At 45.3% G+C, this 72,089-nt stretch overlaps 2 protein-coding genes across 3 annotated transcripts; one reads left to right on the top strand and one right to left on the bottom strand.

Moving 5' to 3' along the window:
• Window positions 1-32,196: 32,196 nt before the first annotated feature.
• Window positions 32,197-36,322, top strand: LOC123137445 (pentatricopeptide repeat-containing protein At1g01970). Its single transcript, XM_044557204.1, has 2 exons — window positions 32,197-33,311; window positions 34,887-36,322. The coding sequence occupies exons 1-2, from the start codon at window positions 32,334-32,336 to the stop codon at window positions 35,919-35,921; spliced, it is 2,013 nt and encodes a 670-aa protein (XP_044413139.1). The 5' UTR covers window positions 32,197-32,333; the 3' UTR covers window positions 35,922-36,322.
• A 1,433-nt stretch (window positions 36,323-37,755) lies between these two features.
• On the bottom strand, window positions 37,756-41,738 carry LOC123137446 (enhancer of rudimentary homolog). Of its 2 annotated transcripts, none has more exons than XM_044557205.1 (4): window positions 41,508-41,738; window positions 38,845-38,938; window positions 38,175-38,295; window positions 37,756-38,059 (listed from the first exon to the last, which is right to left on the bottom strand). In XM_044557205.1, the coding sequence occupies exons 1-4, from the start codon at window positions 41,508-41,510 to the stop codon at window positions 37,966-37,968; spliced, it is 312 nt and encodes a 103-aa protein (XP_044413140.1). In that variant the 5' UTR covers window positions 41,511-41,738; the 3' UTR covers window positions 37,756-37,965. The 2 variants fall into 2 exon arrangements, with proteins under 2 accessions (XP_044413140.1, XP_044413141.1); XM_044557206.1 differs by having other exon boundaries at window positions 41,423-41,719.
• Window positions 41,739-72,089: the final 30,351 nt, after the last annotated feature.

The raw sequence follows: 72,089 nt of genomic DNA on the forward strand, positions 1-72,089 counted from the left end.
TTGAAGTGGAAAGGGTGATGCAGCAAAGTAGCGTAAGTATTTCCCTTAGTTTTTGAGAACCAAGGTATTAATCCAGTAGGAGGCTCCTCACAAGTCCCTCGTACCTACACAAACAAACAAGAACCTCGCAACCAATGTGATAAAGGGGTTGTAAATCCCTTCACGACCACTTTGTGAAAGTGAGATCTGATAGAGATAATAAGATAAGATAAATATTTTTGGTATTTTTATGATATAGATTGGAAAGTAAAGATTTCAAAATAAAGTAGATCGGAAACTTATATGATAAAAGATAGACCCGGGGGCCATAGGTTTCACTAGTGGCTTCGCTTAAGATAGCATAAGTATTCTGGTGGGTGAACAAATTACTATCAAGCAACTGATAGAAAAGTGCATAGTTATGAGATTATCTAGGCATGATCATGTATATAGGCATCACGTCCGCGACAAGTAGACCAAAACGATTCTGCATCTACTACTATTACTCCACACATCGACCGCTATCTAGCATGCATCTAGAGTATTAAGTTCATAAGAACAAAGTAACGCATTAGGCAAGATGACATGATGTAGAGGGATAAACTCAAACAATATGATATAAACCCCATCTTTTTATCCTCGATTGCAACAATACAATACGTGCCTTGCTGCCCCTGCTGTCACTGGGAAAGGACACCACAAGATTGAACCCAAAGCTAAGCACTTCTCCCATTGCAAGAAAGATCAATCTAGTAGGCCAAACCAAACTGATAATTCGAAGAGACTTGCAAAGATAACGAATCATACATAAAAGAATTCAGAGGAGATTCAAATATTTCTCATAGATAAACTTGATCATAAACCCGCAATTCATCGGATCTCGACAATCACACTGCAAAAAGAGTTACATCAAATAGATCTCCAAGAAGATCGAGGAGAACTTTGTATTAAGATTCAAAGAGAGAGAAGAAGCCATCTAGATAATAACTATGGACCCGAAGGTCTGTGGTAAACTACTCACAACTCATCGGAGAGGCCTTGGCGATGATATAGAAGCCCTCTATGATCGATTCCCCCTCCGGCGGAGCGCCGGAAAAGGCTCCAAGATGGGATCTCACAGGTACAGAAGGTTGCGGTGGTGGAAATAGGGTTTCGTGGTGCTCCTGGATGTTTTCAGGGTATGGAGGTATATGTAGGCAAAGGAGGTCGGTCAGGGGAGCCACGAGGGGCCCACGAGGGTGGGGGCGCGCCCACCCCCTAGGGCGCGCCTGGCACCCTCGTGGCCGCCTCGGTTGCTTCTTGACGTCCACTCCAGTCTCCTGGATTGAGTTTGTTCCAAAAAGATCGCTCCCGAAGGTTTCATTCCGTTTGGACTCCTTTTGATATTCCTTTTCTTCGAAACGCTGAAATAGGCCAAAAAACAGCAATTTGGGCTGGGCCTCCGGTTAGTAGGTTAGTCCCAAAAATGATATAAAAGTGTAAAGTAAAGCCCATAAACATCCAAAACAGGTAATATAACAGCATGGAACAATCAAAAATTATAGATACGTTGGAGACATATCAGCCTCCTTCATGGAGGTCGTCCACTTTCCCCTAGCAGCGGTTTTCTTCCCCGTGTCTCCTAATATGTGGAGAGAGCATGGGAAGGAAATTGGAAGGGATCGGCAGCGAATGTGGGCAAGGAAAGGTGGCAGTTGCTTGGCTTGTGGAGGAAGGTGATGGGGAGGTGGGGCAGACGATGAATGAGCAGTACCCTTCCGCGTTTTCCCCTCTTAAGAGAAACGACGTGGGAGAGGACGTGGCTCTTCAGAAAAGTTATCATTTTTACATTAACTACTACAGTCCCACACCCCCACAACCCGTGATAATTACGCGAAGTGGACATTGGATTGACTGGTCAGCATGACGAACCGCTTTGTGCGCAACTTTCTTCTGCCATGTGTCCGTGAACTGTTTGGGGCCTAACCCAACGTGCCTAGCGACACGTATGGCTCAAGCCAGGGGGCTTCTATCGGGGAACACATACAAGGGTGTATATTTTTCCCCTGACTTGTGCACAGACAGCAAGCCAACAGGCCCAAGGACAAGATTACAGCACCCAAGAACAGACCAAGCACAAGAGATCAGTCCTTTGAAGGACCAAAGTGTAGATCAAGAGGACCAAGACTAGTCGGAGAAGCAAGACATCACTAAGGGAAGAACCTCCCTTGCCGGGCAGGCGAGCCTGGCAAGGTTGGGGTTACCCCGGAAGCAAGCCTCCAGGTCATCCCGGCAGGCCTGCCGGGGCTTGCGGAGGCAAACCACTCCACCGCACCACCTCACAGCGACGCAAGTCATCGATCGGTGTGGTGTCAAGCCCCATAGTGACTAAGTGGCTGCTTCCTGCCACATGGCAGCCACTTCCTACAAGGAAATACCTCCAAATGACACCCATCCCGAGACGTGTCAAGCAAGCAGGCGCGAGGCTGGCAAAACAACCCGGCAAGGCTTGCTGGGCACACTATGATATGACATTGAGCAGCGCATTTAATGCGCTTAGTCTGCCTGTAGAGTTAGGTATGATAGCTCTGTTTGCTATATAATCAGCATGTAATGACTGATTTGCCACTGTGGTGACCCTTTATCTATAAAAGGAGGCCCATGGCAATCGTAGAAAGGATTCAGACTCTCACACATTCGTACGCGCGTAGTCACTTTCACCCTGAGGCAACCCTCAAAAGAGCGTCGTGTTCTCCACCATTACCCACCATCAATCCACCAAGGCAGGAATAGGGTTTTACGCCTCACGGCGGCCCGAACCTGGGTAAAATTGCCCGTGTGATCTTTGCCGCATTGTGTTGCGCTTCTCCGCTCTTTGTGCAACGTGCACATCCCCCACCAAACAAAAAGGGGCTCATGGTCCCATAGGTGGCCGTGGTTTCCCACGATAGAAAGAATACCTTTGAGGTGGTTTCGTACCTGATGCAGCTTGAACTACGTCGGTATTTCCCCAAGGAGGAAGGGATGATGCAACACAATTACGGTAGGTATTTCTCTCAGTGATGAGATCAAGGTTATCGAACCAGTAGGAGAACCACGCAACACCACCTAAACAACTCCTACACACAACGAACAAATACTTGCAACCCGACGTAAGAGATGAAGGAAATATGCCCTAGAGGCAATAATAAAGTTATTATTTATTTCCTCATATCATGATAAATGTTTATTATTCATGCTAGAATTGTATTAACCGGAAACATGATACATGTGTGAATACATAGACAAACATATAGTCACTAGTATGCCTCTACTTGACTAGCTCATTAATCAAAGATGGTTATGTTTCCTAACCATAGACATGTGTTGTCATTTGATTAATGGGATCACATCATTAGAAGAATGATGTGATGGACATGACCCATTCCGTTAGCCTAGCACTTGATCGTTTAGTATATTGCTATTGCTTTCTTCATGACTTATACATGTTCCTGTAACTATGAGAAATATGCAACTCCCGTTTACCGGAGGAACACTTTGGGTACTACCAAACGTCACAACGTAACTGGGTGATTATAAAGGAGTACTACAGGTGTCTCCGAAGGTACATGTTGAGTTGGCGTATTTCGAGATTAGGTTTTGTCACTCCGATTGTCGGAGAGGTATCTCTGGGCCCTCTCGGTAATGCACATCTTTATAAGCCTTGCAAGCAATGTGACCAAATGAGTTGGTTACGGAATGATGCATTACGGAACGAGTAAAGAGACTTGCCGGTAACGAGATTGAACTAGGTATTGGATACCGACGATCAAATCTCGGGCAAGTAACATACCGATGACAAAGGGAACAACGTATGTTGTTATGCGGTTTGACCGATAAAGATCTTCGTAGAATATGTAGGAACCAATATGGGCATCCAGGTTCCGCTATTGGTTATTGACCGAGAATAGTTCTAGGTCATGTCTACATAGTTCTCGAACCCGTAGGGTCCGCACGCTTAACGTTACGATGACAGTTTTATTATGAGTTTATAAGTTTTGATGTACCGAAGTTTGTTCGGAGTCCCAGATGTGATCATGGACGTAACGAGGAGTCTCGAAATGGTCGAGACATAAAGATCGATATATTGGAAGCCTATATTTGGACATCGGAATCGTTCCGGGTGAAATCGGCATTTTACCGGAGTACCGGGAGGTTACCGGAACCCCCCCCCGGGGGGGTTATTGGGCCTACATGGGCCTCGAGGGAGAAGAGGGAAGGAGGCAGGAGGGGGCCGCGCGCCCCTCCCCTTCCTAGTCCGAATAGGACAAGGGAAGGGGGGCGGCGCCCCCCCCCTTTCCTTCCCCTCTTCCTCCTCTTTCCCCCCTTCTCCTATTCCAACTAGGAAAGAAGGGAGTCCTACTCCCGGTGGGAGTAGGACTCCCCCCTTGGCGTGCCCTCCTTGGCCGGCCGCCTCCTCCCCCCTGGCTCCTTTATATACGGGGGCGGGGGGCACCCCATAGACACACAAGTTGATCTACGGATCGTTCCTTAGCCGTGTGCGGTGCCCCCCTCCACCATATTCCACCTCGGTCATATCGTCGCGGAGTTTAGGCGAAGCCCTGCGCCGGTAGAGCATCATCATCGTCACCACGCCGTCGTGCTGACGGAACTCATCCCCGAAGCTTTGCTGGATCGGAGCCCGGGGATCGTCATCGAGCTGAACGTGTGCTGAACTCGGAGGTGCCGTACGTTCGGTACTTGGATCGGTCGGATCGTGAAGACGTACGACTACATCAACCGCGTTGTCATAACGCTTCCGCTTACGGTCTACGAGGGTACGTGGACAACACTCTCTCCTCTCGTTGCTATGCCATCACCATGATCTTGCGTGTACGTAGGAATTTTTTTGAAATTACTACGTTCCCCAACAGTGGCATCCGAGCCTAGGTTTTATGCGTTGATGTTATATGCACGAGTAGAACACAAGTGAGTTGTGGGCGATACAAGTCATACTGCTTACCAGCATGTCATACTTTGGTTCGGCGGTATTGTGAGATGAAGCGGCCCGGACCGACATTACGCGTACGCTTACGCGAGACTGGTTTCACCGTTGCGAGCACTCGTGCTTAAAGGTGGCTGGCGGGTGTCTGTCTCTCTCACTTTAGCTGAATCGAGTGTGGCTACGCCCGGTCCTTGCGAAGGTTAAAACAGCACCAACTTGACGAACTATCGTTGTGGTTTTTATGCGTAGGTAAGAACGGTTCTTGCTAAAGCCCGTAGCAGCCACGTAAAATTTGCAACAACAAAGTAGAGGACGTCTAACTTGTTTTTGCAGGGCATGTTGTGATGTGATATGGTCAAGACGTGATGCTATATTTTATTGTATGAGATGATCATGTTTTGTAACCGAAGTTATCGGCAACTGGCAGGAGCCATATGGTTGTCGCTTTATTGTATGAAATGCAAACGCCCTGTAATTGCTTTACTTTATCTCTAAGCGGTAGCGATAGTCGTAGAAGCAATAGATGGCGTAACGACAACGATGCTACGATGGAGATCAAGGTGTCGCGCCGGTGACGATGGTGATCACGACGGTGCTTCGAAGATGGAGATCACAAGCACAAGATGATGATGGCCATATCATATCACTTATATTGATTGCATGTGATGTTTATCCTTTATGCATCTTATCTTGCTTTGATTGACGGTAGCATTTTAAGATGATCTCTCACTAATAATCAAGAAGTGTTCTCCCTGAGTATGCACCATTGCGAAAGTTCTTCGTGCTGAGACACCACGTGATGATCGGGTGTGATAGGCTCTACGTTCAAATACAACGGGTGCAAAACAGTTGCACACGCGGAATACTCAGGTCATACTTGACGAGCCTAGCATATACAGATATGGCCTCGGAACACGGAGACCGAAAGGTCGAACGTGAATCATATAGTAGATATGATCAACATAGTGATGTTCACCATTGAAACTACTCCATCTCACGTGATGATCGGACATGGTTTAGTTGATTTGGATCACGTGATCACTTAGATGACTAGAGAGATGTCTGTCTAAGTGGGAGTTCTTAAGTAATATGATTAATTGAACTTAAATTTATCATGAACTTAGTACCTGATAGTATTTTGCTTGTCTATGTTTGTTTGTAGATAGATGGCTCGTGCTGTTGTTCCGTTGAATTTTAATGCGTTCCTTGAGAAAGCAAAGTTGAAAGATGATGGTAGCAATTACACGGACTGGGTCCGTAACCTGAGGATTATCCTCATTGCTGCACAGAAAAGTTACGTCCTGGAAGCACCGCTGGGTGCCAGGCCTGCTGCTGATGCAACTGACGACGTTAAGAACGTCTGGCAGAGCAAAGCTGATGACTACTCGATAGTTCAGTGTGCCATGCTTTACGGCTTAGAACCGGGTCTTCAACGACGTTTTGAACGTCATGGAGCATATGAGATGTTCCAGGAGTTGAAGTTAATATTTCAAGCAAATGCCCGGATTGAGAGATATGAAGTCTCCAATAAGTTCTATAGCTGCAAGATGGAGGAGAATAGTTCTGTCAGTGAACATATACTCAAAATGTCTGGGTATAATAATCACTTGATTCAACTGGGAGTTAATCTTCCTGATGATAGTGTCATTGACAGAATTCTTCAATCACTGCCACCAAGCTACAAGAGCTTCGTGATGAACTATAATATGCAAGGGATGAACAAGACTATTCCCGAGCTCTTCGCGATGCTAAAAGCCGCGGAGGTAGAAATCAAGAAGGAGCATCAAGTGTTGATGGTTAACAAGACCACCAGTTTCAAGAAAAAGGGCAAAGGGAAGAAGAAGGGGAACTTCAAAAAGAACAGCAAGCAAGTTGCTGCTCAAGAGAAGAAACCCAAGTCTGGACCTAAGCCTGAAACTGAGTGCTTCTACTGCAAGCAGACTGGACACTGGAAGCGGAACTGCCCCAAGTATTTGGCGGATAAGAAGGATGGCAAAGTGAACAAAGGTATATGTGATATACATGTTATTGATGTGTACCTTACTAATGCTCGCAGTAGCACCTGGGTATTTGATACTGGTTCTGTTGCTAATATTTGCAACTCGAAACAGGGACTACGAATTAAGCGAAGATTGGCTAAGGACGAGGTGACGATGCGCGTGGGAAATGGTTCCAAAGTCGATGTGATCGCGGTCGGCACGCTACCTCTACATCTACCATCGGGATTAGTTTTAGACCTAAATAATTGTTATTTGGTGCCAGCGTTGAGCATGAACATTATATCTGGATCTTGTTTGATGCGAGACGGTTATTCATTTAAATCAGAGAATAATGGTTGTTCTATTTATATGAGTAATATCTTTTATGGTCATGCACCCTTGAAAAGTGGTCTATTTTTATTGAATCTCGATAGTAGTGATACACATATTCATAGTGTTGAAACCAAAAGATGCAGAGTTGATAACGATAGTGCAACTTATTTGTGGCACTGCCGTTTAGGTCATATCGGTGTAAAGCGCATGAAGAAACTCCATACTGATGGGCTTTTGGAATCACTTGATTATGAATCACTTGGTACTTGCGAACCGTGCCTCATGGGCAAGATGACTAAAACGCCGTTCTCCGGAACTATGGAGCGAGCAACTGATTTGTTGGAAATCATACATACTGATGTTTGTGGTCCAATGAATGTTGAGGCTCGCGGCGGGTATCGTTATTTTCTCACCTTCACAGATGATTTGAGCAGATATGGGTATATCTACTTGATGAAACACAAGTCTGAAACATTTGAAAAGTTCAAAGAATTTCAGAGTGAAGTGGAAAATCATCGTAACAAGAAAATAAAATTTCTACGATCTGATCGTGGAGGAGAATATTTGAGTTACGAGTTTGGTCTACACTTGAAACAATGCGGAATAGTTTCGCAACTCACGCCACCCGGAACACCACAACGAAATGGTGTGTCCGAACGTCGTAATCGTACTTTACTAGATATGGTGCGATCTATGATGTCTCTTACTGATTTACCGCTATCGTTTTGGGGTTATGCTTTAGAGACGGCCGCATTCACGTTAAATAGGGCACCATCAAAATCCGTTGAGACGACGCCTTATGAACTGTGGTTTGGCAAGAAACCAAAGTTGTCGTTTCTTAAAGTTTGGGGCTGCGATGCTTATGTGAAGAAACTTCAACCAGATAAGCTCGAACCCAAATCGGAGAAATGTGTCTTCATAGGATACCCAAAAGAGACTATTGGGTACACCTTCTATCACAGATCTGAGGGCAAGATTTTCGTTGCTAAAATCGGATCCTTTCTAGAGAAGGAGTTTCTCTCGAAAGAAGTGAGTGGGAGGAAAGTAGAACTTGATGAGATAACTGTATCTACTCCCTTATTGGAAAGTAGTTCATCACAAGAACCGGTTCCTGTGACAACTACACCAATTAGTGAGGAAGCTAATGATATTGATCATGAAACTTCAGATCAAGTTTCTACTGAACCTCGTAGGTCTACCAGAGTAAGATCCGCACCAGAGTGGTACGGTAATCCAATTCTGGAAGTCATGTTGCTTGACCATGATGAACCTACGAACTATGAGGAAGCGATGATGAGCCCAGATTCCGCAAAATGGCTAGAGGCCATGAAATCTGAGATGGGATCCATGTATGAAAACAAAGTATGGACTTTGGTTGACTTGCCCGATGATCGGCAAGCAATTGAGAATAAATGGATCTTTAAGAAGAAGACTGACGCTGATGGTAATGTAACTGTCTATAAAGCTCGACTTGTTGCGAAAGGTTTTCGACAAGTTCAAGGAGTTGACTACGATGAGACTTTCTCACCCGTAGCGATGCTTAAGTCTGTCCGAATCATGTTAGCTATTGCTGCATTTCATAATTATGAAATTTGGCAAATGGATGTCAAAACTGCATTCTTGAATGGATTTCTGGAAGAAGAGTTGTATATGATGCAGCCAGAAGGTTTTGTAGATCCAAAAGGTGCTAACAAAGTGTGCAAGCTCCAGCGTTCCATTTATGGACTGGTGCAAGCATCTCGGAGTTGGAATAAACGCTTTGATAGTGTGATCAAAGCATATGGTTTTATACAGACTTTTGGAGAAGCCTGTATTTACAAGAAAGTGAGTGGGAGCTCTGTAGCATTTCTGATATTATATGTAGATGACATATTATTAATTGGAAATGATATAGAATTTCTGGATAGCATAAAGGGATACTTGAATAAAAGTTTTTCAATGAAAGACCTCGGTGAAGCTGCTTACATATTGGGCATCAAGATCTATAGAGATAGATCAAGACGCTTAATAGGACTTTCACAAAGCACATACCTTGATAAAATTTTGAAAAAGTTCAAAATGGATCAGGCAAAGAAAGGGTTCTTGCCCGTACTACAAGGTGTGAAGTTGAGTCAAACTCAATGCCCGACCACAGCAGAAGATAGAGAGAAAATGAAAGATGTTCCCTATGCTTCAGCCATAGGCTCTATCATGTATGCAATGCTGTGTACCAGACCTGACGTATGCTTAGCAATAAGCTTGGCAGGAAGGTACCAAAGTAATCCAGGAGTGGATCACTGGACAGCGGTCAAGAACATCCTGAAATACCTGAAAAGGACTAAGGATATGTTTCTCGTATATGGAGGTGACAAAGAGCTAGTCGTAAATGGTTACGTCGATGCAAGCTTTGACACTGATCCGGACGATTCTAAATCGCAAACCGGATACGTGTTTTTATTAAACGGTGGAGCTGTAAGTTGGTGCAGTTCTAAACAAAGCGTCGTGGCGGGATCTACATGTGAAGCGGAGTACATAGCTGCTTCGGAAGCAGCAAATGAAGGAGTCTGGATGAAGGAGTTCATTTCCGATCTAGGTGTCATACCTAGTGCATCGGGACCAATGAAAATCTTCTGTGACAATACTGGTGCAATTGCCTTGGCAAAGGAATCCAGATTTCACAAGAGGACCAAGCACATCAAGAGACGCTTCAATTCCATTCGGGACCAAGTCCAAGTGGGAGACATAGAGATTTGCAAGATACATACGGATCTGAATGTTGCAGACCCGTTGACTAAGCCACTCTCACGAGCAAAACATGATCAGCACCAAGACTCCATGGGTGTTAGAATCATTACTATGTAATCTAGATTATTGACTCTAGTGCAAGTGGGAGACTGAAGGAAATATGCCCTAGAGGCAATAATAAAGTTATTATTTATTTCCTCATATCATGATAAATGTTTATTATTCATGCTAGAATTGTATTAACCGGAAACATGATACATGTGTGAATACATAGACAAACATATAGTCACTAGTATGCCTCTACTTGACTAGCTCATTAATCAAAGATGGTTATGTTTCCTAACCATAGACATGTGTTGTCATTTGATTAATGGGATCACATCATTAGAAGAATGATGTGATTGACATGACCCATTCCGTTAGCCTAGCACTTGATCGTTTAGTATATTGCTATTGCTTTCTTCATGACTTATACATGTTCCTGTAACTATGAGAAATATGCAACTCCCGTTTACCGGAGGAACACTTTGGGTACTACCAAACGTCACAACGTAACTGGGTGATTATAAAGGAGTACTACAGGTGTCTCCGAAGGTACATGTTGAGTTGGCGTATTTCGAGATTAGGTTTTGTCACTCCGATTGTCGGAGAGGTATCTCTGGGCCCTCTCGGTAATGCACATCTTTATAAGCCTTGCAAGCAATGTGACCAAATGAGTTGGTTACGGAATGATGCATTACGGAACGAGTAAAGAGACTTGCCGGTAACGAGATTGAACTAGGTATTGGATACCGACGATCAAATCTCGGGCAAGTAACATACCGATGACAAAGGGAACAACGTATGTTGTTATGCGGTTTGACCGATAAAGATCTTCGTAGAATATGTAGGAACCAATATGGGCATCCAGGTTCCGCTATTGGTTATTGACCGAGAATAGTTCTAGGTCATGTCTACATAGTTCTCGAACCCGTAGGGTCCGCACGCTTAACGTTACGATGACAGTTTTATTATGAGTTTATAAGTTTTGATGTACCGAAGTTTGTTCGGAGTCCCGGATGTGATCACGGACGTAACGAGGAGTCTCGAAATGGTCGAGACATAAAGATCGATATATTGGAAGCCTATATTTGGACATCGGAATCGTTCCGGGTGAAATCGGCATTTTACCGGAGTACCGGGAGGTTACCGGAACCCCCCGGGGGGTTATTGGGCCTACATGGGCCTCGAGGGAGAAGAGGGAAGGAGGCAGGAGGGGCCGCGCGCCCCTCCCCTTCCTAGTCCGAATAGGACAAGGGAAGGGGGGCGGCGCCCCCCCTTTCCTTCCCCTCTTCCTCCTCTTTCCCCCCTTCTCCTATTCCAACTAGGAAAGAAGGGAGTCCTACTCCCGGTGGGAGTAGGACTCCCCCCTTGGCGCGCCCTCCTTGGCCGGCCGCCTCCTCCCCCCTGGCTCCTTTATATACGGGGGCGGGGGGCACCCCATAGACACACAAGTTGATCTACGGATCGTTCCTTAGCCGTGTGCGGTGCCCCCCTCCACCATATTCCACCTCGGTCATATCGTCGCGGAGTTTAGGCGAAGCCCTGCACCGGTAGAGCATCATCATCATCACCACGCTCTCGTGCTGACGGAACTCATCCCCGAAGCTTTGCTGGATCGGAGCCTGGGGATCGACATCGAGCTGAACGTGTGCTGAACTCGGAGGTGCCGTACGTTCGGTACTTGGATCGGTCGGATCGTGAAGACGTATGACTACATCAACCGCGTTGTCATAACGCTTCTGCTTACGGTCTATGAGGGTTCGTGGACAACACTCTCTCCTCTCGTTTCTATGCCATCACCATGATCTTGCGTGTACGTAGGAATTTTTTTGAAATTACTACGTTCCCCAACAAGAGAGGGGTTGTCAATCCCTCACGGGTAAAAATATAGGTAAAATTGTAGTAGATTTGGATAAATAGATCACACGGGAATGCGAGATAAAATAAATAAATAAAAATTTCAGCAAGGTATTTTTGTATTTTTGGATTAATAGATCTGAAAATAGAAGCAAATAAAAATAGATCGCAAAGGCAAATATTAAAGAAGAGACCCGGGGACCGTAGGTTTCACTAGTGGCTTCTTTTGAGAAAAATAGCATACGGTGGGTAAACACATTACTGTTGGGCAATTGATAGAACTTCAAATAATCATGATGATATCCAGGCAATGATCATTATAAAGGCATCACGCCCAAGATTAGTAGACCGACTCTTGCCTTCATCTACTACTATTACTCCACAAATCGACCGCTATACAGCATGCCTCTAGTGTATTAAGTTCATGGAGAAACGGAGTGATGCAATAAGAACGATGACATGATGTAGGCAGGATCTATTTATGTAGATATAGACCCCATCTTGTTATCCTTAATAGCAAAGATACATACGTGTCGGTTCCCCTTTTTTCACTGGGATCAAGCACCGTAAGATCGAACCCATCACAAAGCACCTCCTCCCATGGCAAGAAAAATCGATCTAGTTGGCCTAACTAAACCAAAGATTTGAAGAAGGAATACGAGGCTCTAAGTAATCATGCATATAAGAGATCAAAAGACTCAAATAACTTTCATGGATAAAAATATAGATCTGATCATAGACTCAAAGTTCATCGGATCCCAACAAACACACCGCAAAAAGAGTTACATCAAATAGATCCAAGAGACCATTGTATTGAGAACCAAGAGAGAGAGAGAGAGAGGGAGAGAGAGCCATCTAGCTACTAACTACGAACCCGTAGGTCTACAGTGAACTACTCAAGCATCATCGGAGAGGCACCAATGAGGATGATGAACCCCTCTATGATGGTGTATAGACAGGATCTGGTGGTTCTGGAACTTGCGGCGGCTGGCATTGATTTTTGTCGACTCCCCTAGGGTTTCTGGAATATTGGGGTATTTATAGAGCAAAGAGGCGGTGCAGGAGGCCACCGAGGTGGGCACAACCCACCTGGGCGCGCCTGGGCCCCCGGGCGTGCCGTGGTGGGTTGTGCTCCCCACAGAGCCCCCCTCAAGTACTTTCTTGGCCCATCATGTGTCTTCTGGTCTGGAAGAAATCACCAAAAAGTTTTGCTGCATTTGGACTCCGTTTGGTGTTGATTGCTGCGAAGTAAAAAACAAGCAAAAATAGCAATTGGCACTGGGCACTATGTCAATAGGTTAGTCCCAAAAAATGATATAAAGTTGCTATAAAATGATTGTAAAACATCCAAGAATGATAATATAACAGCATGGAACAATCAAAAATTATAGATACATTGGAGACGTATCAGCATCCCCAAGCTTAATTCCTACTCGTCCTCGAGTAGGTAAATGATAAAACAGAATTTTTGATGTGGAATGCTGCCTAACATGTTCATCACATATTCTTTTCTTTGTAGCATGGACATTTGGACTTTTATATGATTCAAAGCAATAGTCTAGTTTTGACATGAAGATTACAATACTCAAGCATACCAACAAGCAACCATGCCTTTCAAAATATCGACACTAAAGCAAGTTATCCCTAGCCCATTATGCTCAATCATTGATCCATCGCATATTAGCTACACCCAATGCTCAAGTACAATCATGGTGCCCCTTAGTTGGTGCTTTATAAGAGAAGATGGAGACTCAAATAAAAATTGCATAAAGTAAATAGAAAGGCCCTTCGCAAAGGGAAGTAGGGATTTGTAGAGGTGCCAGAGCTCAAAACGAAAAAGATAGAGATAAAACATTTTGGGTGGCATGCTTTTCCTTCAATGAAAATGATCTAGTAGTTCCCAATACTTTCCATGCTAGATATATCATAGGTGTTTCCCAAATAGAAAAATAAAGTTTATTCCTTTTTCCACCATACTTTCACTTTCCATGGCTAACCGTATCCACGGGTGCCTTCCATACCAACACTTTCCAAGGAGTTTATTATTTGACAACATAAAGTAAATTCATTTTTCATTTTAGGACTGGGCATCCCTAATACCTTTGTCGTACTCTCATGCAATGACAAGTGAATAAACACTCATCTTGAGATAACACATCTAGCATGGAAATATATCAGCCATCCCCTGTCGTTTCATGAGCGGTACAAGCACACAAAGGAGAAGTTTATTTTGAAAATTAGAGATGGCACATACATATTTGCTTAGAACGGAAAAATAATACCACATATAGGTAGGTATAGTGGACTCATATGGCAAAACTGGTTTAAAGGATTTTGGATGCACAAGTAGTGATCATACTTAGTGCAAATGAAGGTTAGAAAAAAACTAAGAAGCATCCAACCAAGAAACAAAAAATCTCATAAGTGAGCATTAAGCATAACTAACACCGAATAATGCACCACAAGTAGGATGTAATTTCATTGCATGACTGTTGACTTTTGTGCTTGCATGGGGAATCACAAACCTTAACACCAATATTCTTACTAAAGTATAATTACTCATCAACATGACTCACATATTATATCATCATATCTCAAAAATATTACAAGGAATCAAGTTTATTTTGTCCAATGATCTTCATAAAAGTTTTTACTATATTCCTCTTGAATATCTATCACTTTGGGACTAGTTTCATATGTTGCTTTTGATAGCTCAAACAAATCTAAGTGAAGAACATGAGCATACGATTTTCTTCTCTCAAAATAATTTAAGTGAAGAATGAGAGAATTTCTTAAAAAAATTACTAACTCTCACATAAATCTAAGTGAAGCATGAGAGAATTTCTTCAAAAATAATAAAGCACACCGTTCTCAAAAAGATATAAGTGAAGCACTAGAGCAATTCCATAGCTCATAAAGATTTAAGTGAAGCACAGAGAGCAATTCTAACAAGTCATAGTATAATTTTGGCTCTCTTAAATATGTGTGTCCAGCAAGGATTCATGACTAAAAATAAAAAGCAAAACAAGCAAACACTCATATCATACAAGACGCTCCAAGCAAAACTCATGATATGTGATGAATAAAAATATAGCTCCAAGTAAAATACTGATGGTCGTTAGAAGAAAGAGGGGATGCCACTCGGGCATCCCCAAGCTTAGTTGCTTGCTTCTCTTTAGATAGTACCTTGGGATGCCATGGGCATCCCCAAGCTTAGGCTCTTCTTACTCCTTATTCCTTCATCCATCATGATATCACCCCAAAACTTGAAAACTTCAATCACACAAAACTCAACAAAACCTTCGTGAGATCCGTTAGTATAAGAAAGCAAATCACTACTATAAGTACTATTTCAAACCCATTCATATTTTATTTTTGCATTATATCTACTGTATTCCAACTTTTCTATAGCTCAAACCCCCCAAAAGAGTCCATAGATCAATCAAAACAAGCACACAACGCAAAGAAAATAGAATTTGTCAAAAACAGAACAGTCTGTAGCAATCTGAATATTTTGAATACTTCTGTGACTCCAAAAATTCTGAAAAATTAGGACAACATGAGAAATTTGTATATTAATCTTCTACAAAAAGAAGTATTTTATCGCGCTTCTATTAAAAACGAGAATTATTTTCGTGAGCGCAAAAGTTTCTGTTTTTCAGCAAGATCAAATTAACTATCACCCAACATGATCCCAAAGGCTTTGCTTGGCACAAACACTAATTAAAACACAAAAAACATAATCATAACAGTAGCATAATTTTTCAAACACTCAAGAACACAAAGAAAAGGGCAAAAATAAATTTTATTCATTGGGTTGCCTCCCAACAAGCTCTTTCTTTATAGTTTATAGCCATTAAGATAGGATTTGAGATTTCAATGATGCTCAAACGAAAGATAAGAATTGAAACACAAAGAGAGCATCATGAAACATATGACAAACACATTTAAGTCTAACATGCTTCCTATGCATAGGAATTTTATAAGAAAACAAATTATCAAGACAAGAAACATCTAACATATACAAAGAAGAGGAATAAAACATTGACGATCTCAACATAACGAGAGGTAATTCAGTAGCATGAAAATTTCTACAACCATATTTTCCTCTCTCATAATAATTACATGTAGGATCATAATAAAATTCAACAATATAACTATCACATAAAATATTCTCTTCATGATCCACATGCACGCAAAGTTGACACCCTTCCAATATAGTGGGATTATCATCAAATAATGTCATGACCGCTCCAAACCCACTTTTATGAAAAATATTATAAGATTGAACACTCTCCAAATATGTGTGATTATTTTTAGCTAAAGTTGACACTCTTCCAGACCCACTTTTAATATTATCGCAAGCATATTCATCATGAGGTTTAAATAAATTTTCAAGTTCATAAGAATCTTTAGCACCCCAATCATGATCATTGCAATAAGTAGTGGACATAACAAAATAAGCATCCCCAAGCTTGGGGTTTTGCATATCACTAGCACAATTGACATTAATAGAATTTATAGTAGAATCATTGCAATCACGCTTTTCATTCAAGGAGCTATCATGAATCACTTCATAAATTTCTTCATCACAATTTTCAGATTCATGAATCTTAAGCAAAACTTCATAAAGATAATATAGTGCACTCAACTCACTAGCAGTTGGTTCATCATGATAAGATCTTTTAAAAAGATTAGTAAGTATATGGGGATCCATATCAATCATTTTTTAGCAAGCGAAGATGCAAGCATATAGAAGGCACATGACAACACAAGCAAAGATAGCAAATAAGCAAAAGGTAAACAAAAAAGAAGGCAAAATTTTGTGAAGTGGGGGAGATGAAAATGAGAGGCAAATGGAAAATAATGTAAATTGAAAGGATATGAGATTTGTGATTAGGAACCGGGTAGATGTTGATGATGTCTCCCCGTCAACGGCGCCAGAATTTCCTTTTGATGTGGCTTGAACTACATCGGTATTTCCTCAAAGAGGAAGGGATGATGCAGCACAGCTACGGTAGGTATTTCCCTCAATGATGAGACCAAGGTTATCGAACTAGTAGGAGAACCACGCAACACCATGTAAACAGCTCCTGCACACAAAGAACAAATACTTGCAACCCGACATAAGAGAGGGGTTGTCAATCCCTCATGGGTAAAAAGATAGGTAAAATTGTAGTAGATTGGATAAATAGATCTCATGGGAATGCGAGATAAAATAAATAAATAAAAATTGCAGCAAGGTATTTTTGTATTTTTGGATTAATAGATCTGGAAAAAATCAAATAAAAATAGATCGCAAAGGCAAATATAATAAAGAAGAGATCTAGGGCACGTAGGTTTCACTAGTGGCTTCTCTCGAGAAAAATAGCATACGGTGGGTAAGCAAATTACTGTTGGGCAATTGATAGAACTTCAAATAGTCATGACGATATCTAGGCAATGATCATTATATAGGCATCATGTCCAAGATTAGTAGACCGACTCCTGCCTGCATCTACTACTATTACTCCACACATCGACCGCTATCTGATACGTCTCCAACGTATCTACTTTTCCAAACACTTTTGCCCTTGTTTTGGACTCTAATTTGCATGATTTGAATGAAACTAACCCGGACTGACGTTGTTTTCAGCAGAACTGCCATGGTGTTGTTTATTGTGCAGAAAACAAAAGTTCTCGGAATGACCCGAATATCCACGGAGATAACTTTTGAAAAATATAAAAAATACTGGCGAAAGTTTCATCGCGTTTTATGATACGGAGCCACCGCCAAGCCCTAATCTCTCTCGGGAGGGTTGTTCTGGAGTTCGTTCGGGGCTCCGGAGAGGGGGATTCATCGCCGTCGTCATCATCAACCATCCTCCATCACCAATTTCATGATGCTCACCGTAGTGCGTGAGTAATTCCATCATAGGCTTGTTGGACGGTGATGGGTTGGATGAGATTTACCATGTAATCAAGTTAGTTTTGTTAGGGTTTGATCCTTAGTATCCACTATGTTCTAAGATTGATGTTGCTATGACTTTGCTATGCTTAATGCTTGTCACTAGGGCCCGAGTGCCATGATTTCAGATCTGAACCTATTATGTTTTCATGAATATATGTGAGTTCTTGATCCTATCTTGCAAGTCTATAGTCACCTATTATGTGTTATAATCCGACAACCCTGAAGTGACAATAATCGGGATACTTCTCGGTGATGACCGTAGTTTGAGGAGTTCATGTATTCACTATGTGTTAATGCTTTGGTCCGGTACTCTATTAAAAGGAGGCATTAATATCTCTTAGTTTCCACTCAGACCCTGCTGCCACGGGAGGGTAGGACAAAAGATGTCATGCAAGTTCTTTTCCATAAGCACGTATGACTATATTTGGAATATATGCCTACATTACTGGAGCTAGTTTTGTGTCACCCTATGTTATACCTATTACACGAGGAATCGCATCCGACATAATTATATATCACTGATCGAATGCCTATGAGCTTTTCACATATTGTGCTTCGCTTATTTACTTTTCCGTTGCTACTGTTACAATTACTACAAAACTGTTATCTTTACTTTTGCCACCATTATCATTACTATCATACTACTTTGCTACTAAATACTTTGCTGCAGATACTAAGTTATCCAGGTGTGGTTGAATTGACAACTCAACTACTAATACTTGAGAATATTCTTTGGCTCCCCTTGTGTCGAATCAATAAATTTGGGTTGAATACTCTACCCTTGAAAGCTGTTGCGATCCACTACACTTGTGGGTTATCAAGACTAATTTCTGGCGCTGTTGCCGGGGAGCATAGCTCTATTCTTTGAGTCACTTGGGATTTACATCTGCTGATCACTATGAGGAACTTGAAAGACGAAAGAACTAAGATTTTTCCTTCAACTACGAGGGTAGGTAAGGAACTGACATCTAGCTCTGCACTAGATTCTCCTTCTGTTTTGAGTAAGCTTGCGACACCTAAACCTGCTACTGCTTTGAATTCTGATACGTCGCATGTTATTGATGATGCCACTTCTACTATGATGAAACTACTTCTGTGCGTGATACTACTTTGCCATTAGGTGATTTCTTGATGAACAACTTGCTAGGGTTAGAGAGAATGAAATTATTAATGATGATATTATTGATGATAGCGATGATGAAAGTTCTCCCCCTGATTATGAATTGCCTGTTGTTCCTGAGGGTTATGTTATGGATGATGAAGCTGCTAGAGCTATTTTTTCTTGCAAAGATAGATATGATCTTAAGAAGCTATTAGCTAAATGGAAGCAGCAATCCCTTAATGCTCGAATGAAACCTGACCCCACTTTTCCTACTTCACCTATCTGTGTTACTGATAAGGATTATGAATTATCTGTTGATCCTGAAATAATTACTTTGGTTGAATCTGATCCTTTTTATGGCTATGAATCTAAAACTATTGTGGCACATCTTACCAAGTTAAATGATATAGCTACCCTGTTTACTAATGATGAGAAGTCTCGCTATTATTATATCCTTAAGATATTTCCGTTCTCATTAAAGGGTGATGCTAAAACTTGGTTTAATTCTCTTGATCCTGGTTGTGTGCGTAGTCCACGGGATATGATTTATTACTTCTCTGCTAAATATTTCCCTGCTCATAAGAAACAAGCTGCCTTGCGGGAAATATATAATTTTGTGCAAATTGAAGAAGAGAGTCTCCCACAAGCTTGGAGGAGGCTTCTCCGATTACTTAATGCTTTGCCTGATCATCCTCTTAAGAAAAATGAAATACTTGATATCTTTTATAATGGACTAACCGATGCTTCCAAGGACTACTTGGATAGTTGTGCTGGTTGTGTTTTCAGGGAAAGAACAGTCGACCAAGCTGAATTACTATTGAATAATATGTTGACTAATGAAAATAATTGGACTCTTCCTGAGCCAATTCTGAGCCTAACTCCTGAGCGTATTCTTAAACCAACTCCGAAGAAGAGGGGAGTTCTATTTCTCAGTCCTGAAGATATGCAAGAGGCAAAGAAATCAATGAAAGAAAAAGGTATTAAAGCTGAAGATGTTAAGAATTTACCACCTATTGAAGAAATACATGGTCTTAATATACCGCCTGTTGAAGAAACACATTGTCTTGATAACCCGACACAGGTAGTAAAGGTAAATTCTCTCTATAGATATGATAAAGTTGAAATCCCGTCTACTAAATTTCATAGCCCATGCTTAGATGAATTTGATGACTTTATGGCTAGACAAGAAAGTTTTAATGCTTATGTTGGTAGAGAATTAAAGAATAATGCTTTCGAGATAGGACGCTTGAGTGATTATATGGCTAGAGTTAAAGGTGAACTTAAACTCATTAGCAAATATGCTTCTATGGTTACCACTCAAGCTGTGCAAGTACTTAAAGCTCAAAGTGATTTTCTTGATGAATTAAATAATAAACATGATTTTGCTGTTAGAGTGGCTACTAGAACTGGTAGAATGACTCAGGAACCTTTGTATCCTGAAGGCCACCCTAAGAGAATCGAGAAGGATTCCCAGAGAAATAATTTAGAGGCACCTAGTTCTTCTAAAAGAAGAAAAAGAAAAATGATAGGACTTTGCATGCTTCTAGTGAACCTGTTGTAGACACACCTGAGAATCCCAATGATATTTCTATTTCTGATGCTGAAACACAATCAGGTGATGAACATGAACCTAGTGATAATGTTAATGATAATGTTCATGTTGATGCTCAACCTAGCAAAAATAATGATGTAGAGATTGAACCTGCTGTTGATCTTGATAATCCACAATCAAAGAATCAATGTTATGATAAAAGAGATGATGTTGCTAGGAAGCACGGTAAAGAAAGAGAACCATGGGTTCAAAAACCCATGCCCTTTCCTCCTAAACCATCCAAGACAAAGGATGATGAGGATTTTGAGCGCTTTGCTGAAATGATTAGACCTATCTTCTTACGTATGCGCTTAACTGATATGCTTAAATTAAATCCTTATGCTAAGTATATGAAGGATATCATTACAAATGAAAGAAAGATACCGAAAGCTGAAATTCCACCATGCTTCCCAATTATACGTTTAAGGGTGGAATACCAAAGAAACTTGGAGACCCCGGGGTACCAACTATACCATGCTCCATTAAAAAAACTATGTTAAAACTGCTTTATGTGATCTTGGAGCCGGTGTTAGTGTTATGCCTCTCTCTTTATATCGTAGACTTGAATTGAATAAGTTGACACCTACTGAAATATCTTTGCAAATGGCTGATAAATCAACTGACATACCTGTTGGTATTTGTGAGGATGTGCCTGTTGTGGTTGCAAATGTCACTATCTTAACGGACTTTGTTATTCTTGATATTCCCGAGGACGATAGTATGTCGATTATCCTTGGTAGACCCTTTTTGAATACTGCAGGGGCTGTTATTGATTGCAACAAAGGCAATGTCACTTTTCATGTTAATGGTAATGAGCATACGGTACACTTTCCGAGGAAACAACCTCAAGTTCATAGCATCAATTCTATTGGAAAAGTTCCAACTATCATTATTGGAGGTTTTGAATTTCCTCTTCCTACTGTCAAGAAAAAGTATGATATTCTTATTGTTGGGGATGTTCATATCCCCGTTGAGGTAACCTAGTGTTATTCGAAATTTCTCCGGTTCCGTGTTATTCGGAATGAGTTTGTTAACAAGACTTGATCAACCTTGTTAGTGGATTCATTTTGATGATCATGAGATGGATGAAACTAGAAGGCACAACCTTCTGTACCCTCTTTTTACTTTCTGTTATTTAGAATAAATAAAGCAAAAATAGTATTATCTGTCTGTTTTCTGAATTATCCGTGCAATAAAAAATATCCCGAAAATAAAAGTGCTCCAAATGCCCTGCAAATTTAGTATGATTTTTTATGGAATATTTGAGGATTTTAGGCACTGAAAACACTGCAGGGGGGCAAGCACCTGGCCACGAGGGTGGAAGGCCCGCCCACACCCCTGGGCGCGCCCCCTGTCTCGTGGGCCCACGGTGGCCCCCCTCCACTTATTCCTGCACCCACACACTTCTTCTTCCTCCCAAAAAAATACCCATCCAGCTCAAGCATGAGTTCTAGCTCATTTTGCTGCGATTTTCGATCTCCTTGCTCAAAGCTCCATTCACAAAACTGCTTTGGGAGATTGTTGCTTGGTATGTGACTCCTCCATTGGTCCAATTAGTTTTTGTTCTAGTGCTTTATTCATTGCAAATTTTTGCTGCATAGGTGACCCTGTTCTTGAGCTTGCATGTTAAATTTATGAGGTCCCAAGTAATTCTAATGCATGATATAGGCTCTAGGCACTTGTAGGAGTGGTTGCTACCAATCTTGTTTAGTTTTATTCACTTTTATTTTGAAGTTACTAAAAATTTCAGAAATTTTTCAGAGAAAGAAATATGTCTAGGAGAATGTACCAAGGTGGTTCCTCAACAAAGAGAGGACCTAGGCGTGCTATGCGTGAGCAAGACAATGAACCACCAAGGGATGCCAAAGTTTGAGCTTGTGAGTGGCCATCAGAAGAGTTTATGGTCAATGCAGGCATTAAGGATGAATTTGACGCATATGTGCCTAATGCCGATCTTGAGGACTTCTTACAAGATAAGTGTCCTCAGTACTACCAATTAACTGATTCATTTGTAAGAAGGTTTAAATATACATCTTCGCGTAATTCTCAGAGTGTCCTGTTTGATATTTATGATCAATCTTATACCATGGACTTAGAAGATTTTGCAACTGCTTGCAAACTCCCGAAGTGGGGCAATGTTCATGAACCCCACAGATCTGAATATAAAGACTTTCTTGCTAGTATTACTGTGGGATAATCTAGGGATATAGCATAAGCTACCATAGGGAGCATTCATTTTCCCGCTATACATTATTTTGCTCTATTCATTGGTAGATGCATTAACGGTAAAGATGAAGCATGTCACATGTGTGTCCCTGATCTTTGTGTCCTCAAGAGTGTTGTGTTAGGTAATAAAGATTACAACTTGGGGGCAATAGTTGCACGTAGGTTGCATAATAATGGTATATCTGGAGATTTATTTGGAGGGATTTATGCGACCCGTGTTGCTAATTATCTTGGTATAGCCCCACGAGAGGAGGATATGGAGTTGCTTCCTGCTTATTTAGATTATGACGCGATGGTCAAACATCGTTTTCTTTTGAGGAATGAACAATTCCTCTAGTATCGACTAATCTTTGACAGACGTAGCTCTGTCCATGTTACTCTCCCTGCTCCTTCCCTTTTTGATTACCAGGCAAAACGAAGATATGTTGTTACCAGGGAGGAGGCAGCTGAACACGAGGGGAGAGCGGAGGCGGCTCGCCAACATGCCGCAGCTCATGATGCATTTACTACTGCATCTCAGTACGACCCCAGTTATAACTTCGGATATCAGCCGGGCTATCCTTGGCATTAGACCAACTTAGGCCAAAAGCCTAAGCTTGGGGGAGTACGTATTTCTCACCGACTTCGCATTCATGTTCACACACTGTTCTAGTTGTCGGTGCTCATACTCTTTCATTGTATTATCCATGCTAGTTTAATTTCTTTTTCTAGCTTTCTTCTTGTGTGTTTGATAAACCTTAAGAAAACCAAAAAAATTAGTTAGTTTACTTTCCATGCTTGTAGTAGTAATTAAAATGAAAACCCAAAAAGATTTCTCGTTCTTCTTTTACTTGTTGGGAGCTTTCCCGTGTAAATAGTTTTATTTCTTTTCTTTCCTTTGGGGGTCGAGAGTAGAAGACCATATTGAAAATGTTTAGTGGCTCTCATATGCATGATTGTTGATTTAACTTAGAGCCCATATTACTTTGTCTTCTCTCTTGAATTGAATGCTTGCAGATTCCAACTTAGTCCAATGCACGTGCACTATTATTATTATACACACCGTTCGGTCGTGCAAGTGAAAGGCAATAATGACGATATATGATGGACTGATTGAGATGAGAGAAGCTGGTATGAACTCGACCTCTTTTGTTTTTGTAAATATGATGAGTTCATCGTTCCTGATTCAGCCTATTATGAAGTAAACATATTTGCAATGACATTTAGAGATTATAGTTGCTTGTGCCATGCTTAATTAGCTATGAGTTATAATGGTTTACCTTGCGTGCCAACATGCTATTAAAATGATTATGATGTGGTATGATGGGATGGTATCCTCCTTTGAATGAATTGAGTGACTCGACTTGGCACATGTTCACGCATGTAGTTGAAACAAATCAACATAGCCTTCACGATATTTATGTTCATGGTGGATTATATCCTACTCATGCTTGTACTTGGTGTAAATTAATTTTAATGCATGTTCATGACTGTTGTCGCTCTCTCAGTTGGTCGCTTCCCAGTCTTTTGCTAGCCTTCACCTGTACTAAGCGGGAATACTGCTTGTGCATCCAAACTCCATAAACCCCAAAGTTATTCCATATGAGTCCACCATACCTTCCTATATGCGGTATCTACCTGCCGTTCCAAGTAAATTTGTATGTGCCAAACTCCAAACCTTCAAATGAAATTCTGTTTTGTATGCTCGAGCAGCTCATGTTTCAACTAGGGTTGTCTGTATCTTCCATGCTAGGTGGGTTATTCTCAAGAGGAGTGGACTCCGCTCCTCATTCACGAGAAAATGGCTGGTAACCGGGATGCCCAGTCCCATGATCAAAAAGATCAAAGCAAATCAAAATAATTAAACAAAACTCCCCCAGGGCTGTTGTTAGTTGGAGGCACTCGTTGTTTCGAGCAAGCCATGGATTGATGCTTGTTGGTGGTGGGGGAGTATAAACTTTTACCATTCTGTTTGGGAACCGCCTATAATGTATGTAGCATGGAAGATATCGCCATCTCATAGTTGTTGCGTTGACAGTGAAAGTATGCCGCTCAAAATGTTATTCATCTCTATTTTAAAATCGAGCTCTGGCACCTCTACAAATCCCTGCTTCCCTCTGCGAAGGGCCTATCTATTTACTTTTATGTTGAGTCATCACCTTCTTATTAAAAAGCACCCGCTGGAGAGCACACTGTCATTTGCATTCATTACTATTAGTTTATATTGGGTATGACTTGACTGGATCTCTTTTACCATGAATTACAATGTTTAGTCAGTCCTTGATCTTTGAAGGTGCTCTGCATTTATGTTTTGTGGTCTCAGAAAGGGTTAGCGAGATACCATCTTGTTATATCATATTATGATTGTTTGGAGAAAGTGTTGTCATCCGAGTTTTATTATTATTGCTTGCTAGTTGATTATGCCATTGATATGAGTAAATATGAGACCTAAGTGTTATTGTGAATATGGTTAGTTCATAATCTTTGCTGAAAACTTGAATGCTGGCTTTACATATTTACAACAACAAGAGCAAACAGAGTTTGTAAAAGTTTTTCTTTATCACTTTCAGTTTATCAACTGAATTGCTTGAGGACAAGCAAAGGTTTAAGCTTGGGGGAGTTGATACGTCTCCAACGTATCTACTTTTCCAAACACTTTTGCCCTTGTTTTGGACTCTAATTTGCATGATTTGAATGAAACTAACCCAGACTGACGCTGTTTTCAGCAGAACTGCCATGGTGTTGTTTATTGTGCAGAAAACAGAAGTTCTCGGAATGACATGAAAATCCACGGAGATAACTTTTGAAAAATATAAAAAATACTGGCGAAAGAATCAAGGCCAGGGGGCCCACACCCTGTCCACGAGGGTGGGGGCGCGCCCTCTCCCCCTGGGCGCGCCCCCCTGTCTCGTGGGCCCCCTGATGCTCCACCGACCTCAACTCCAACTCCATATATTCCGTTTCACGGAGAAAAAATCAGAGAGAAAGTTTCATCGAGCTTTATGATACAGAGCCGCCGCCAAGCCCTAATCTCTCTCGGGAGGGCTGTTCTGGAGTTTGTTCGGGGCTCCGGAGAGGGGGATTCGTCGTCGTCGTCATCATCAACCATCCTCCATCACCAATTTCATGATGCTCACAGCCGTGCGTGAGTAATTCCATTGTAGGCTTGCTGGACGGTGATGGGTTGGATGAGATTTACCATGTAATCAAGTTAGTTTTGTTAGGGTTTGATCCCTAGTATCCACTATGTTCTGAGATTGATGTTGCTATGACTTTGCTATGCTTAATGCTTGTCACTAGGGCCCGAGTGCCATGATTTCAGATCTGAACCTATTATGTTTTCATGAATATATGTGAGTTCTTGATCCTATCTTGCAAGTCTATAGTCACCTATTATGTGTTATGATCCGACAACCCCGAAGTGACAATAATCGGGATACTTCTCGGTGATGACCGTAGTTTGAGGAGTTCATGTATTCACTATGTGTTAATGCTTTGGTCCGGTTCTCTATTAAAAGGAGGCCTTAATATCCCTTAGTTTCCACTAGGACCCCGCTGCCACGGGAGGGTAGGACAAAAGATGTCATGCAAGTTCTTTTCCATAAGCACGTATGACTATATTCGAAATATATGCCTACATTATTGGAGCTAGTTCTGTGTCACCCTATGTTATAGCTATTACATGAGGAATCGCATCCGACATAATTATCCATCACTGATCCAATGCCTACGAGCTTTTCACATATTGTGCTTCGCTTATTTACTTTTCCATTGCTACTGTTACAATTACTACAAAACTGCTATCTTTACTTTTGCCACTGTTACCATTACTATCATACTACTTTGCTACTAAATACTTTGCTGCAGATACTAAGTTATCCAGGTGTGGTTGAATTTACAACTCAACTGCTAATACTTGAGAATATTCATTGGCTTCCCTTGTGTCGAATCAATAAATTTGGGTTGAATACTCTACCCTCGAAAGCTGTTGTGATCCCCTACACTTGTGGGTTATCACTATCCAGCTTGCATATAGTGTATTAAGTTCATGGAGAAACGGAGTAATGCAATAAGAATGATGACATGATGTAGACAAGATCTATTTATGTAGAAATAGACCCCATCTTGTTATCCTTAATAGCAATGATACATACATGTCGGTTCCCCTTTTGTCACTAGGATCAAGCACCGTAAGATCGAACCCATCACAAAGCACCTCTTCCCATGGCAAGAAAAATCGATCTAGTTGGCTTGACTAAACCAAAGATTCGAAGAATAAATACGAGGCTATAAGTAATCATGCATATAAGAGATCAAAAGACTCAAATAACTTTCATGGATAAAAACATAGATCTGATCATAAACTCAAAGTTCATTGGGTCCCAACAAACACACCGCAAAAAGAGTTACATCAAATAGATCTCCAACATGCCATTGTATTGAGAATCAAACGAGAGAGAGGAAGTCATCTAGCTACTAACTACGGACCCGTAGGTCTACAATGAACTACTCACGCATCATCGGAGAGGCGCCAATGAGGATGACGAACCCCTCCGTGTTGGTGTCTAGATTGGATCTGGTGGTTCTGGAACTTGTGGCGGCTGGAATTGATTTTTGTCGGCTCCCCTAGGGTTTCTGGAATATTGGGGTATTTATAGAGCAAAGAGGCGGTGCGGGAGGCCACTAAGGTGGGCACAATCCACTTGGGCGCGCTTGGCCCCCCAGGCGCGCCCTGGTGGGTTGTGCTCCTCTCGGAGCCCCCCTCAGGTACTTTCTTGGCCCATCGTGTGTCTTCTGGTCCAGAAAAAATCACGGAAAAGTTTCACTGCGTTTGGACTCCATTTGTTATTGATTTTCTGTGAAGTAAAAAACAAGCAAAAAACAGCAACTGGCATTGGGCACTATGTCAATAAGTTAGTCCCAAAAAATGATATAAATTTGTTATAAAATGATAAGTGAAAGTTCCTAATATGACATAAACATTAGGTGCCACCCCGTATGATCTCCTTAAGGTGTCATCGGCTAGTTTTACATCCATATCAGTGGGTTGCAAATCACAAGCATATATTTCATCATGAAGCTTACTGTAGAGAGTGCAAGGTATCACATTGATAATACCAAAATAAGATGTGCTGCCAAAGGAACAAGGCACTACAGGTTTACCGGTGTTGGCTGCTTTAATACAACCTTTCACAAAATAAGTTATGTCTTCCTCCATTGTTTCAATTGGCCTTTCTTGCGTCTTCCTTTTCTGGGGTTTTACCTGAATATTGCATATATTCCTATCCCCCTCTTCAAGGTGGGCTTTGTTCAAATATTCAAACTACGCCTTCCTTACTAGGTAAGGCAATATTGGTTTAGGTTCAGAGTCATCTTCTTTGGGGACAACTGATGTTTCCACCTCCAAGGTCTCAATCATGACCTCTTCCTTGGGGTCCTCATCAATTTAGTTTGCCCATTTCTTTCTTGGGAATTCCATATGTTCTTCATAACTTTGAATAAACCTCAAAATAACATCTGGGTCAAGATACAACTCTTTACTAATATGATCAACTCTCCCCGACTTTAAACAGGCTTTAATACAATCAAAATTTAATTCTACTTTACCCTCTTCTTCCTATTCATCACTCCCCCAAGCTTTGTCATTAGCAAGTTTACCTTCTAATAACTCCTGTGCTTCAGGGATTTTACTTGTAATAAAGGAACCTGTGGAAGCTAACTCTAGTTCTTCTTTTGAACCATATTGCAATCCTCCATAAAAAAGGTTTAAAACTAGCCATTCTGGGAGTTTATGATGAGGGCAATCATTTAGTAAAATTGTATACCTTTGATATGCTTTTACTAGACTTTCTTCGGGCCTTTGTCGGAAATTCAGAATTCTCCTCCTTGCTTCATAGGATTTCATTTCTGGGTAGAAGTCTGACAAGAAGGTTTCTGCTAATTTGTTCCAAGTATAAAAGGTAACTGCAGGGTGAGACACTAACCATTCCTCTGCCTTATTAGCCATAGTTTGAGAAAACAATTCCAACTTCATATCATCAGGGTTAAAAGCGTTTAATTTAAATGTCCCACAATCATCTTCTAAAAATTGTAAATGTTGATAAGGATCTTCGCCTTCCTCACCTTTAAATTGCTTACTGCGCAGTAATTAGAGGACGCTTGGGTTCACCTCGTAAGCAACACCGACAGGGTTAAGACCCAACAATGTGAACATTTCTCGCATGGGTGGTCCCATAAGGTGCATGGCTAATAGTTGGTAGTGATGTCCAAACTCAGCAATGGCAGCTCTGGATCTATGAACAACTTAGTTCACAAAATTTAAACCAAAAGTAAGACAAAGATCGAAAGCGCTTAGCCCCCCGATAACAGTGCCAGAAAAAGCTTCATGTCCTGCAAGTGCACATGGTTTAGTTGTAGCTTCTTTGAAGTAAGAGTATCAATCCCACAGGGAGCACATGAATCAATCTTTTTGTCACTCAAATGATGTGAATAGAGTGCCTGTGAGTTGCTAGTTCACCAAAGTAGTAGTAATGTGATGGAAAGATAATGTTGAAGGTGCAAAGGTAAATAAGTAAAAGCAAACAACTAGAGTAGTTATTTAAAGGTCTCGATATAGATAGGATTAAAATGTTCCCGTGGATTCCGGAATCCCCTCTAGTGTGCATCTATAGTGGTGCTTAAACACAATGCTACTTCGAATTCCTAAGCCACTTTACATGTTTCTCTATGTGGGCAGAGCCGGTTCAGATGCGTGCATACACGCGGCAGCTCCATATCACATATGCCACCACCGTTCTTCCCCACTACGGTTACCAAATGATAATTAAGGGGAAAGATGTCCCCGTGAACGTAGCCAAGGTGATCTCTGTTTTACCCCTGTTGCAACGATCCACTATGAAGGGAAATGGGGTCTGTCACTCACCCACCTCGCCAACCACACGGTTCGCCAACAGTAATAACCTTCCGTCCAAAATTAGCATACGTTGGATGGTCCACTTCACACAACGTCAAGAAGATTATTAACATGAACATGCAAAGAAGATATCAAATCTAATACCGGTCAATCTATCACACACTAGGGTTCATCCATGTCCCCAAGAACTAAGGGAACTACTCACACATGAAGGCAATGAACATCACACAACCGAAGATAGAAATCGAATGAATCACAGATGTAATACACAAGTTATTCCTCTAGGGTTGTTGATATCACAACAGGGGAGAAGGTAGATGATGATGATGACGACAGTGGGGATGATGTTGGAGCCCTCTTGATGAGGATGGTGGAGGTGGCGGCCTCCTCTTGTCGGTTCCTCCATCCGGATCACTCCGGTGGCTAGGGTTCCCGCTTCTAGACGAGTTTCTGGTGTGTCTAGGCGTCTGATCCATTATCCGTCTTCACAAGGCGAATATAGTGATCTGGCGGCGGTGATGGCACTCCATACAACCACTCATACGGGCGGGTGCAGTCGTATGTAACGCCTTCTTTTGCTCTAAGCCTCCTACGACGACTACTTCTTTCTCTTACGGTAGATGATTATCACTTTAATTGTGTGATTCCACTACCATTTTATGAGATTTCTTCTGTAATAATATTTGGCCCAAAGAGCTTTATCTAAGGAAAACGATAAAAAGAAGCGCGCGAACTTGGTAAAATTCCATGAAGCCTACAGAGTAGGCACAAAAATACTTAAAAATAATCACATCATTTGGACTCATTGACTGACTCATGCTAGTGTTGGCATCGCCCATCTTTCTCCTTTTGTTACATGCCTATTATTGTGTCCTGGGTCATCGCATTTACCACAATTGTTGGTGCCAGGAGGCTCCATGAAATGACGGCTACCAATTTTTTTCATGTCGGTATATCCAGCTAGATCTTCCATGCCACCCCCGGACCTCTTCTTTCTTCTTCTTCCCTTTGTAGGTACCATGAGTTCAGAATCAGGCACGTTATGTGGTTCGCCATACTCAGGCCACTGTGACTGGTTGAAGAAAGGGTGGAATCGAGGCGTCCATGTCAACCTCGTGGCTTCCAATGTGAATTCCTGCTACCGCATGGTCCTCCCATCGGAAACGGGCAAGTTTCTCACCTTGGTTGCCATCATCAAATGCGAACACAGCCGGTGATACTTATGAGGCCTCTCACAAGCACACCACCGGTTCTTGAGGTGCACCTCATACACAACACCACTGTAAGTCACACAGTCTCGTGTTGTGCCACCTGGCTCGTCGACTTGGTAGATCATTTCTTTATCGTTGAATCTAATGATTTGTTGATGCGAAGACTTTCTTGCTTGAAACCTCAGCCAATCATCAACCTTGTTGGGATACTCTTTTTTTTCACCTATCCATTTGGCAGTGGTTCAAGAATGCCTAAGAAAATACTCGTTGAGCTTCAAGAAGGTATCTTTCAATATTGCGGTCACCGGCAAAGAATGAACACCTTAAGCACATTGAAGCATTCAACTATGTTGCTCTTCATGTTGCCATATCTCTGACCTTCTTCATTGTAAGTGGGTGACCACTTGTGCTTCTCCCCCAAATTCCTTTTCAAGAAATCTCTTCCCCCTTTGTTCTTTTCAATGCCTTCAAGAGTTTATCTAGCGACTTTTGAATGCATCGGTGGTGAATGCCACACAAACATGGGTAAGGTCTTTGCAAAACTCCTTGCTTTTGCATGCATGTAAAAGTTAGCCACAAAATGCCTCATGCACCATCGGTGGTGAAGCTTTGGGAGGGCGGGAATAACGACGTCTATGGCCTTGAGAATGCCATGTGCCAGTCAGATATGATGCATACCTCCCTATTCCCAATCACCTTGGTCCTCACATGTCCCATGAACCACTCCCAGTTGTCGTCGTGCTCGAAAGACACTAAAGCAAATGCCACCAGCATCGCGTTATCATTGGACAAGTGAGCCATTGCCACCATTAGTGTGCCCTTGTATTTGTTGGTCAAGAAAGTGCCATCTATAGACAACAGTTGACGACAATGCTTAAATGCCTCACAAAGCTAAGCAATGGGGATGTATTTGTTGGAGGCTTGGATAGGGGTGAGAGGAGGAAGAAGGGGTGAGCTCGGGCAAGAAGATGATTTGGGGGCGAATGGGTGGCTGGTGGGCCCCACCCAAGCCTAACTCACTCACTTAGCACACTCACCATCCTACCGCCATGGCTTGCGACGGTAGGATATAACAACCTACCGCCAAGGGCTGCGAGTAGCTACTTATCCACATCAACAACGACTCACAACGCCGTTTACGTTGACCCGAACTATACCGCCAGGACCCGTAGCGGTAGTTTGTTACACCCTACTGCCGGATCGGGTGACGGTAAAAAAGGATCAGATCCAAATTATTTTTACAGTTGAGGTCAGATCGTGCTAAATTATGCAGGAGGGGTCAAAACAGTGAATTTGGCCGGAGGAAGGTCGTGATCGCAACTCAAGGGCAGCAAGCTCGGATGACCGTCAGATTGGAGAGCTAGACGGCGCGGATTGAGCGTAAGCAGCCCTCTTCTCGCCCTCTCTCAAACGCTTCGTAGGGTTTTTCTCTGGTCTCGGTTCTCGGTGAGGCCTTCTTCCCAGCTATCGCGACGGCGGCCGCCATGAGAGCCCTCCTCTCCCTCTCCAAGCTTGCCCGTCGTCTCCCCACCTCCCTGGCCGCCACCAGGGTCGCCCCGCCCCTCCTCCAACGGCACCTTCACGCCGACTCCGCACTTCCTCCTCAAGCTCCGCCCCCTTTTGCCTCCCGCATCCTCCAATCCGAAGAGAGCCCGGACCCGAGCACTGATTTGGAACATGCTCAGCCGGCCCCCGACCCTGTCCTCGATGAGTTTCTCGCCCGCTTGGTCACCGCGCTCCGTCCGACACTTGCGGCCGCCTTCCCCACCCACACCCGCCCCGTGCTCGACGAAATGCTTCGTCTTATCGCGGAGGCCGTCCTCAACCGCCTCTCCGGAGCCGATCCGGGGCCAGACACCGTCGAGCTCAGCGACGACCTCTGGGCGGCGGTGTGGGAGGTCAGCGCCTCCGTGCGCGAGGCCATGCGCCGGGACCAGGTCCGCGCCGACCTCCGTAACTACCTCCACTCCGACGATGTCAAGGAGATGACGCGGTTCGCCGTCGACGTAGGCATCCGCGGCGCTATGCTCCGCGAGCTGCGCTTCAAGTGGGCCCGCGAGAAGCTCGAGGAGGTCGAATTCTACCGCGGCCTGGAGGTTATGCGCCAACAGGCTGATGCGGCTGATAGCCCTGCGGCACCCCCGCCGGCGAGGCTAACCGCGTTGCCGCAGAGGAAGGGGGAGGTTAAGTTCAAGATCTCTGGGTTGGACTTGTCAGACCCAAAGTGGGCTGAGGTGGCTGAGCGGGCAGCTGAAGCTGAGGCACACTTTGTGCCGGAGGAGGCCAAGGCTGTAGATGGGAAGGCAAAGAAGGCCGAGGAGCAACTGCTGGCGACTGAGCCGAGGAAAGGCAACCCAGTTCCTGCCATGGAGGAGTGGAAGGAGGAGCTCCGACCAAAGCGCGTTGACTGGATGGCACTCCTCGAGCGGGTTAAGGCCCGCAATGTTGAGTTGTATCTCAAGGTCAGCTTTTCCACTTTAATGAAATCTAGTGTTGCTTTATGCTCTAGTGTTAGTTCAGTAGTTTTGCTGCAGGTAGTACTATGTTTCATTCTTCTATAGTGTGTTCGTAGCTTCAGTAGTTGTTGTGCCAAAATGGCCTTACTGCATGCATAACTAGTTCGTTCGTCAAACAGAAAATAGCACTGAGGTGACAATGTCTTCATGCCTAATCTGCCTTCATAATACACATCGGATTCCCTAGGTTGATCTCCGATCGTTTCATCTGACTACGCCTTTGTGATTTGGAGACAAATTGTTCTGCTCCTTGGTTCACGTAGTGTTTTTATGCCTCTGATGTTTGCGTTTTGAGTGGCTAGTTTGTGGACTGGGAGTCTGGGACATACAAGCCCCAGAATTGTTGTAGTATAGAACTGATATTTTGCTATCGCTCTTCCGTATCGTGATAGGAAAGGGCATAATCAGGTTGTTTTGGCATGGCTTGGAGACCCATATGTGCAAACTAATAATAATTAGGACGAAATGTACTGTTTGGAATTGATCTCGCTTTAGACAGGAAGGATATCTGTATCATGGTAAACTTTGGGAATCTGATTTTACCTCAATTCACTATTTAAAACTCCGAGCTTTTATGTGGCGGTTTAGCCCATGTAAGTGACTTTAGGAGTGAAGGTCAGCGCCTCCGTGCGCGAGGCCATGCGCCGGGACCAGGTCGGCGCCGACCTCCGTAACTACCTCCACTCCGAGCTTTTATGCGGCGGTTTAGCCCAGAAAACAATAGTCTAGTAGTCAACAGTAGGGTCCATCAACACAACTCTCCTTCTGTTCCCAAATATAACTCGCTGTTAACGTTCTATGGTCTGAATTATGCAACCACTAACTTTTATCATAACATACTGCTACGTGTTTTAGAAGTACTGCTACGGATATTTATTTCCTGGCATGATGATTTTGACGTGGCAAGCGCAAGTGCTTTTACATATGTTAATAATGGATATCAGAAAGGATTGATACCATGCTCTCCAAATGATGCATTCGTGGTTTGTGTAACTTTGGTATTTAGATGAACTTCAGCCTCAGTTGCTTTGATAATAACTTTGAACGCTATTACATGTGGCCCATGATGTGAAAGGTTATTCTTGACTGGCTTTTGTCTAGTATAGTAACCTGCTACTATTTCAGCCTTCTGTAAGTTGGTTAAAATTGTCTGAGTTTACATGGAAATGAAACTTCAGTTTGCGATGGACAATGTATATGACTGATCGAGTTCAGTCAGAAATAAACTGAGTCCAACCTCTCACTTAATTTACCCTTGTTTTCTCTATTTTTGGCATAGAATTGCTTGAGTTATGCATTCAAGTACATGGTTACATCAAACTACTGAAGGGCCGTAATGATGTTAGTTACTTTGCATAGCTGGCCAGTTAACATTTTGTTTCAAATGCCTGCACGGGCTGCACTAATTCAGCAAACACTAATACTCTTGTATAATTTCCCATGTGCACTTTGTTTCAATTTATTGGTTGCTGAAATTCTTAGCACTAATACCTCACATTTGCACTTTGTTTCAATTTATAGGTTGCTGAAATTCTTTTGGATGAAGATTCATTTGCTGCAACTATCCGAGATTACTCCAAGTTAATTGATCTTCACTCTAAAGCAACTCACGTGCAAGATGTAGAAAGGATACTTGGTAAAATGAAAGAGAAGGATATTGCACCTGATATCCTCACATCCATCACCTTAGTCCACATGTACAGCAAATCTGGCAATCTTGAACAAGCCACGCGGGCGTTTGACTTTATCCAAAAGGAGGGCCTCCAACCAGATACAAAACTCTTTACATCAATGATTAGTGCCTGTATTAACGCTGGAGATCCGAAACAAGCAGAGAAATTGGTAAGGAATATGGATGAGCTTTCCATGAAACCCAACAGGGAAATATACATGGATGTGATGCGGGCATATGCTGAGCGTAACTTAGTAGATGGAGCTCAATCGATAAAAACAAAAATGTCATTCGCTGGAATCGAGCCCCCATTGGAGTGCTTCACATTGCTTATAGAAGCATATGGACGGGCTGGCAACCCTGATTATGCATATGAAGCGTTTGAACAGATGAGGAAGAATGGGCATGAACCAGATGACCGTTGCCTGGCTGGTATGATTACTGCACTCATGAAGAAGAACCAGCTGGACCAGGCTTTGAAGTTGCTGCTGAGTTTAGAGAAGGAGGGGGTTAAACCTGGAGTTAAGACAAATCTGGTCCTGCTGGATTGGCTGTCCATGTTGCAGTTGGTGCAAGAGGCTGAACAACTTGTACAAAAGATAAGAAAGGCGGGAGAAGAGCCCCTAGAGATCCATGTTTACCTTGCTGATATGTATGCGAAATCACGCCAGGAAGAGAAAGCCCGCAAATCCCTCAAGATCTTGGAAGAGAAGAAGAGACTGCTGAAGGCTGATCAGTTTGAGAGGATTATAAGAGGCCTTCTGGTAGGGGGTTTCTCGGAGGATGCAAGCAAATATTTCAAAATGATGAGATCTCGTGGCTTTGTTCCATCAGCAACAGTCGAGGCCGGGGTCAGGGGCGTCGGTCGCCTGGCTGGCAGGTAGCTAGCTGGTCATGGCACTGATTCTGGTATGAAATCTAGCAGTAGCACCAACGACGTCACAGCTTATTCAGAGGAACTGATGTGATAAAGATCCCTATTATCGGGCGAATTTTAGTTGTTATTTAAGGTCTGTAGAGCATAAGCTCAGATGAAGTTGATGAGTGCGTGAACCCCTGGTGCTAGTGCCATGAATTTTCTGCTCTCATAAATCGGGTCTTGCACTTGTATTTCATATACTCCCTCCGTTCACTTTTACAAGTCGTTTCAGACAAGCAAAATTAAGCACGATTGTGAACAGAGGGAGTAACATGTTTTGTCATTGTAAAATCTGAATCGCCAGATTGTGCCAAGAAACAGATTTATTAATCTTTCTCGGAGCAAATACCCCCGAGTTTGTCCCAAGAGCTTTCACGGCTTGTTAGCACGTCTAAACGCGATTAGTGATGAGTTCACTCTCGCTCCATCTCATTTTTTGTCTTCTATTTACTCCCTTCGTTTTAAAATAGATGACTCAACTTTGTACTAAAGTAGAACCCAGCAGGCCCCTCTCGTTTGGAAGAGAAGAGTTCACTTCCCACTTCACCCCAATCTCCCTCAATCTCATACATGACTACACTTACATAGCTCGATCAAACCAGCAACCGACCACCTCGCATGTTTTGAATGAGAACTTATGTAGCCCACTCATGTTTCAAATGAGGAAGTATTTTACAAGTACGTACATGACAATACATATAGTTTTACCGCGACACAAACCAGCCAGTCAATCCGCCGATTACTCTTGTTTTCCTGCCGCGGCTCCTCCCCGAAATGCATCCCCCAGCTGCCCCTCCTAATCTTCGTCATCCTAAATTTCAAATTTCAAAATCTGGCCATGCTGTTTGTCGCTACAAATCTTGCATCGGTGCTCGCATGGCCCTGCAGCTACGCAAGTGTGCAGTGTTGCCTGCTTGTTTGAGTTTCTCTTCGTCTGTTGTAAGCGCATTGATTGTCATATACTACTACTAATCCGATACAACTTCAATTATTTCTATCATCCCGTAACAACACACATACTACCTCCGTCCTGGTTTATAGATCCTCTTTGTAGTTTGTGCCAAATTTTGACTAAAGATTTAACTAACAAAATATTAATGCATGTCAAGAAAAATTATCTCATTGGATTCATATTTGAACATACTCCCTCCGTTCGGAATTACTTGTCGTAGAAATGGATGTATCTAGATGTATGTTAGTTCTAGATACATCCATATCCGAGACAAGTAATTCGGAACAGAGGGAGTAGTTTTCAAAAATATAATGTTTGGTGACATGCATGAACATTTTGTTAGTTTAATTTATGGTCAAAATTTAACACGGAATACAATGGGGACCAATAAACCCGGACAGAGGTAGTACGTTACACTGAAAAGGTCTACAATTTTTTTTAAAGGCCTACAAATTTCTTATTTAGTCAAACGGTATAAAGTTTGTTCAAGTCTGTAGCAAAAGCTATCAAGACCTATGATACCAAATTAATAGATACGGAGTACAATATAAAATATATTTTTCATATTATATTTGTTCAAGATTGTAGTTGTTGATTATTTTCTACAAAGTATTAATCATTTGACTCTATCCAAAAATTATAGACCTTTTTAAAAACGAGGGAGTACAGTATTATTCAATTGGAATGCAAGTATCAACAGGTTCATCTTGAACGAGGGAGTACGACTTTGACGTTCTTCTTGAATGGCTGAACTTAAAGCCTTGCAGGATAACGACCTACTATGAGGTTGCAGCTGACACATTGCCAAGATTGGTACCTGAAGCATTCGTTGACGCACAGACACTTGTAAAACAACAAATATATGTTCATCTCATATATATAGGGCGCCGGAGGCAAACCACCATCAAGCTATGAGTTTCACACCCAGAATATAAGCATGCCATGTGAAATTCTCATCATTGTACAAGAAAAACCTTTCTGGTGGACTAATCGGACACAAATTATCACACATGCCTGCCGGTGACGACACACTGAACCAAACACCACGCACCAGTCACTATCTTTGAGCCAGCTTCTTAAGGTGCTGAAACAGCTTCTGCTTTATCCACTGCCGGTCATATGGCAGAAACGCATGGATTTCGTGATCATAGCTGCAAACAGAAAACATAGATATATGTTTAAACTCTGGACAGGAACATGTGAATCAACTTTGCCCCGCAGCGATCTAATAACGATTGATGATCTTAAAAGTTATATTGTACTCACACTAGCGCACTGATGTCAGCTAGGCCGTCGATGAAGTTGTACAGATCAGTGATGTCATAGGTTATGTTCGGGATCATTGGGTTGATATCCCTGATTTTCCTTTCATAGAGACCACAGATTCCTGCCATTTCCATGGAGTGGTAGCAAACAGTTAACGAATTTACAAAACAAAATTAAACAACAAGCAATTCTTGAGGAAAAAAGAATTTGTTTTCTATTACGGCATATGACGTAACCATCAGAGAGCAGTTGAGCATAGAGCAGGGAACATGAAGCATTGGTCCTTCTCAATAGAATACTTCTAATTTGATACACTGCCACTGAGGAGCTACCCAGTTCATCTTTGGTTTCCTAAAACTCGAGCACTCACAAGTTTAATGCATAGACAGATAGAGCCTTAAATATTGACCGTGCCTGCAACTAATAATAGGATAGGATAGGCACAGGCTGATCATTATTAAATTTCAAAACTAGTCATTTTTAGCAGTCAAAACTGAGGGGAAAGGCTTGTTAATGAGGAAAAAACGAACGAGGTTGCAAATGCAAAACATAAGAGCAAGTACACAAAATCTCCAGTTCACATGGTGATCACTATGATCGTGCTAATAATATTAACTGGGCTAGCTAATTGAACGTTGCAGCACAGGTTTCTTAAAGAAACTACACGTACCATCCAATGCATGGTTAATTGAATTATAATCCATGAACGTCCTGGAGCTCCTGTTTTGGGATGGTTGCATCAGAATAATGGTGTGCCTCCCAGCCTACAACATGCACAAAAACAGATTAAGATATCAACGCACACAAATTGCTCCAAGATTACCAATGGATGAACTTAATCTTTGTTAAATACCACAGTGAATAACAATGTATATTAATGGCTGCTAAATAAGTGGGATAAAGAGTTAATAAACTTGTCCGTATCTGAGTGTTGAATAGGTTTCTAAAATAGACGCAACTCTTGTACTAACAGAGCCAGTACTACAAAAGTGAAGATTGTCTAGAGTACCCATTGATTGCATGTGAGGTATGGTTCCTCTGTTTACACGGTTTGATTGATACCATGATAGTTCTTAAGTTGAAGATATTATGCAATTATTGTATCCACAAAACTTCTTGTCAGGTAGTAATAATAGTTGTAGAGTGAAGTAAACGCAACCCAACACGATGTCTTGCAACAAGCAATAGTATTGATAACATACTTAGTCATGCAATCACCAAATAGCTTTCGTTCTGTTTGAGAAAGAGTAAAAATTTCATATCAAGGTCCAACAACATGCTAGATCCTTGAGGCAGCTGCTGGATGGCCGCTTAGCGCTTATCACCTACCCCGCTTAAGCGCAGGCTAGGTGGCAGTCTAACAATGCAGAAGATTGAAGAAGGCACACATTCGTGAAAGAAAATATAGAGAATAAAAAGGAGTCAGTGTAGACTGCCCAGTCCATTAAAGCACCAGAACGACACATATGCACACGACACGAAGTTAGGGCTCCCCCAAGATTCTCTTCCATGCAGCCGACTCCACCCCGTCCCCATTTCCGCTAGCCCTAACTCCACGAGCAGGCAAGCAGCAGTACGCCAGCAACCAGACAGGTACCACAACACAGCGTTCTCTCCTTCGCCCTTTCTTCCCCATGCTGCCTCCTCTCCTTCATCCACACTGTTGATTCCTCACGGGAGACGGTTGATGCGCCGCCAGCTGCCTACAGCCTCAGGCTTCCTCACAGCACCAAACGATGCCTTTAAGATCGACTACACATCACATTGATGATGGCAACTCATAAGAAAGGGGAAACAGACAAAATTGAATAATGATTCAGATAGCAGGCATTACTTCCTGGCGGTAACTACATGTTCTGCTTGAAAGATAAATTCTCATATTGTGCAAGCCAATAACTATGCTCTTCTAAATTGCAGGAAAGCTTTTCATGTGCATTTTGTAGGAAGTGTTTAAGCATAACTGATGGCGAAATGGATAATAAGTAAATAAGCAGCACTCTATCTTTAATACTGGGCCTAAATATCAGATATTTCTTTTTCTTGCCGAAATTGATTTTGCTCGATAATATGCCTTGATTGTCTCCTTGCCCATAAGACTACAACATAAGTATTTCATGTGAAACACATATAGGGGGGAAACAAAACACACAAAATACTTTGTTCCGCAGCCATCTTTATATTTAAGTCCAAAGGCTCCTTTCCTAAGCTATGTTGCACTGGCACGTATCCGACATGAGATTAGCCATTTTTGAAAGAATGGTGAGTATACTTTGTTTCACAAGCCCTGTTGTATATAATCCAAAAGGTATGTTAGGCGGGCGGCCAATATATGCACGATGTTGTCGAGAGTGATGTGTTGTGGCGTGATGGGGGTCGGTCGATTGTGGAAGATATGGGTTGAGTTCCAAGAACTCGGGGAAGAAAGTGATTTTTCCGTGGTCGCCACCAATCACCAAAGAAAATATATACACACTGAACATGCTGATCCAGACACAACCACCCCTAAACAGTAGGTTACAGGAGAAACGTGGAAACTAGTTGCTTCGATTCGAACTCAAAATCAATGCACATTATCTACGCCTTTTCTTGTACCAAACATTATTGCTTAACTACAAAGAAAGAAAAGACTATATGAAAAATGGGCAGTGAATCAGCGAAATCGAGTTGTTCTAAGGATTCGGATTCGGCAGTCGAGACATCCATATCTATGGAATTACAAAAGGGATAAAAGGATCTGAATCCGACCCGAGGACGGACTCAAACCTTAGCAGAAACATAATCAATAGCGCTAGGTGATCATCGACGTCTTCGGATAGGCCATGGCTCGGCTCGGCTCGACACATCCTCCCATAGTCCCTTTTCTCAGCTTAAAACCTAAAAGGCTATACATAACCTACTTTTCTATATGCTCATAGTTAAGAAAGGCATGCCTAAGGCTCTAGGGTGGGTTTTGGTCAGAAAAGCGCAAGGTGCTTAATTGCGCTTAATTTGTGCATAAGGGTGGGTTTTGGTCAGAAAAGCGCAATGCTGTGGCAAAACGTACAATTAACGCCTAGCGCTTTTTTTAACTATATATTATATGCTTAGAAATAATAGAAGCTGGAAACATGGAAGATGTACCCTAACTAGCCGGCAGCAGGCAGTGCATTAGCGGAAAAAAATAAAAGGAGACAAGAGTTTAGATTCTACCAACTCCTCCAATCTACAAGACTACAACCAAGCAACCTAGGTTTCGAAGGGAACTTCACCTGACCTCAGTGGCCGCACAAATTCTGCGGCGATGGTATACATGGAAGGAGGTCACCTAGACGAAAGAGAGGACAGGGGGCTCACCATGGCTAGGAAGGACTGTGGGGAAGGAGAGGATAGTGGCCCGCGCAGATCTGCCGATGCCCGAGAGGAGAAGGGGGGCAGCGGTGAAGAGCGGTCGCCGTCCCTGGTTTGCCGAGTACGCGAGAGCGAGAGGGCGAGCAGGGAGGCGCCTGGAAGATGTTCTAGGGTTAAGTTTTGTTTTTTTGTTTTTTTGAGGGGTTGTTCTAGGGTTAAGTTTTGTTTTGTTTCTTTTGAGGGGTTGCTCTAGGGTTAAGTGTGGGGTGACGTCGGCTCCGACTGGGCCGTGCCGTGCGACCCTGTCCGGATAGGTCCACGTTCACTAGTTAGACAACTTTTTCTTCCTTTATGAGGGGTCGCTGTTTCTAAAAAAAAAAGGAAAAAAAAAGAGAGAGAGGTCGCTAGCTGAACAACTTGCTCAGCCTGTCTGCGATGCCATGCAGTTGAAAGTCTGAAATGGATCAGCCCGGACAACTAAATTAATCTACACTGGAACCCACGCCAAATTAATCTTCACCATTTCCAGTATATTTCCTGAACAAGCAAAGAAGTACCACACCCAAGTATTTAACCTGCATAGCTTTTTTTTAGAGTATTTAACTTGTATAGTTTTCGGAGCCCGCGGTCAGAAGAGGAACTCCGACGTGAGGCCATGGCCAAGGTGGCGCGGACTGGTCTGCAGCAGCCGCCAGCAGGGCTCGCGCGCAGGCTGTCGCCGGCGACTCGGCAGGTCTCTCACCAAGGGAGGCCCTCGTCAGTCCCAGCCGACACCGTACCTGCGGGAGCCTGGCTGGCGCTGCATACGGCGGCCGCGGCTCCAACGGCCATGGACGTCTGCATCATCTCGCGGACCCATGAGATGGATGACATGGAGCGAAGACTCAAAACAGTTGTGGTCGCATACATTGGCGGTTCCAGGCCGGCGGTTTCGTCTGTGGAGGCAGCGGAGGCTATCGCGGCCCAATTGGATGTTCACAGACACAAGTTTTCCGTTCATAAGTTCTTCCCGGAGGATTTTGTTGTGGTCTTTGCGACGCCGGAGCTCAGGAACCAGGCCCTTGCGGCGGACTTCATTGAGCATGGCTTCTTCAAGTTGTTTTTTAGGCCTTGGCTGCGGCAAGCACAAGTAGTGTCAAAAGTGATGCGTTCTCAAGTGGATTTGATGATTGAGGGAGTGCCTTCCCATGTCTGGACGAGGGACAGGGCTGCAGAGCTCTTGGGTTCGGGCTGCCTGGTGGGGAGCTTGGCACCGGAGACAGCCAGCCGCGAGGACCTCTCCCTGTTCAAGCTATAGGCTTGGTGCGTTGACCCCGATGAGGTGCCGGTGGCGAGGAGACTGTGGGTGCCGGAGCTAGAGGCGGAGCTCAACCCGGCGGCTCGCCGGCCAACTTCCCGTCAGCTGCTCGAGTACAAGACGCTCATCCATATTGGCAGGGTCAAAGAGCACGCCGGTCCGAAGGGGTGGTTGTGGCCGCCAAGCTCAGATGGGAGCGCCAAAAGCGGTCTGCCAGAAGACTCGGATAGTTTCTCAGGAAGTGGGGAATGACGTGTGCTACCTTGGACGCGTGGAGTTCGGGATGTCAGAGGCGGTGCGCCGGCGGGAGGTGTTGCCGGTGGCTCGTATCGACAGGCGTTGATGGGGCGCGTGGGGCCCTCGGATTGGTGCATTCCGCCAATCATGGCAGGCGCCCGGGTGGCCGTGTCGTCGAGGTTGGGGATTACTGCAGCGCCGACGGTCCGGCCTCCGGCACTGGGGAGGCCGGCGGCGGCGGTGGAGCCTGTGCAAGGCCGTCAGCGGGAGCCTGTGGATCCGGGGTGCTCGGCCACAGAGAATCATGTGGTCGCCACTTTGGGTCAAGATTTGGTGGTTGCAGAGGGCCCACGATCGCCTTCCCATAGACCAGACCAGTCTCCCCCTCCTCCCATTGGTGTGCAGGGCGTGGCGACAGAAGCTATCGTGGCAGGTTCGGTGGATCCCGAGGTGGCTGCTTTGGGTAGACAAGAGATATCCAATGGGGCAGCGCTGGGATAGGGCATGGGGATCGCCAAGGATTCTGTTCAGTCCACACCCCTGGAGAGCGAGCCAGCCAATGCGGTGACGGTGCAGGCTGAGGTGGCAGCTACCACTGCTGCCGCGGGCCCAGTGGGACAGAGTTTGGGCGACCTGGCAGTTGCGGAGACCGGTCATGTGGAGCCCCAGAGTGGGCCAGCTCGTGAGGCACAAAGAACGATGGGATCTCTGGATCAGGAGACAGCACCAGGGTGGGACCCGGTGGAAGAACTGCTACCTCCCACTACCACGCCTGCGGAGGTGGGAATCGAGGACCCAACTGGAGATTGCGACAGGAGGCTGGGAGAGGCTGGCCGCGAGGGGATGGACTGTTTGGTGGGGCCGCGCCTTGTGGACCGTGCAGCTGGCATGGATGTTGATATGCACATGCACGTACCCCTCGACGTGACTACGTCCATGCCATGCAATGCACCATGCAACGTGCATTCGAGTGCTAGTCAGATGGATTGCGCAGATACGAGGCTTTCTTCTAAGGAGCAAATGGCACTTGTCAACATCAAGACATTTTGCACGGGTTTGTTGAAGAAGCTAGCACCTCCTCTGCTTAAGGAATTTGAGGGATTGCGGGGAGTTCAGCCTGGGCAGGACCCGTTTACATCGCGACACACGACTAGGTCGCTTGGTGTGGGCGGTCCATGCAAATCCAAGGCTTCGGCGGCGGAATCGGTCCTACTCAAGATGCTCAGGTTCGATTGTGATGATCTGGCGGTCTCCGAGGACGCGCTAGGTCAACTGAGAGAGGTGTTTGGTTCACCTCTGCAAGAGCAATAGTTGAGGGCGATTGCAGCCATCTTTGGCAAGGCAATTTCACTAAACTTGGGAGCCGATCTGGAGAGCCGTGAGCTGGTGGCCGTCTAGGTCTCTAGCAGGGAGGTGGGTACGGACATGGAGCACATATTTTCCATGTCATACAACAACTAGGAGCTGGTGTGTTGGAATGTGAGGGGACTAAATAGCCCCGCCCGGAAGAAGGCCCTTAGAGAATTTGTAGAATCTTTTCGAGTAGTTATCATTTGTATCCTAGAAACTAAGCTGGAGACAGTGGATCAATTTGTAATAATGCAATGTATAGGGCCAGCCTATGATGGCTTTTACTACTTGCCGACGTCGGATACTCGGGGAGGGATTTTTGTGGCGTGGGATTCCACAAAGGTGCAATTGACAAACTTTGTCAATGATACTAACTTCACAACTGGATATGTCTCTTCTTTGGAGGGACCATCGTGGTGGCTTACCATGGTGTATGGCCCGCAAGAGGATGCCCAAAAGATCATGTTCTTGGATGAATTAGCGGCGAGGAGGCAGCTCTGTCCTGGCCCTTGGCTGGTTTGGGGAGACTTCAACATGATTTTACATGCGGCTGACAAAAACAATGCCCTTTTGGATCGGAGAATGATGAGTAGATTTAAAAGGTTTGTGGAGGATAATGCGCTCAAGGAACTCTTCCTGCATGGGCGTAGATTTACGTGGAGCAGTGAAAGGGAGATTCCGACGTTGATCAAGATTGACAGTGCTTTTGTCTCAATTGATTGGGAGCTGGACCATCCAGAATGCTTGTTGCAGGCACTGTCAACATCAACTTAGGACCACCGTCCCTTATTCCTATCTCTCGAAGAGCATATGCACTACAAGAAAAGATTTAAATTTGAGAAGTTTTGGGTCAAGCTTGATGGTTTTTTGGAGGTTGTGAAGGAAGCTTGGGTTTGCGACCCGGAGATCACGGACCCTTTCCATCGATTGGACACGCTGCTCAGGAACACGGCCAAGATTCTAGCGATTTGGGGTCAAAAAAGAGTGGGCAATATTAAGCTTCAGATCGCTGTTGCAAATCTCATGATCCTGCAGTTTGACTACGCTCAAGATATACGTCTTTTGACCACTGAGGAACGTGGGTTGAGGGGTATGCTCAAGCATCTGGTGCTTGGTCTTGCATCACTGGAGAGAACAATTTCCCGCCAGAGATCTTGGATTACTTGGCTACATGAAGGGGGTGCCAACTCCAAGCTATTCCATTTGGTGGCCAACGGGAGGAGAATGAAGAACTACATCCCAGCTATACATGTGGATGGTCAAGTCATTACGGATCAGGCCGGCAAAGAGGAGGCCCTCCTTAATGCTTATAAAGCTCTCCTTGGCAAGGACGTAGCTAGGGAGCACACAATGGACTTGGCAGCTCTGGATATGGTAGCGGTGGACCTTTCTGAGCAAGACTTAGTTTTCTCGGAGGCAGAAGTTTGTGCGGTCATAAAAGAGATGCCATTGGATAAGGCGTCGGGCCCAGACAGGTTCATCGGACTATTTTTTCAAAAAGCCTGGAAGATTGTCAAGGGTGATCTGATTGCGGCCTTGCATAAACTGGTCATTGGTAATGGAGTTGGGTTCGGGAGACTTAACCAAGCACTCATAACGCTAATCCCGAAGTCACCAGAGGCATGTGGAGTTAATGACTTTCAGCCGATAAGCTTAGTGCATAGTATGCCAAAGATTGCCTCCAAGCTTATGGCAATGAGGTTGAGGCCGAGGATGGGAGACTTGGTGCATATTAATCAATCAGTGTTTATCAAAGGCAGGAATATTCATGATAACTTTCTGCTAGTAAGGCAAATGGCACGCAGGCTGCACAAGAGAAAGACCAAAGGGGTGATGCTGAAGCTGGACATTTCGAGGGCTTTTGACTCGCTCTCATGGCCATTCCTTTTCGAGGTGTTGTGAGCAAAAGGATTTTCGGACAGATGGATTGATTGGGCTGCCACTTTACTCACTTCGGCTAGTTCCAGAGTGATTGTGAATGGATCCACCGGAGCTAAGTTCATGCACGCTAAAGGTCTTCGGCAAGGGGATTCTATCTCACCTTTGCTCTTTGTTATAGCAATGGATGTCCTTACTGATATTGTGATCAAGGCACATGACAACGAGGCGTCAAGCTCAATGAATGGGTGTAGCCCACTGCAGAGGCTTTCGTTATACGCTGATGACGTGATCCTATTTATAAAGCCAACCATCCCGGACCTGCACTTTGTTCGTGAGGTCTTTGGCATTTTTGGAGAAGCTTCGGGTTTGAAGATTAACTTTGCGAAGTCGGTAGTGATCATGATAAGGGTCGAGCCAGAGGACAAGCAGCTGGTAAGGGACACTTTGCCATGGAAGATGGAGTCTTTTCCTTGCAAGTATCTTGGCTTGCAGTTGAGCATTAAGCAGTTGAAGCGCTCGGAGTGGCATCCAATGGTGGATGCAGCGCTGCATATCCTTCCTGGATGGCAAAGAGGCTTGGTGACACGGCCAGGGAGATTGATATTGGTCAACCAGGTTATGAGAGCGAGGGCGACACATCATCTGATCGTGGCTGAGGCACCGAAGTGGGCACTGGAGAAAATTGACAAAGGATGCCGGGCATTTTTTGGGGCAGGATCTAAAGAGGTTCATGGAGGTAGATGTTTGGTATCTTGGAACAGAGTGTGTCGTCCAAAGGAGCTGGGAGGGCTTGGTGTCATTGATCTACACAAGCACGGGATATCTCTCAGGCTTAGGTGGGCATGGCTTTCGAGAACCGATGAGTCGAGACCATAGGGGGTGAACTGGAAACCTGATAAGCAAGTTCGTGCGACTTTTGACAGTTTGGTGAAGTGGCAACTTGGTGCAAGCACAAAGGTGCTTTTCTGGACGGATCGTTGGATCAATGGTGCAACAGTTAAGGAGCTGGCCCCACTGGTCTATATTCAGGTTAGGACCCAAACTGCCAACAGAAGATGTGTGAGAGATGCATTATGGATGTATGCTTGGATGGAAGATATTGGAGGTGAACTTGACACGGAGGGTTTGACACAATTCATCCGGTTGTGGGAGATTTTGATGGAGGTACAATTGGTGCCAGACATGGAGGACAAACCAATTTGGGATTGGAATAGGGATGGAAAATACACGGCTTCCTTGGCTTACAAGATGATGTGTATTGGAGGGATTAGATTCCAACATTACGCTGCAATTTGGAAGTGTTGGGCACCGCTAGTCTGCAAGCTCTTCATGTGGCTAGCCATCCAGTATAGGCTCTGGACCTCGGACAGGAGATGGAGACATGGTCTACAGGACGAGAGATCACCTTGTTTCCTTTGTGATCAGGAGGAAGATACTGAAGGAAATATGCCCTAGAGGCAATAATAAAGTTATTATTTATTTCCTTATTTCATGATAAATGTTTATTATTCATGCTAGAATTGTATTAACCGGAAACATGATACATGTGTGAATACATAGACAAACATATAGTCACTAGTATGCCTCTACTTGACTAGCTCATTAATCAAAGATGGTTATGTTTCCTAACCATAGACATGTGTTATCATTTGATTAATGGGATCACATCATTAGGAGAATGATGTGATTGACATGACCCATTCCGTTAGCCTAGCACTTGATCGTTTAGTATGTTGCTATTGCTTTCTTCATGACTTATACATGTTCCTGTAACTATGAGATTATGCAACTCCCGTTTACCGGAGGAACACTTTGGGTGCTACCAAACGTCACAACGTAACTGGGTGATTATAAAGGAGTACTACAGGTGTCTCCAAAGGTACATGTTGGGTTGGCGTATTTCGAGATTAGGTTTTGTCACTCCGATTGTCGGAGAGGTATCTCTGGGCCCTCTCGGTAATGCACATCACTATAAGCCTTGCAAGCAATGTAGCTAATGAGTTAGTTACGGAATGATGCATTACGTAACGAGTAAAGAGACTTGCCGGTAACGAGATTGAACTAGGTATTGGATACCGACGATCGAATCTCGGGCAAGTAACATACCGATGACAAAGGGAACAACGTATGTAGTTATGCGGTTTGACCGATAAAGATCTTCGTAGAATATGTAGGAGCCAATATGGGCATCTAGGTTCCGCTATTGGTTATTGACCAAGAATAGTTCTAGGTCATGTCTACATAGTTCTCGAACCCGTAGGGTCCGCACGCTTAAGGTTTCGATGACAGTTATATTATGAGTTTATGAGTTTTGATGTACCGAAGGAGTTTGGAGTCCCGGATGAGATCGGGGACATGAGGAGGAGTCTCGAAATGGTTGAGACGTAAAGATCGATATATTGGACGACTATATTCGGAGTTCGGAAAGGTTCCGAGTGATTCGGGTATTTATCGGAGTACCGGAGAGTTACGGGAATTCGCCGGGGAGAAGTATTGGGCCTTATTGGGCCATACGGGAAAGAGAGAGGGGTTGCCTAGGGCAGGCCGCGCACCCCCCAAGGCCTAGTCCGAATTGGACTAGGGGGAGGGGCCGCACCCCCTCCTTCCTTCCCTTCTCTCTTCCCCTTCCTTCTCTCCTACTCCTACTAGGAAAGGAGGAGTCCTACTCCCGGTGGGAGTAGGACTCCCCCCTTGGGCGCGCCTCCTCCTCCTTGGCCGGCCCTCCCCTTGCTCCTTTATATACGGGGGCAGGGGGGCACCCCATGGGACACAAGTTGATCTACGGATCGTTCCTTAGCCGTGTGCGGTGCCCCCCTCCACCATATTCCACCTCGGTCATATCGTCACGGAGTTTAGGCGAAGCCCTGCGCCGGTAGAGCATCATCATCGTCACCACGCCGTCGTGCTGACGGAACTCATCCCCGAAGCTTTGCTGGATCGGAGCCCGGGGATCGTCATCGAGCTGAACGTGTGCTGAACTCGGAGGTGCCGTACGTTCGGTGCTTGGATCGGTCGGATCGTGAAGACGTACGACTACATCAACCGCGTTGTCATAACGCTTCCGCTTACGGTCTACGAGGTTACGTGGACAACACTCTCCCCTCTCGTTGCTATGCCATCACCATGATCTTGCGTGTACGTAGGAATTTTTTTGAAATTACTACGTTCCCCAACAGTGGCATCCGAGCCTAGGTTTTATGCGTTGATGTTATATGCACGAGTAGAACACAAGTGAGTTGTGGGCGATACAAGTCATACTGCTTACCAGCATGTCATACTTTGGTTCGGCGGTATTGTGAGATGAAGCGGCCCGGACCGACATTACGCGTACGCTTACGCGAGACTGGTTTCACCGTTACGAGCACTCGTGCTTAAAGGTGGCTGGCGGGTGTCTGTCTCTCTCACTTTAGCTGAATCGAGTGTGGCTACGCCCGGTCCTTGCGAAGGTTAAAACAGCACCAACTTGACGAACTATCGTTGTGGTTTTTATGCGTAGGTAAGAACGGTTCTTGCTAAAGCCCGTAGCAGCCACGTAAAATTTGCAACAACAAAGTAGAGGACGTCTAACTTGTTTTTGCAGGGCATGTTGTGATGTGATATGGTCAAGACGTGATGCTATATTTTATTGTATGAGATGATCATGTTTTGTAACCGAAGTTATCGGCAACTGGCAGGAGCCATATGGTTGTCGCTTTATTGTATGAAATGCAAACGCCCTGTAATTGCTTTACTTTATCTCTAAGGGTAGCGATAGTCGTAGAAGCAATAGATGGCGTAACGACAACGATGCTACGATGGAGATCAAGGTGTCGCGCCGGTGACGATGGTGATCACGACGGTGCTTCGAAGATGGAGATCACAAGCACAAGATGATGATGGCCATATCATATCACTTATATTGATTGCATGTGATGTTTATCCTTTATGCATCTTATCTTGCTTTGATTGACGGTAGCATTTTAAGATAATCTCTCACTAATAATCAAGAAGTGTTCTCCCTGAGTATGCACCATTGCGAAAGTTCTTCGTGCTGAGACACCACGTGATGATCGGGTGTGATAGGCTCTACGTTCAAATACAACGGGTGCAAAACAGTTGCACACGCGGAATACTCAGGTCATACTTGACGAGCCTAGCATATACAGATATGGCCTCGGAACAGGGAGACCGAAAGGTCGAGCGTGAATCATATAGTAGATATGATCAACATAATGATGTTCACCATTGAAACTACTCCATCTCACGTGATGATTGGACATGGTCTAGTTGATTTGGATCACGTGATCACTTAGATGACTAGAGAGATGTCTGTCTAAGTGGGAGTTCTTAAGTAATATGATTAATTGAACTTAAATTTATCATGAACTTAGTCCTGGTAGTATTTTGCAAATTATGTTGTAGATCAATAGCTTGCGTTGTTGCTTTCATATGTTTATTTCGATATGTTCCTAGAGAAAATTGTGTTGAAAGATGTTAGTAGCAATGATGCGGATTGGATCCGTGATCTGAGGTTTATCCTCATTGCTGCACAGAAGAATTATGTCCTTAATGCACCGCTAGGTGACAGACCTATTGCAGGAGCAGATGCAGACGTTATGAACGTTTGGCTAGCTCAATATGATGACTACTTGATAGTTTAGTGCACCATGCTTAACGGCTTAGAATCGGGACTTCAAAGACGTTTTGAATGTCATGGACCATATGAGATGTTCCAAGAGTTGAAGTTAATATTTCCAGCAAATACCCGAGTTGAGAGATATGAAGTCTCCAACAAGTTCTATAGCTAAAAGATGGAGGAGAATCGCTCAACTAGTGAGCATGTGCTCAGATTGTCTGGGTACTTCAATCGCTTGAATCAAGTGGGAGTTAATCTTCCAGATAAGATAGTGATTGACAGAATTCTCTAGTCACCATCACCAAGTTAGTAGAACTTTGTGATGAACTATAGTATGCAAGGGATGACGAAAACGATTCCCGAGCGCTTCGTGATGTTGAAATCAACGAAGTTAGAAATCAAGAAAGAGCATCAAGTGTTGATGGTTGACAAGATCACTAGTTTCAAGAAAAAGCGCAAAGGGAAAGAAAGGGGAACTTCAAGTAGAATGACAAGCAAGTTGTCACTCCCATGAAGAAGCCCAAAGCTGAACCAAAGCCTGAAACTGAGTGCTTACACTGCAAAGGAAATGGTCACTAGAAGCGGAAATGCCTTGAATATTTGGTGGATAAGAAGGATGGCAAAGTGAACAAGGGTATATTTGATATACATGTTATTGATATGTACCTTACTAGTGTTTATAGTAACCCCTGAGTATTTGATACTTGTTCGGTTGCTAAGATTAGTAACTCGAAACAGGAGTTACAGAATAAACAGAAACTAGTTGAGGGTGAAGTGACGATGTATGTTGGAAGTGGTTCCAAGATTGATATGATCATCATCGCACACTCCCTATACTTTCGAGATTAGTGTTGAACCTAAATAAATGTTATTTGGTGTTTGCGTTGAGCATGAATATGATTTGATCATGTTTATTGCAATACGGTTATTCATTTAAAATCAGAGAATAATTGTTGTTCTGTTTAAATGAATAAAACCTTTGATGGTCATACACCCAATGAAAATAGTTTGTTGGATCTCGGTCGTAGTGATACACATATTCATAATATTGATGCCAAAAGATGCAAAGTTGATAATGATAGTGCAACTTATTTGTGGCACTGCCGTTTGGGTCATATCGGTGTAAAGCGCATGAAGAAACTCCATAAAGATGGATTTTCGGAATCACTTGGTTATGAATCATTTGATGCTTGCGAACCGTGCCTTTTGGGCAAGATGACTAAAACTCCGTTCTCCGGAACAATGGAACAAGCTACTGACTTATTGGAAATAATACATACCGATGTATGCGATCCAATGAGTGTTGATGCTCGTGGCAAGTATCGTTATTTTCTGACCTTCACAAAATGATTTGAGTAGATATGGGTATATCTACTTGATGAAACATAAGTCTGAAATAATTGAAAGGTTCAAAGAATTTCAGAGTGAAGTGGAAAAATCATCGTAACAAGAAAATAAAGTTTCTACGATCTGATCGCGGAGATGAATATTTGAGTTACGAGTTTGGTCTTCAGTTAAAACAATGTGGAATAGTTTCACAGCTCACGCCACCTGGAACACCACAACGTTATGGTGTGTCCGAATGTCGTAACCGCACTTTATTGGATATGGTGCGATCTATGATGTCTCTTATCAGTTTTACCACTATCGTTTTTGGGGTTGTGCATTAGAGACAGCTGCATTCACGTTTAAAAGGGCACCATCTAAATCCATTGAGACGACACCGTATGAACTATAGTTTAGCAGTAAACCTAAGCTGTCGTTTCTTAAAGTTTGGAGTTGCGATGCTTATATGAAAAAAGTTTCAACCTGATAAGCTCAAACCCAAATCGGAGAAGTGCGTCTTCATAGAATACCCAAAGGTAACTATTGGGTACACCTTCTATCACAGATCCGAAAGCAAGATTCGTTGCTAAGAATGGATCCTTTCTAGAGAAGGAGTTTCTCTCGAAAGTAGTGAGTGGGAGGAAAGTAGAACTTGATGAGGTAACTGTACCTGCTCCCTTATTGGAAAGTAGTTCATCACAGAAATCTGTTCCTGTGACTACTACACCAATTAGTGAGGAAGTTAATGATGATGATCATGAAACTTCAGATTAAGTTACTACAGAACCTCGTAGGTCTTCTAGAGTAAGATCCGCACCAGAGTGGTACGGTAATCCTGTTTTGGAAGTCATGTTACTAGACCATGATGAACCTACGAACTATGAGGAAGCGATGATGAGCCCAGATTCCACGAAATGGCTTGAGGCCATAAAATCTGAGATATGATCCATGTATGAGAACAAAGTATGGACTTTGATTGACTTGCTCGATGATCAACAAGCCATGTTAAATAAATGGATCTTCAAGAGGAAGACGGACATTGATAGTAGTGTTACTATCTACTAAGCTCGACTTGTTGCGAAATGTTTTCAACAAGTTCAAGGTGTTGAATACGATGAGATTTTCTCACTCGTATCGAAGCTTAAGTCTGTCTGAATCATGTTAGCAATTGCCACATTTTATGAAATCTGGCAAATGGATGTCAAAACTGCATTCCTTAATGGATTTATTAAAGAAGAATTGTATATGATGCAACCAGAAATTTTTTGTCAATCCTAAAGATGCTAACAAAGTGTGCAAGCTCCAGCAATCCATCAATGGACTGGTGCAAGCATCTCGGAGTTGGAATATATGCTTTGATGAGTTGATCAAAGCATATGGTTTTATACAGACTTTTGAAAAAGCCTGTATTTACAAGAAAGTGAGTGGGAGCTCTGTAGCATTTCTAATATTATATGTGGATGACATATTGTTAATTGGAAATGATATGGAAATTCGAGATAGCATGAAAGGATACTTGAATAAGATTTTTTCAAAGCAAGACCTCGGTGAAGCTGCTTACACATTGAGCATCAAGATCTATATAGATAGATCAAGACGCTTGATAAGATTTTTCAATGAGTACATACCTTGATAAATTTTTGAAATAGTTCAAAATGGAACAGTCAAAGAAGGAGTTCTTGCCTGTGTTACAAGGTGTGAAGTTGAGTAAGACTCAAGACCCGACCATTGCAGAAAATAGAAAGAGAATGAAATGTCATTCCCTATGCCTCAGTCATAGGTTCTATAAAGTATGCTATGCTGTGAACCAGACCTATTGTATACCTTGCTCTGTGTTTGGTAAAGGAATACAATTTTGATCTAATAAGTAGATCACTGGACATGGGTCAAGAATATCCTTAGTGAGGACTAAGGAGATGTTTCTCGATTATGGAGGTGATAAAAGAGCCCGTCATAAAAGTTACAACGATGCAAGCTTTTACACCAATCCAGATGACTCTAAGTCTCAATCTGGATACATATTGAAAGTGGGAGCAATTATCTAGAGTAGCTCCGTGCAGAGCATTGTGGACATAGAATATTTGCGAATTACATACGGCTCTGAATATGACAGACCCGTTGACTAAGCTTCTCTCACGAGCAAAACATGATCATACCTTAGTACTCTTTTGGGTGTTAATCACATAGCGATGTGAACTAGATTATTGACTCTAGTAAACCCTTTGGGTGTTGATCACATGATGATGTGAACTATGGGTATTAATCACATGCAGATGTGAATATTGGTGTTAAATCACATAGCGATGTGAACTAGATTATTGACTCTAGTGCAAGTGGGAGACTGAAGGAAATATGCCCTAGAGGCAATAACAAAGTTATTATTTATTTCCTTATTTCATGATAAATGTTTATTATTCATGCTAGAATTGTATTAACCGGAAACACGATACATGTGTGAATACATAGACAAACATATAGTGACTAGTATGCCTCTACTTGACTAGCTCATTAATCAAAGATGGTTATGTTTCCTAACCATAGACATGTGTTGTCATTTGATTAATGGGATCACATCATTAGGAGAATGATGTGATTTACATGACCCATTCCGTTAGCCTAGCACTTGATCATTTAGTATGTTGCTATTGCTTTCTTCATGACTTATACATGTTCCTGTAACTATGAGATTATGCAACTCCCGTTTACCGGAGGAACACTTTGGGTGCTACCAAACGTCACAACGTAACTGGGTGATTATAAAGGAGTACTACAGGTGTCTCTAAAGGTACATGTTGGGTTGGCGTATTTCGAGATTAGGTTTTGTCATTCCGATTGTCGGAGAGGTATCTCTGGGCCCTCTCGGTAATGCACATCACTATAAGCCTTGCAAGCAATGTAGCTAATGAGTTAGTTATGGAATGATGCATTACGTAACGAGTAAAGAGACTTGCCGATAACGAGATTGAACTAGGTATTGGATACCGACGATCGAATCTCGGGCAAGTAACATACCGATGAAAAAGGGAACAACGTATGTAGTTATGCGGTTTGACCGATAAAGATCTTCGTAGAATATGTAGGAGCCAATATGGGCATCCAGGTTCTGCTATTGGTTATTGACCAAGAATAGTTCTAGGTCATGTCTACATAGTTCTCGAACCCGTAGGGTGTCAGGACCCCGACTCAATGCCACATCGATCTAGCATGTAACACCTCATATCACTTTGCGGCCTCACGCACGGTATTCCCACGGGTGTCGCCTTACCTTAGCCCGGGACCGTTTGCGCCTTTTGGCACACGTATATGACAGTGTCGCTAGCATCCATATGATAATGAGCCCGGGCTAACATGGCTAGTCGTAAACCCAAAGTGGCACAGACTTACAGGGATAGGCATCCATGACCCAGCATCGAACGTGTCGGTCATCAGTGAGTGAATCCAGGCTGTAGCACTGGGCTAGCAGGACTCCGGTGAACCGGGCTGTAGCGGGCTAACAGGACTCCGGTATTCATCGCATGACATTTCCCCGAAGGGACAGACACAGGAACGAAGAAGGACACATGCCGGCCAGCCTAAGTGTTCCGGAGCAGTAGCAAGCTACCATGGCTCGGTGGAAACACTAGGAGACATTTCCCCGTAAGAGAGGCTACTAAAGATAAACAACTAGATGGTCAGATCCCACACATACCAAGCATTTCAATAACATACACACAATATGCTCGATATGTGCAAATACAACATGGCATCACAACATGACTCTACGACTCAAGTAATTTATTCAATAGGCTCCGAGGAGCGAGATATTACAAACAGGGGTCTCATGACCCAACAATCAGAGCATACAAGTCAAAGCACATGCGGAAGCTTAACATGTCTGAGTACAGACATCTATAAATGAAAAAGGCTGAGAAGCCTGACTATCTACCAATCCTGCCGAGGCACAAGATCGTAGCTGAGGTAACAAGCTAAACGTCGAAGACCACGCGGAATTACTAGTGAGACTAAAGTCTCTCTGCAAAAACATAAAATAGGCAAACGTGAGTACAAATGTACCCAACAAGACTTACATCAGAACTATCTACATATGCATCATTATCAACAAAGGGATGGTGGGGTTTAACTGCAGCAAGCCAGCTTTGACTCGGTGGCTATCCTGAACTACGACTGCAAGTAACTCTTTTAAGGTGGCGCACACGAGTCCACATGTTCACCATATCAATACACCACTATGGATCCGCTCCCGTCTCCCTACGAGAACGCCATCCATAGCACTCACGCTTATCTTGCGTATTTTAGAGTATCCACTTTCACTTGTCTATGAACTGATATAAGCAACCCAGAAGTCCTTTTCCGCGGACACGGCTATTCGAATAGATGATGTTAACCCTGCAGGGGTGTACTTCTTCACACACGCTCTCACCACTTACCGCCGTTTACACGACATGTACTCGGCAACCTTCAAGCGGAAGCCCAACGTGGGTGTCGGCCACGGCCTGCCTAAACACTCAAGTCTCTAGTCCAGGTTTATCGCCTATTCGGGTTCCATCCATGAGGAGATCCGGCCGGAGTTTCGCTCACAGCCCCAAACGATGTGAACAGGGTTCCCGAGACACCAAACGGGCGCCCGGTACACCGTGCCACGTGCCTACCGCATCACAGCCCACCCCTACGGTCAGCGCTGCCCACGGCCTCCAGCATACTACAAACACCAGAAACTACTTGCAACTCCTGGACAGAGGACAAGGGTGATCAAGAAGCCGAGAGGGTCCATTGGTTTCGGGCCCAATGCGTGGTAGTAGCTGAATCATGGATCGCAAACACAGAACTCAGTTCCTGAGGACGGCTGCAATGAGACAACCCACCATGTACTCCTACATGGCCTCTCACCGCTACCTTTACCAAATCGTGTTCACACACTTAGCTCACATACAGTAGGACATGTTCACACGCCTCTGATTCATCCTCGATAAATCAGACCTGACTCAACTCTAAGCAGTAGCAGGCATGACAAACAAACATGAATGAGTAGGCACAACAGGGCTCAAACAACTCCTACTCATGCTAGTGGGTTTCATCTAATTACTGTGGAATGACAGGTCATGCAGAGGATAAAGGGGTTCAGCTACCGCAACAAGTAACAAATATGTCGTTGTTGTCCTAATGCAGTAAAAGAGAGCAGGAGCGAGAGAGTGGGATTTTATCGGAATGATCAAGGGGGTTTTGCTTGCCTGGCACTTCTGAAGATAACATTGAGTCTTCATCAGTGTCAACGATCACATCAACGGTATCGCGTCTATCGAGAGGGGACAAATACCGGCAACACAGAAAGGAACACAATCAATGCAATGCACAATATGATGCATGCTCATGACATGGCAATATGAATGTGTTTTGAGCTAATGCAACTAGCAACAGATTAAATGAAGTTGGTTTGAATATAAAATTCAAATTCAAACTCCATATGTGATTATTCAAATGCCATTTAATTGATTTGTGCTAAACAGCAGCTATAAGTTGTTCTAACATGCATGAAAATGGTACAGATGGATTCCTTGAATTTTTCTGATAATTTTTCATATATAATTTATTTAATTTGGAGTTACGGTTGAATTTCTATGATTTTTAGAAGTTTTTACAATTTCTGGAATTTCCTGATTATTATAAAATAAACTAAATTCCAGAAAAGGAATATGGCGTCAGCATGACCTCACCTTGACGTCATCAGGTCAGCAGGGCGGTCCAGGTCAAACCTGACGTGTGGGGTCCACACGTCAGTGACACGGGTTAAACAGGGGGGGTTTAGTTTAGTTTAATTAAAGATTAGGGCACTAGGGCCCACATGTCAGTGTCAGCAGGGGGTAATTAGTTTAACTAATCCGATTAGTGTTAATCCTAATTAGCTAACAGGGCTGGGCCCACCTGTCATTGAGTCAGGGCGTCCAACTGGGGTCAAAACTCGCCGGACTTGGTCCACGGCTCGTCGCCGGTGAAGCCCGAGACGGCGGAGGGGGTCGGAATTCCTCCTCCGGCGACCAAATGGCCGGCGGAGGGCAGCTACGTGACGCTGAAGATCCCGCGCGTCGAGTGGTGCGGTCAGTTAGGCCGGGGGCGACCTATATCGACGGCGGCGAGCTCAAAGGCGGCGGCCGGAGTTCGGGCCAGCATGACGTGGTGGCTGCAGCGCGTTAGCCGGAGAGCAGAGGAGCGCGTCGGGACCCTGGGGACCTGGAGAGCACGCGGGAGCTACTGGAGCGAGCGGAAGAGCTCCGGGGCGCGAGGTTCGCCGGCCATGGCGATGGCCGGAGCTCGGTGCTTGCGGGGACGGCAGCTACGGCACGAGAACGAGCAGGGGTCAGAGGGGAAACATAGAGGAGCTCACAGGGGTTGCGACGGTGGCCTCGAGGAGCTCGGGGAGGCGTCGGAGGCGGCGAATCGACAGCAGCGGTCCTCGGTGGCTGAGGAGGGGGAAAACGTCGGGACGGCGCTTCGGGGCTTCTCCGGTCGCGTGAGCCGACGGGGAGGTCGAGGGAGGCACTGCGGAGCTCAGGAGCGCGTCGGGGAGGAGAGGGGGGTGGCGGTGGCCGCGAGGGAGCTCGTCGGTGGCGGCGGCTCCGTTCGGTCCGGGCGAGAGAGAGGGAACAGAGGAGAGAGGGGATGCAGCGGGGGGAGGAAGAGGAGCGAGGGGACACGAGGCCTCGTCGTGGCGTCGCTAGGGAGGCCGAGGGGAAGCAGGAGGTGGCCGGGAAGCAGGAGGTGGCCGGGGCGCGTGGCCGCGCGCGCTGGGCGCGTGCCCGTCCTCCTGGCAGGGAGGAAGACGACAGGGGAGGGAGGCGGCGGTGGGCTGGGCCAGCGGGAGGAGCTGGGCCGGCTGGGCTGGACAGGTAAGCGCCAGGTAGGCTTCTGCTCTTTATTTTTCTGTTCTGTTTATTTTTATTTAATTTATTTTGCCACTGTTTTGAATTTAAAAATAATTCAAACAATGCCAAAAACTCCTCTGAATATTTTATATTGCTAGATGGACTTTTCCAAAAGCTTATAAAATATATCAGGGGTATTTGAAATTATATTCTAATTATATGAATATAACTCAAATTCAAATAGCTAATGAATTAAATCCAAAGTCCCAAAAATAATTCCTTAAAAATGTTCAATATTTTGGTTGGGACCAGAACCCTTACCAAAAATTATCAAACATTTAAGAAGAGCATTTTGGAGCAATGAATGAGATTTCTAGGGTTTTTGCCCCTCTTTTATTTAAGTTTTTGAGGCTTCCAAAATTCCCTTAGTTCAAATTTTCAGAATTTAAACATGATGCACACATGAGCTAGCCTAGAGCACTACCAGCAGCTAGGGATGTGACATAGGGTCCGCACGCTTAAGGTTTCGATGACAGTTATATTATGAGTTTATGAGTTTTGATGTACCGAAGGAGTTTGGAGTCCCAGATGAGATCGGGGACATGACGAGGAGTCTCGAAATGGTCGAGATGTAAAGATCGATATATTGGACGACTATATTCGGAGTTCGGAAAGGTTCCGAGTGATTCGGGTATTTATCGGAGTACCGGAGAGTTACGGGAATTCGCCGGGGAGAAGTATTGGGCCTTATTGGGCCATACGGGAAAGAGAGAGGGGCTGCCTAGGGCAGGCCGCGCGCCCCCCCAAGGCCTAGTCCGAATTGGACTAGGGGGAGGGGCCGCACCCCCTCCTTCCTTCCCTTCTCTCTTCCCCTTCCTTCTCTCCTACTCCTACTAGGAAAGGAGGAGTCCTACTCCCGGTGGGAGTAGGAATCCCCCCTTGAGCGCGCCTCCTCCTCCTTGGCCGGCCCTCCCCTTGCTCCTTTATATACGGGGGCAGGGGGGCACCCCATGGGACACAAGTTGATCTACGGATCGTTCCTTAGCCGTGTGCGGTGCCCCCCTCCACCATATTCCACCTCGGTCATATCGTCGCGGAGTTTAGGCGAAGCCCTGCGCCGGTAGAGCATCATCATTGTCACCACGCCGTCATGCTGACGGAACTCATCCCCGAAGCTTTGCTGGATCGGAGCCCGGGGATCGTCATCGAGCTGAACGTGTGCTGAACTCGGAGGTGCCGTACGTTCGGTGCTTGGATCGGTCGGATCGTGAAGACGTACGACTACATCAACCGCGTTGTCATAACGCTTCCGCTTACGGTCTACGAGGGTACGTGGACAACACTCTCTCCTCTCGTTGCTATGCCATCACCATGATCTTGCGTGTACGTAGGATTTTTTTTGAAATTACTACGTAACCCAACAGATACGGTGGACCACATTTTGCTGCAATGTGTTTCTGCCCGACAAGTTTGGTACATGTGCTTCGACAGAATGGGGATTGACATGACCTTATGTCCCTCGGCTCAAGATAGTATTGGGAGATGGTGGCCGGTAGTGAGGAAACGGATGCCAAAATTGCATCGAAAGGGTTTTGACTTAGTTGTCATATCGGTATGCTGGAAGTTATGGAAGCAGCGCTATGGAAGGGTATTTGACAGAACGGACTTGCGGAACACAGGAGGCACAGTGGACCTGATCTGGAAAGAACTAGAGATGTGGACTAGGGCTGCAACGACAGGAGTAGCTACATTTTGTGAGTAGTTGGCTTTGGGTTGTGTTAGGAGGCTGTGGTAGGGCCATGTAGGTGGCCTGCCAGTGATGATGTAAAACTCTTGTACATATCTTTCTCCCGTCTATAAAGCTATGGTACGCCTTTGGCGTACCCTTGGAAAAAAAACTTGTATAGTTTTTTAGGGAAATTTAACTTGTACTACAGTATAGTTGATCGCAGTACTACAACTTGCGGATCGAACACATATAAAATACATACAGAATCTCTTTATTTCATCAAATTATCACGGTACAGATACCTTGATGCAAAGAATTATACATACAGAACCACCATAGAAGAATCCTATATACTTTTTTTGGCGAGATAAAAGAATCCTATATACATGTGTAAATATAAATATATGGCCAACCAAGCTGTTAGAGTACATAATGGGCCTGGGCTGGCGGTATAGCCCGTTAGTCTTAGGGTTAATTAGAGATAAGGGTCACTTGCTTAGGGGTCAAGTAAGCCTTGCTTGGGAGTCAAGTAAACCTCTCTATATAAAGAGAGGAGATGTATCAATCTAATCAAGCAAGAATTAAGAAGGAAATCCCTTCCCTCTTGCCCGCCCGTGGGTAAAAGGCCCCCGGCCGGCCCTCTCGCACCCTCCTTCTAGCAGCACCATAACAATTTGGTATCAGCTAGCTTCGGTTCGATCATGTCTTCACCGCCGCCAAGCCCGTCTCTTCCGCTGCCAGTCACCCTGTCGCCTCCAGTGACCACCACGACTGTCGCCCCCGCTCCTGCCCGCGATGGGATCCTCTGTCGCGCCCGCCCCCGCCGCCCTCACCTGGGAGGACGTGTCTGGGGTGCTGCGGGACCTAACCCAGGAGGTCCAGGAGATCCGTTTGTTCTTGGCTGGGTCCTACGGGCCGCACCAGGCTGCGTCGTCCATCGCCTCCCCCACGCTGATGTGGCTACCGTGGCAGCCGCCGCACCAGGCGGCCTTCGTCGCGCTCGCCGGGCCGCTGCAGCAGCAGCCATCTATCGTCATCATCGCCCAACCTTGGCTGCAGTGGTAGCCACCACTCTTGGCGGCCTCCGTCGCGCCTTGCGCTCCGCCGCAACAGCCGCTGCCGCTGCCCGGCGCGACACCGCAGCAGCCGCTGCAGCTGCAGCGGCCACCGCTGGTCAGCTCGGCCACCCAGTACGGGATGCCCTACGACGGGAGTGCGACGACCTTGTTCCCATCAGTGTCGCCGCCATCCCAGGACGCCCACATCCAGCAGATCAAGTCCCCACCGTCACCGTCAGCGCTTACGTCTTGGATCGCTACCCACCACGTGTTGGCGACGGTGAGGCTGCAGGCTGCTGCGCACGGCCTCCTAGCACGTCGGCGTGTGTGGGAGATGCGTGGTTTGCAGCTGCCGCTCCTCCAAGTTTCCCTTCGCTGCGCAAAGGACCTCGATCTCGTCCGCTGCATCGGGGATCTTGGGCATGCGGTTTCCCCCACGGGCGGCGGGCATGTTGTTTTCCCCGCGGGTAGCGACCTTAAAGTCTGCGACATCGGCGGTCTGGGGGGGGGGGCGCACCCCTCCTCATCGTTCTCCATCGCAAGCCCACCACTCTTCCCTGTGCGGTGCAGACCAACAACCGTCCGGCGAGGAGAAGGCAGGGTGTCACCGATAGGAGCGCACCGTGTAGCACCACTGCTTTTCGCCGCCGGCCGCCACGAGGGCGCCTCTGCTGGCCGCTGTTACGACCACTTCCAGGTGGCCATACACATGCACTCCTTTGGTCCAGGTGGTGTCCATGGGATCTAGGTGACTATACACGTGCACGTCCGACGTGCGGATGGTGTCCACTTTTTGTTGAGGGGTTCAAAATAAAGCGTCCCAGTCCATTTCAGGTTGAGAGTCATAAAACAAGCCGAGATTGAAAAGGCTTGCTTTTAGGTGTTAGGTTTGTGTGCGTCGAGTCATGGTTATAAGTTGGTTAGGCTGCATCTCAAGGACAAGCTGCATGTCCAGGTGGGGTGTAGTGTTAGAGTATGTAATGGGCGTGGGTTGGCGGTATAGCCCGTTAGTCTTAGGGTTAATTAGAGATAAGGGTCGCTTGCTTAGGGGTCAAGTAAGCCTTCCTTGGGAGTCAAGTAAACCTCTCTATATAAAGAGAGGAGATGTATCAATCTAATCAAGCAAGAATTAAGAAGGAAATCCCTTCCCTCTTGCTCAGCCGTGGGCAAAAGGCCCCCGGCCAGCCCTCTTGCACCCTCCTTCTAGCAGCACCATAACAATAGCCTACACCTAGCAACTAGCATATAGCATAGCAAAGCACAAAGCGGAAAAGCAAACTTATGAAACTTCGCTCGGGCGGATGCAATCACGAGCCCACATGCTTGTTGGGATCTGCCCCCTCCCTTTACCTCATTTACATTTTCATGATGTACATCGTTTGATGCTTATTTCCTCTTATAGAGAAAGCTGGACCACACTGTCTATATGAGGACAATAGTGCGCAAGCACTAGGCTGTCACGATGGCAGCCTGGCAAGCAGGGATAGATACGGAGCAGCTCGCCTTCGGCTCGATCAGTTCCGGGATGTGTTTCGAGAACCGTCCAACGAAGGTTTGAACCTTTTCCATCCCTAAGTTTTTTCTCTTAGGCGTTTTCATAGAAAGCAGGGTTCTATCGTTGGAGGTTTTCTCAAAGAAAAAATAAATCTGCTCGTTTCTTCACGTTCTTTCTCTATCATCTGCACGTCCTGCTTTCTGCCCCCATCTCTCTAACGATCCTTCCATTTTTCTCTCCTCGATCGATCCCCCTCCTCCTCTCTCTCCTACACTGCCCTCTCCGCCTCAGGTCACATCAAAGCATCCAACCCACCATCAACCCTTTCTCTTGCTCCTCCACGGCCGCAACCCGACCCGATGTTGGCCAAATCCATTTCCTCCTCTCCTCCCTGGCCGTGGTCGAAACTGCTAGAGGAGGAGACACTGTGACCCTCTCTGGCCAGACGATGGAGGAGATGGCGACGCCGCTGTTCCGTGTCCTCTCCTCCGACGCCATGCCGACAAGGGGTGGACGATGGAAGGAGGAACATGGAGTTGAAAGGGAGGACGCCATGGATATCGGATCTATGGCTGACTTGGTGCGACCAGAATCTCAATGGGAGGAGGACAAGTGGAGGAAGCGGTGGTGCTTGTGGGATGTGACGCCCGAATAATTAACCTATAGTAATTCTTTGCTAATGATGCCACGTCACTTCGATTACTGTTGCTATTTCCACGTTAGTTTGAAACCGATTCAAAGTCAAAATTTAAAATAAAGTCAAATGGTAAAAGTTTTCAAATGTCAAAACTAAAATGTTCAATGGGTTGAAAATATTCACTAGATAATTATCATGCCTTAACCAACATTTTTAGAGATGTTTCAAATGGCTCTAGATATGAAAACAGTACCAAAACATCCCCATTTAAGTCATTTCCTTTTTAATTAAAGTACAAACGACTTCAAACCACTCCCAAACTCTTTATGGTAGTGAGGTATATTGCATACTAAATATTGAGACTAGCCACACATTTTACAAACGTGGATTATTGTTAAAGTGCAACACAAAGTAAAATCGAAAACAAAACAAAACAAACAAAAGGAAACAAAATAAACAAAAGACCCCCTTCCCCTTGGCCAACTAGGCCAAGGCCCAGTCGGCCGGCCCAATCGGCCCCTCAGTCCCCATAACACCCCCACCGACGGGAAACCCTAGACCATCGCACCCACGCCCCCCACTCGACCCATGTCCCCCTCCCCTCTCCCCCGATCCAGATCTAGATCGGGGATGAAACCCCCCGTCGATGTCGTTCCCTATCGCGCCCGAGACCTTGCCGCGTCGGAGCCCCACCTCGCCGGCGGTGCTCGCACCCGAGGAACCACCGCCTTCCGCCATCGCCCCCAGATCTAGATTGGGGCTCAACACCGCCCACGCCACTGCCGACGTCGCCATTGCCGCCGTGGATCCCGCCCCCACCACTCAACACCGTCACCGGAGGCCACCTCGCCGGACTGCCTCCCCGTCTCCGCCATCGTCCCCGTCCTCCTCCCCGTGCCCCACTGCCACTCCCCTACGGCCACCGTGAGCGCCCCTCCTCTATCTCCGTCCCTCCCAGTCACCACGCGCCTGCGCGCGCTCGCGGTGGTGGACACGTGCCCCGCCTCCGCCTCGACCCACTCCCGCTCACGCCTTTCCGTCACCTCCCGCAACGCCTTGCCGCCCGGTGCCTCCCCTACCGCTGCTCCCGTCGTCGCCGGCCACCGAGGCCCCAGGCGCGCTCGTCCTCGCCTCTCATGGCGTCGGGTGTGAGCACCCGCACCAGTACGCCCGCCGCCCGCTTTCCCCTCGCCCGTTCGGGCGGCGCCCATTGGCCTGACCCGCTATGGCCTCTGGGCCACTGCCAAATGGGGCCCGCGCCCCTGGAACGTTTAAAAAAAAGGAGATTAAAATGAATAAATAAATTGTAATAAAAATAAAATTTAATTTAATTAATTAGTTAACTAAATTAATCAACTTAATTAATTGTGTTTAATTAACCTAATCAATTAACTAAACTAATTAAACATGTTTAGTTAGCCTTAGTCTATGACAGGTGGGTCCCACTAGACCCACAGGCCAGGTCTGACTTCGGTCAGATGGGTTTGACCTGCTGACATCATGGTGATGTCATGCTAACATCACCTTTCATTGTTCTGGATAATCTTTGACTTAAATAATTAAATAAATTCTAAAAATGATTAAAAACTTTGAAAATTAATATAAAATAAACTATAGCTCGGATGAAAATACTTTGTACATGAAAGTTGCTCAGAACGATGAGACGAATACGAATACACATATTGTTCGTCCGCCACACATCTCTAGCATAGTGAACACGCAACTTTTCCCCTCAGGTTCATCTCTCCGAAAACGCGAAACACCGGGGATACTTTCCCGGATGTTTCCCCCTTTCGCCGGTATCACCTACTACCGTGTTAGGGCACATCTAACACTACTCATTGTCATGTCATGCATCGCCATGCTTATGTTTGCATTGTATTTACTGTTTCTTCCCCCTCTTCTCTCCGGTAGACTACAAGACTGACATTGCTGCTGCCCCGTTCGACTACGGTGTTGATGACCCCTCCTTCTTGCCAGAGCAACCAGGCAAGCCTCCCCCCTTGATCACCAGATATCGCCTATTCTTCCCTCTACTGCTTGCATTAGAGTAGTGTAGCATGTTACTGTTTCGATTAATCCTATTCTATTGCATAGCATGTCATTGTTGCTACATCTGTTGATACCTTACCTGCAATCCTAAATTGTTAGTATAGGATGCTAGTTTACCATTTGTGGCCCTACATTCTTGTCAATATGCCAAGCTATACTATCGGGCCGTGATCACTCGGGAGGTGATCACGGGTATATACTATACATACATATACTATACAGATGGTGACTAAAGCCGGGTCAGCTCGTTGAGTACCCGCAAGTGATTCCGATGTGGGGGCTGGAAGGACAGGTGGCTCCATCCCGATAGAGGTGGGCTTGGGTTCCCGACGGCCCCCGACTGTTGCTTTGTGGCAGAGCGACAAGGCAGGTTAAGACCACCTAGGAGAGAGGTGGGCCTGGCCCTGGTCGGCGTCCGCGTTTACTTCATAATAACACGCTTAATGAGATCTTGGTATTTGATCTGAGTCTGGCCACTGGCCTATACGCACTAACCAACTACGCAGGAATAGTTATGGGCACTCGGCGTCGTGGTATCAGCCGAAGCCTTCGTGACGTCAGCGACTGAGCGGTGTGCGCCGGATTGGACTGTAAACCTGCTCTTGTATTAAGGGGGCTAGGTCTGCTTTCGGCCGCGTACGCAACGTGCAAGTGTGCAATGAGCGATGGGCCCAGACCCCTGTGCACATAGGATTTAGACCGGTGTGCTGACCTCTCTGTTGTGCCTATGTGGGGCTGCGACGTGTTGATCTTCCGAGGCCGGGCATGACCCGGAAAGTGTGTCCGGCCAAAGGGGATCGAGCATGTTGGGTTATGTGGTGCACCCCTGCAGGGAAGTTGATCTATTCAAATAGTCGTGTCCCTCGATAAAAGGACGACCCGGAGTTGTACCTTGACCTTATGACAACTAGAACCAGATACTTAATAAAACACACCCAGACAAGATCCAGAGACAACCCGGTGATCGCTTTCCACAGGGCGACGAGGGGAGGATCGCCGGGTAGTATTATGCTATGCGATGCTACTTGGAGGACTTCAATCTACTCTCTTCTATATGCTGCAAGACGGAGGCTGCCAGAAGCGTAGTGAGGGAGTTTCGGACTAGGGGGTGTCCGGATAGCCGAACTATCATCATCGGCCAGACTCCAAGACTATGAAGATACAAGTTGAAGACTTCGTTCCGTGTCCGGATGGGACTTTCCTTGGCGTGGAAGGCAAGCTTGGCGATACGGATATGTAGATTTCCGACCATTGTAACCGACTCTGTGTAACCCTAGCCCTCTCCGGTGTCTATATAAACCGGATGGCTTTAGTCCATAGGACGAACAACAATCATACCATAGGCTAGCTTCTAGGGTTTAGCCTCCTTGATCTCGTGGTAGATCTACTCTTGTAACACACATCATCAATATTAATCAAGCAGGACGTAGGGTTTTACCTCCATCAAGAGGGCCCGAACCTGGGTAAAACATCGTGTCCCTTGTCTCCTGTTACCATCCGCCTAGACGCACAGTTCGGGACCCCCTACCCGAGATCCGCCGGTTTTGACACCGACATTGGTGCTTTCATTGAGAGTTCCTCTGTGTCGTCACCGATAGGCTCGATGGCTACTTCGACCATCATCAACAACACAGTCCAGGGTGAGACCTTTCTCCCCGGACAGATCTTCGTATTCGACGGCTTTGCACTACGGGCCAATTCGCTTGGCCATCTGGAGTAGATCGAAAGCTATGCCCCTGGCTGTCAGGTCAGATTTGGAAGTTTGAACTTCACGGCCGACATCCGCGGGGACTTGATCCTCGATGGATTCGAGCCACAGCCGAGCGTGCCGCACTGTCACGGCGAGCATGATTTAGCTCTGCAGCCGGACAGTACCCTGGAGGCCGCACTCGAACCCGCTCCGATCTTCAATCCGGAGCCGGCGATGCAGGTCGAGGACGGATGGCTAGACACTGCCTCGGGAGCTGCAACCTCTACGGCGATAGAGCCGAACAATGACCTTGTCTCTCATGAATCCCGTGACTCCGAGGCGCCGGACTCCTTGCCGGACTCCGAACCTCCCGCGCCCCCTCCGATCGAATCCGATTGGGCGCCGATCATGGAGTTCACCACAGCGGACATCAACGCTCACCTTTCGGCGACATCTTGAGTTCGCTAAAGTATCTCTCGTTATCAGGAGAGCCCTGGCCGGACTGCGGCCAGGACAGTTGGGATGCGGACGATGAAGAAATTCAAAGCCCACCCATCACCCAATTAATAGCCACTGTCGACGATCTAACCGACATGCTAAACTATGACTCCGAAGACATCGACGGTATGGACAACGATGCCGGAGACGACCAAGAACCAGCGCTTACCGGGCACGGGAAAGCCACCCCAACTCACAACGTATACATGGTGGATACACCAAAAGGAAGCGATAATGAGGAAAAATGGGACGTGGCGAAGGACAACTCCCCCAACAAACAACCAAAATGGCGACGCAAGCGCCGCCCGAAGACCAGCCTCGATAAAAGCGACACCCATACGAACCCGGCCCTAGAGTAGGGCGAAGCAGTGGACGACGCACATGTCAACAAGCAGCCAGCCGGACATGAACTGGACAAGCAACCCATCCCCGGCGAAGATGATCTCACATCACCAGAGCATACGAATCTTCATAAAAGGCTCGTCGCCACTGCAAGAAGTTTGAAGAAGCAAAAGCGGAAGCTCAAAACAGCGGAGGACGCACTCAGAATGAAATGGAGCAAAGTACTCAACAGCGCAGATAAACATGGCGCTAGTCACCAAACAAAGAGCTACCCGAAGCGCAAGCTGTTGCCCGAATTTGACGAGGAGGCCTTAGAGCCCCCGTAGTCAAAAAAGAAAGAAGCCGCCTGGCTGGATAGATGACCAGATGACAGGCCAAGAGCAACAAGGGGCGCCGCACACAAGCCGGCACACGATCAGCATAAAGATCCTCGAAAAAAGGACGACCCAGTCAGATCTATTTATGGGCCAAAAAAGAAGACTCTAGGAAGCAACATAACCCACTGAGCATTTGAAGACAACGACACACCCAAATACAGGGGCGCCGCACACCCACTATGTTTCACCGACGAGGTACTGGATTATGGATTTCCAACGGGATTCAAACCCGTAAACATAGAAGCATATGACGGAACAACAGACCCCGGAGTCTGGATTGAGGATTACATCCTACACATACATATGGCCAGAGGAGACGATCTCCATGCCATAAAATACCTACCCCTCAAGCTCAAAGGGCCAGCTCGGCATTGGCTTAAAAGCCTCCCAGAAATACCATTGGAAGTTGGGAAGAGCTTGAGGATGTGTTTCGTGCAAATTTTCAGGGGACCTATGTCCGCCCTCCGAATGCAGACGATTTAAGTCACATAACTCAACAGCCCAGAGAGTCAGCACGCAAATTCTGGAACAGGTTCCTCACTAAAAAGAACGAAATAGTCGACTGTCCGGACGCTGAAGCCTTAGCAGCCTTTAAACACAACATCCGAGACGAATGGCTTGCCAGACACCTCGGCCAGGAAAAACCAAGAACAATGGCCGCACTAACAAGCCTCATGACCCGCTTTTGCGCGGGGGAAGACAGCTGGCTGGCTAGATGCAGCACTAGCGACCCGAGTACATCCGAAGTTAGGGATGGAAATGGGAAATCACGACGCAGAAAAGATCAGCGCCGGAATAAGGAAAATGGCCCGAATAGTACGGTGGTCAACGCCGAATTCAAAAGCTCTCGGCCGAACAACAAAACACTGCCCCTCAAGGACAACAGTGACGGGCTATCCAACCTAAACAAGATTCTGGATAGACTATGTCAAATACATGGTACCTCCGGGAAGCCTGCAAACCATACCCATAGAGATTGTTGGGTCTTCAAACAGTCCGGCCGACTTAATGCCGAACACAAGGGGCTCGAAACACCAAGCGAAAGTGACGAAACCCAAAAGCAGCACTCCGGAAAACAGAAGACTTTCCCACTAGAAGTCAAAACAGTGAACTCACTTCATGTGATAACACGAAAAGACAGCGCGGCACCTGCAATACCAGGACACCGCCCGCAGAATGGGGATAGACCCTACCAAAATTCGCCGTAGCAGCACTTCCTTCAAAGGAGTGACGCCAGGCCTTTAAGCCAATTATACAGGCTCTGTACCACTAGAGGTTGTGTTCGGTTCATCCGACAACCTCCGTCGCGAAAAGCTCACTCTCCATCGCCCCATTCAAACAGTAGCCCTTAAGCACTACTGGGGCGCGCAGCTATCGCCAGCCCTAATGCAATACCGCATTACGCGTTTTTTTACGCTTAAGAATGCCCGATCAACGTGGCATAATTTCATTAAAAAGTAACTCCGAGTGTTCCTCGACCACGGAGAACATGAGACTGCTTTGACAGCCACACACTAATCAGACCTTGCAGGTCAAAGCCCCTAAAAACAGGTCATTCAGACCTCAGACATGGTTAGGCGAGTCCGGCGTAACTAAACAAGGGGCTTCCCAGCCGCATACCCCCTTTATAAGGGGCCGCGTGTATAAATGATGAGAGCCAATAAAGCTCCACTTTCTTCATTTTATTCTATTTTAATACAACTTCTGCACGATATTTCTTGGAAACTAAGTCCTTCTCTTTTATAGATGAAGCACGTGCTACACCCGTCCAGGATACAGCACAACGAAGACACAGGCGCAGACGTGCAGCAGGGACCTGTTGCAAGGATTCTTTTTAGATTAAGACCCTGCGTAAACCTTTCTTACTGTCTCTTGTTGATACACATCTCCCGGTTTCCCACCATAGCCGAGGAGGAGGCTGGCGTTTTGGCATCGGCCGCGTCAGAAGTTCCCGCCTATACCTGGACACAAGGGGCTTAGGGCATTGTTCTGCCCAGTATCATAAAGACCAAACACCTCAAGGAGTGTTCGGCGTCTCGAGTTAGGCCTTATATGCATCAGCTCCGAATCATGTCTTTGGTCAAATGTTGGGTTTGCCCGGCTCCTATGTTTTGCTGCCTTATGTTCCGCATCATCGGCTAACACGACACCAGGAGAACTACTGCGATTGTGTCCCGGTTCGGCCGGGCGAGCACCTCAGTAGAGAAAGCCGAAAACTGACTGTCATGATATAGCGAGAGACTGGTCAACCACTCGATCGACCATTGGAATGTTTAGAATTCCTTCGCTTTGACAAAGGACCGCTTCCCGGTCAGGCACATACGCGCCCCGATTTCGGGAAGAGCGGTGCCACCAGGGGCTATATAGTAGCCCCACATTCAAGCTCCTATGGCTAAGTGAAAGTGATAAAGCATTATAGTCTGGTTGCCTAGTTTGCTACGCTATCACCTCCTTAAAAGGACCAAGACGTTGGATTAAGTGTGAAAAAGCACTTTTCTTTTTGCAAACACCCCCGCACCATGTGCGTGGGGGCTGAAGCCAAAGACTGCCATCTTTCAGATTATACATACACATACGGCCGCACAGGAGATAGTTCAATACTTGAACACATAAGTATAAAAAGCTATTACATTATAAACATGATCTCAGAAATCATACATGTCATTCAAACATAACATCTTTCAAGCACTGCGACTCTATTAAATGAGCGCCCTGCAGGACTTCCTCAAAATAGTGCTCGGTGGGGAATCGGCTTTTGTCCGAACCCCGGGATGCAACAGCGGTGGCATCCATCTCTGCCCAGTATGTCTTACCACGAGCGAGAGCCATCCATGCACCTTCTATGCATGCCGACCGCTTCATCGCCCCAATACGCGGCACCGCCCCAAGGAATTGCTGCAACAAGCCAAAATAACTCTTCGGCTTGGGCCTTTTCGGCCACAGATGAGCGACCACATCCGTCATGGCAAGTCCGGATAATCTATTCAGCTCAGCCCACTCAACCAGCCGATCACTCAACGGAAGTGGACGCTCCAGACTATGGAATTGAGACCAGAAAAGCTCTTCGATTTTGTGATCCTTCTGGCTTCGAAAGTGCACGACTGCGTCCGCCGCACTCGCCGCCGAGTCCAGATAAGGATCCTCCGT

This window comes from Triticum aestivum, chromosome 6B (genome assembly GCF_018294505.1).
Source record: "Triticum aestivum cultivar Chinese Spring chromosome 6B, IWGSC CS RefSeq v2.1, whole genome shotgun sequence".
In the NCBI taxonomy this organism is placed as follows: Eukaryota; Viridiplantae; Streptophyta; class Magnoliopsida; order Poales; family Poaceae; genus Triticum; species Triticum aestivum.

Excerpts from the sequence above, each read along its gene's own strand:
- LOC123137445 (XM_044557204.1), top strand. The coding sequence starts at position 32,334 with ATGAGAGCCCTCCTCTCCCTCTCCAAGCTTGCCCGTCGTCTCCCCACC. Across the intron at positions 33,312-34,886 it reads ATGTTGAGTTGTATCTCAAG|GTTGCTGAAATTCTTTTGGA; the intron begins GTCAGCTTTTCC and ends TTCAATTTATAG.
- LOC123137446 (XM_044557205.1), bottom strand. Across the intron at positions 38,296-38,844 it reads AATTAACCATGCATTGGATG|GAATCTGTGGTCTCTATGAA; the intron begins GTACGTGTAGTT and ends TGGAAATGGCAG. Across the intron at positions 38,060-38,174 it reads GCTGACATCAGTGCGCTAGT|CTATGATCACGAAATCCATG; the intron begins GTGAGTACAATA and ends TTCTGTTTGCAG.